Raw genomic sequence first — 65,691 nt, forward strand, 5'->3', positions numbered from 1 at the left:
CACGGCCTAAAAATAGGTCAAATATCTTCCACGCCATCAGCTTAACAGAAAAATCATATGATCAAATACTTAGAAAACATGTATAAATGATAATATTTCTAAATTTATGCCAATGTGAAACTTGAAAACTTCTGGCCCATTTTAAATCACACAAAACATTAAAGATGTAAAATGTATTTTTCATCGTCAAACACTAATTTTTAACAAAAAAATAGACATTCATCTAATAAAAGCGCTCATGAGTAATGGTGTTTTCTTAAAAAAAAAAAAAATCAATCCTAAAAAAGCTTGTAGAAAACCATTCACCACAATAGTAGGATAATAGCACAATTATTGTAAAGGGCACAACATTTATGGGGTAATTCGAGCACAAAATTATTTAAAAACTGGAAAGAAATAGCTGAAAATTTAAGAAACAATCAGTAAATCCAGGTCTGACTGAGCTGAATTTTCTGATGGTACAAAGCAAAACCGACAGCTACAAAGTTTTAAGTTCCTTCAAAAGCTGCTAATTAAACACTTGATTGAACGAAACAATTGAGCTCTGGCAAAACATATACAAATTGCATGTCTCCTTCCAGTCTTTGGTTAAATCAAACTTCAAGTTGTTGTTTTGCTGCAATCTACATCATGCCATGGAACCCGATCGAATCCAGAAGTACCGCCTTTATCTGATCCGGGTGGACGTCTTGGCCTTCCTTGCATTGCTGAAAGATATCGAGAAGTTATGTTGTTAAACAGTCGATATTAACTATTGACTACGTTTCAAGATTTCTGATAACGTAACATGTTAGATTGTCTGGTGGGAGAGCATTACCCTCCTTACCACTGTTAGGCGACTATAATACTAGTGGGATGCTTTATGAATAAAGAACTGATGAGTGTAACGAATGATACCTCGGCACGGAAGACATCCATAGCAAAACCATTGAAACAGCTGATGACGGCTTGCTGGATGTCTAACCCAAGGTTATCCAAAGTTCTCATGGTTGAGAGCAAGAGACCTGGCCTTCGGCCGCAGAACATGTGGATGTTAACTGCTCGTCCTTCTCGCAGCCTAACTTCAACCTGCATATAATCATCAACATCAGAACAGAGTTGATCTAAACCTGATCTAAAGTGAACAGAATTACTCGTTTCCCTTTGCGTTTTTAGCAAAAAGTAAAATTACTAGAAAAGTTTCGGGATGTTAAGAGTAAAGTCTAATTTGTACTATTGGATTGAGGAGGTGCAAAAAGAAATTTCCAAGCATAGAGGATGTTACCCTTGCAGCTTGGCCATTTGGGCTAGGTAATGAGCTGGGGCAAAGTTCTTCCTTGATACGATTTGGCAGAGTAGCCGGAGTGGGTGTCAAAGGGTGGAAAGTATTTCCGGTAGGTGTCAATGCAGATCCAGGAGGGATTGACTCCAGTTCATTGTGGAGGTTGTTGATCCTCTGCAGAAGTTCCTTCAAGTACTCAATTGCATCCCCAAGGATTGAGGCCCTGTCCATCTGATATCACATGCCGGAATGTCATTCAAATCATACAATATTCATGAAACACAAGAAAACAAAGCTACGAAAGCGTTTTAGTAGATCCTCCAAGTAGCGACTTACTAACTAATCTTTCATCTAAAATGGCTTAATGTTTGAACGTGAGAGAAAGTAATGCCATCTTAAATTGAAATCAAGTAATTTGGAGCGTTTTAAATGATGCTACTTGTACAACAAATGAAAGGGCTAAAAACAATTTGCTAATGAATTTTTAGGACCTGATGAATCACCTAAAACATAACATCATTGCATATTCAAATTCACGAGAAAATTGTGTAAACGATGTGAAGTAATTCTTACTTTGCTAATCTTCGGAACAACGGATCTCAGCATGTACAGCCTATCATTGAGCTTCTTCCGGCGGCGCCTCTCAGCCATCAGATTCTTGGCAGGCAACCCTTTCTTCTTCCCCTTATGACCCCCTCCTCCACCGGTAACAGTGCTATTTGCATTCGAGCTGTTCCCACCATTCTTGGCACCGTCATCAACCTTAGTGTTCTCAGTAAACTCATCCGAATCATAGTTCAAACCCGAACCATCGAAACTCAGATCATCGACATCATCGGCGCCGCTCATTTTCCTCTTCTTCTCATTCTGCACACCCATCTCCCTCTTCCTCTCATCCCCTTCATTCAAAACCAGGCCCCCTTGTGAGCCCAAAACACCCAAATTCCCTCCACCATCGCCTAAGTTTTTCCGAAGCGCTGCTCTTTTCTGGAAAAGAGTTGGCTGGACTCCCACAGAAGGGAAGGATTCAAGTGGTCTCAGTAACTTAGGCCTATTGGGAAACAAAGCATTTGCCGAACCATCATCCACACCTCGAAAACCCGAAAAATTTGAACTGTTTTCAAGAGCTTGAGGCATGCGGGTAGTCGAAAACTGTAAATTAGAACCCAAATTCTGAGCATTCACCTGGCTATTCGAGCTTAAATCATTGAATCCAGATAAAACCCCACCTCCCCTGTTCATCATACTCGAACCGCCACCCGAAGCTTGAGTGTCAAGAAACCCAATGTCACAGCCCAAATCGAAGCCGTGATCCAAAGGGTTGTTAGGAACAACATTAAGCAGCGAAGACAAGTTGGGATTTTGAGGCATGTAGTAATGAACCTGATTCGGGTCGAGATTGTTGAAAACCGACGACGACGGTGAGCAGGAGGAGGAAGAGTCCACCGGGTTGAGCAGCAAGCTTTCTGGGTCGGCAAAGCTCGGCGAGAAGCTGATGTCTCCGACATCTGAATGGCCCTGGATGCTGTTATTCGCCGCCATGTACCAGTCGTCTTCAACCTCCAGCATCGACTTGAAGGTAGACAGAGAAGAACCCATCTCGTCCTTGTTCTCGGTGTTGCCGGCGGTGGCGGTGGCGGAGGTTCTAGTCCAGGAAACAGAGTCTCTGTCCTCCCTGTCGTCCATCCAAACACCACCGTTCAGCCTTGGCAGCATTCTGAAACGGGTTTTCCTTTCTGGGTTTTTCTCGGGAAAGAGACAGAATCAGCAGAAACCGAAAGGGGTCGATTGAGACTGAAGGAAAAACCAAAAAGTGAGAGAGCTTTTAAGGGAGGAAGAAATGGAGGTTGCTGAAGGAAAAGGGCATAGCTTTATGGCGATTTCTTGACACGATAGCCTCTGGAGAACGTTACACTGTAATCGAATCTAATCTAATCTTATCACCATTTGGATTTATGTGATGATTATTACTGTGAGAGAAAAAAAAAACTGAAAGCTTTGGAGATAAGCTTTCATGGCGTTTCCTTCCTCGTTTCCGGTTCGGCTTTTTGGAGAACTGGGTTTTCTCTGCAATTCCGGGATTTGCAGGAGAAGCTCAACTGGTTTTGGAAGGTGGATTGTGTGAGGTTTGTAGGGGTTTATGTGAGTTCTAATCATGGCATTTGGTATTAGAGGAGTTTTATATGAACGTTAATTGCAAATTTACAGGTAATATTTCACACGTGTTAGGGAGAGCCTTCTTTCTCCCTCTAAAATTTGTTTTTAGTTCTTCAATGCAATTATTATTATTTTTTTCAAAAATAAGGTTGAATATTTGTTTGGTGTTAGCACCTTTTTTTCACCTCACTCTTATGCGTTACATATGTCTCATATGTGTGTTAAGCTAGGTTATTAAAATATTGTACTGACGTTTGCGACTGCTAATATATGTTTCTTAACCATGTCTTGTTTTGACCATATTTGCACCATCCTTCCAAATTGTAAGTTTTTCTGGTGTTCCAACTAAATTTCTTATCTCTTAAGTAATCGTTATACTCTTATGCACCTAACTCTTATGCGTTACACATGCCTCACATGTGTGTTAAGCTAGGTCATTAGTACTTTGTACTTATGGTTATGGCTATTAACGTACTTTCCTTAACTTGATTAGACTATATAAGCACTTTCCCTTCAAATCATACGTTTTTTGTTTAATTGTTCTTGTTGAAATTCTTATCTCTTTGTACTCTTATGCACCTAACTCTTATGCGTTACACACGCCTCTCATGTGTTTTACGCTAGGTCACATATTACATATGGTACACTTTGTTGTAAGTTATGTGATGAAGGTAAGATATATTTAACCTAAATACTTCTCTTGTATCCTTATCAATCATAGGTGACTATAGTGTGTGCTCCGATCCTCTAGCTCAGCACACTTACCCTACCCCATTGTCACTAAAAGCAACTTACATGGCATTGAATACCTCAGTAATACTACACATGTGTCATTTAAGTCCTTCTCTTAGGTTCTAATTAAAAGGTCCTAGACGCTAGTTGAGAGGCATGTAGGGGACTAGGCAGGACATGTGTGAGGGCCTAGGCGGTTCTTTTTATTTGGTGTCTAGGTCCACGCCTTGTCCAAAAGGACTCGTTTAGGGCCTTAGATGTGATTAGATTGGATTTAAAAACCAATTAGGTTTAAGGTACGTTGAAGTAAGAATGAAAGTAGAGGTGAATGACTTAGCAGTTTTGATATCTTACCATTTCTTGAGGACTGAAAGAGATATTAACTTTGACAAAATTTCTTTCTTGAATATACCTTAAATTAATTTAGCATGTTATCCAATCCAATCTCATATAGACACCAAACGACCAATATGTTCATAAGACACGCTGCATTCGATCAACATAGCTAGATGCCAAGGTCATTTTGGAATCAAACTATTCAAGAAACTACTTAGAGTTTCAAAAGTATTTTGTTCTCAGGCATAAATACAGCTGAAAGCCAAGCCACTGTGTGTGTCTCTCTCTGCGTGTGTGTGTGTTGCACTGAATAGAGGAAAATAGTGATAGTTCTATCCCTTTGCTTCAAAATTTGCGTCAATAAAAGCCAATGCATGTCAACAATTGGAAGGATAGGCTGAAATTGTATTTAGTGAGATTATATTCACATATCTCAAATTACTTCTCTCATACCATTTTATTTTTTTAATATTTTCTACACATCAATAACATTTGATAGAAAAATATTAAAAAATTAAAAAGATGTGGGAGAAGTTATTTGAGATGTGTTATTATAATCTTCCGTCAGTGGTCTAAATCGATACCTGTCCCTATTCACAACATGACAAGTAAGCTGTATATGTTTTTCTGCAATATATATATATATATATATATATATATATATATATATATATATTTCTGGTTTTTTGTCTTGCATTGATCATGAGCAAGAACATGCTGCTACGTGCCCCAACATATATCAAACATCACATGTCACAGAAAATGTGCTTTATAGTTGTTCAATCTAAACACATAATATGAATATATTGAAATTGCAGATTAGGGAAATTTTAATTGGAGTATCTGCAACCCTAGTTTACTTCTAATCTCGCTGCAGAACCACTTTGTTTTTACTGTTTTTCCTGTTCTTGAACAAGGTAGGTAACTATTAGACAAAAGTATGGTGGCTTAGTATAATTACAAATGCTTATAAAGGTGATGCTGCTGTTTCACCAACTATTTTGTTTGCTGCATGTTTTACATGTTCTTGGTAATATTCTATAACACATAATGTTCTTCGGGTGAATCCCAATGTTAATTTCTACCCTGTCCCATGCTTATGTTTTCACAATTAAATCTTTGTTTTTATCCTTTTCGAAGTTTGAACTACAATTAAGTTTACAAATTGTCTCATGCTCATCTTTTACCACTCGACTGTTGTTTAAGTTTATATCCTGTCTCACCGCCATCCTTTATCGCTCCCCCTTGTTTTTACCCTTTTCAAAAGTTGCAACTAAATTTAAGTTTACAACTTGCCGTACGGTCATCTTTTAACACTCTGTTGTTATTTAAGTTTACAGCTTATCAAACGCCCATTGTTTTATCTCTCGTTTACCCTTTTTAAATGTTTTGAATTGTTTTTTAGTTTATAACTTGTTTCATACTCATTCTATTTACACTAGCTTGTTGTTTGACCTACATCTTATCAAATGCTTATCCACTTATCCATTTACTACTTGATTGTTGTTTTTATCCTTTGTAAAGTTTGAACTACATCTTAACGAGCTCATTTCATCCTCATCATTATACTACTCGATTGTTGTTTAAGTTTACAGCTCGTCTCATACTCATCATTTACCACACGACTCGTCATAGACTTGCAGTATACAATTACTACTAAGAACTCCCAAGGGGCGGCCTTAGTTGACCTTTGAATTACAAATCTCAAGCATACGTGGTTGAAACATAATTAACTAATTGAATAGGAAGAGTCGTAGTAGTAAGTAAAGAGGAGAAAGAGAGAGAGAGAGAGAGATGGGATTGAAATTGAATTGCAGCAGTAGCAGCCACACAGAGAGAAAGAGAGGAATAATTTTCAGAGGTAATAGAAAGAAAGCCAAGGATCTCGTGAGCTTCTTTCTATTCACCGCACCTACCACCCAATCAAACCTTTCTTTCCCACTCACCTTTCTTTTGGATTTTCAAGATCTTGTGGTTGCTCAACGGTTACTTCCTCTTCTCTCTCTCTCTCTCTCTCTCTCTCTCTCTCTCTCTCTCTCTCTCTCTCTCTCTCTCTCTCTCTCTCTCTCTCTGTGCCCTTGCCCTTTGGTCTAGTTTGTGTTTTGTGTGAGTGCAAGTTCATTCACCCTCCCTCCCATGTTTATTTCTAATGTACCAATCAAACTCCCCATCCCTATCTTGAGTGAGACAAATTTTTATACAAGTTCTTCGGATCACGTCATTCGTAAAATCTTCACAAAATATAACATTTTTAATTTGTATTTTAGTTTCACTGAAAATGACACTAATCATATTAGATGTGAAAGTTACTCTAATCGCGCAACCTTACACAAGTTTATCTCCAATCATATCGTTCAAATTTTATGAATTTAATTTCTCTTTGGAATAGGGCCACAAGTTTTTGAAGAATATTGAAAAAGGAAAAAAGATACTCTCCGGATCCACCTTGTGTTTAATTTTAAATAAAAAAATCAAATGATTTCTAACCGCATGATACACCACGAATGACTAAGATGTAGGAATCCCTAGAATCTCCACAAAGTGGATCTAGATGGGATCCATTTCCTTGAAAAAGTACTTGAGGAGAAGAGGAGAAGATGGCTATGTGGCAATGCCATATCCATTACATTATCCTATAAATGTGCATGTTGTTGATGACTTTTAAATAATTAATATGAGATGGTATATATATTGACTTCTATCAAGATAATATTTTATTCTAAACTGCATTTGATCAACTTATGTCAAGCAAACTAATTCAACTTATCTAGAGGTGCAACTTGAATCGATGGATTGGTTTGAACGTTTTCAACCCCAACTCTAAATAAGACCTTCATCTTTTTCGAAATAAAATCTCAAGTTAAGAAATACCCAATCTAATCAAATTTGTGTCGAGCTTTTTATATTTTATATTTTTAATTATTATTATTAAGGAGTGTGAAGAAGGTTCAAAATTATTATAATAATTTAGAAAATGAAGAGTTCCGAATCCAAGACGCATGAGGGATAGGATATTAGACTACAATAAAAGTGTAATCAATGTAAAATATAAACAACACTATCGTTGTAAGCTAAGGCTTTATTTGACCCTTGAATTACAAATCTCGAGCATACGTCCTGTGTTCAAAACTCTGCCTTATCCTAAATTATCGTAATAGATTTCTAACTCTCCCTCTCCTTCTAAAAATGGTTTAAAAAAATTAAAAATTAAAAAACCTCCAAAACTTAGAATTTTTTTGAAACTTGAATTCAAATGCTTATGAAAGAAATGGCATATCAAATAAATGTATAGAAAACAAAACCTTATTTACATAAGGACCCACTAAATCTATAAAAATAACATAAAGGACTAGTGAAAATTAAAATTATGGACCCCAATGAAGGTGTAATCAATGTAAAACGTTAACAGATGCAAAAGTGGAAAGAGAGAGAGGTCGACAAGAATAATGATATTGCAAATGCAAGAGGGAAAAGGCTTAAGCTGCCTTTAATATTCAAGGACTATCCTCGTGATCTAATGGACATTGTGACTGTCCCATTGGCATCCAAAGTCTGCCCTTACTATTTAGGGTTACCCCACACTACCTTATTACGTGCATTGGAAACGTTCTTTTTTACTATCACATCCCAACTTAGAAAATTATTTACACGGACATCCCATGCCGGCCCTATGCTTTTTCAATATGAACATAAGGAGCTACGTCGCTACGGAGTAGTTTGGGCTGAGCCGCCCAGCCTAGACTTACCTCGAAGTGGCCAACTTCATACTAAGGTCATCTTCAACCGATCCGGCCAGAGGGTTATAGAATTAAAAATAGCCTGAAATGACATGACATAAAAATCATCTTCAACCGAGGGCTAGTGATGAGTAGATTTTATATTATATATTTTACCCTAATCTTAGTATATTTTGGTTAATATATTGGAAGAATTTTGATACTTTGAATTGTATTTTTAATATAGGACTTTCGACTTCCTCTGGAGCAAAACAGGACCAAATGGACGAATTTTGGAGTAATTCCAGTTGGAGGACGTTCGTGAGTCACTTAGCTTGATCGTATCAAAATTTGGGATTTTTCCACCAAGCGGTTATTTTCTGGCGATGAAATAAAGAAGCAGCGCGCAGTGCTGGAAAATGACGTTTTTTGGCTTAAATGACGTTTTTGGAGCCCAAGATGACCTCGGATGGGTTCGTGGCCTTCTGGAAAAGTATTCAGAATATTCCAAACATTAAATCCAGCTATATTGGGCCAGTTTTGGAGCAGCTTATGGGCCAAAACGTGGCTGTTCAGATTTTAGACGAATTTTACTATTTTTATTTAGGGTTTTTATTAATTTTAGTTTGCTAGGGTTTGTGTGGTGGCTTAGCAAATATATTGCTTGGCCCTCTACAGTTTTAGGGGACGCTTTATTTTATGCAATATTGGAGACAGAGAGAAGTGCTAGGGTTTTGAAGATTTTCTACTTGAAGGTGTTTTCAATCATTTTCTTAATAGATATTTCTATGATTTCAATTATGAATATGCGGAACTAATTTCTTTTGCTAGGGCGAAGCCTTGAGCCTTAGCATGAATATGTGATTTTTATTTAATTGCTTATGATTGATTGCATGCATATTTTGAATTGTTAATCACCGGGATAAAAACTATCTAATTGTCTTAATGCCTGATCACCATTAGGATTTTTAGAAAAGTAATTTGATGCAATTTTGGTCGGAAGGTTCCCTGAAATTGACGCTGGCTTCTTGTGATTAATAATTGTAATTTCTCTTAAGATGAATATCACGTCTTAAGGATTGCATGGTTTTTCAAAGGATTTTCATAAAGCATAATGAGTCTTTCATGTTTAGATTTGATCCGAACGTCCGGACGGGTTGCATGTTAGATATACGTTCTATGTTGGAGGTTCCAAGTAGAATATGAATTAGGAAAATCTAACCTTCAAAGTAGCATGTATAGATCATAAGTAATGGGTAAAAATTCATAAGATTGCTAGGTGATGGTGGAACCCTAGTGCTTTCTTAATTTGATTTTCTCATAACTGTTTTCTTCTCTCTAGTCCTAATATTGCAGATTGTTTATTTTAATTCATTAAATTCGTTTTTATTTTAATTAGGTTATAAAATCAATCACTTCAATTTCTACTTTACAATAATTAAATGAAATCTGATTAGTTCGAATTATTTAATAATCCCTGTGGAGATGACCTTGCGAAATCCGTTTATACTACAATAACCTTGTGATTCTTGCAAGTAAAATAGGAGATTTAAGCCCGTTCACATGAGTAGTAAAAATCCCTATCAGCTAGGCTAAAAGGCTCGTGGGCCCCACCAGGAAAAAAATACCAAATCAGGCCAACCGGCTGGTCCAATCTAGCTAGCCAGCCAACTATGGCCCCCCCAAGGTTTGAATTGCAACGGCTAGCTAACGGCAGGTAGCCGTTGGAATTGAATTTTTATTTTTGGACAAAATTTAAAAAATAAAAAATTCAAATTTTTTTCATATAACTACGTAAGCCATGAAACAACATTAAATAATATGGAAGATCATTAAACAACATCAAACTTAAATAACATTAAAAAAAAAAATTAACAACATGAAACTTAAGCAACATTAAAAAAAAAAACATTTAACAACATAAACTTAAACGCCTACTTCATACTTCTTTTGGCCCAAAGATGTGCAACAAGATCTTGTTGTAGGTACTTTTTTGTGGCATGCGAACGTATCATTCTATAGCGCATCATGTACTCATTTAAAGAGATATTACTAGTTCTTGGATTCAAAGGAAAATTAAGTCCATCATATATTTTTGCATGAGCCCTCCTTGGCCTATTTGGATCATCTTGGTCGTCATCAGACTCTCCATCAATATAGCCATCTCGCTCATCCTCCACAATCATGTTGTGTAATATGATGCACGACATCATGATGGAGTTCAATTTTTCTCGACTCCACCTTCTTACCAGTTCCTTAATGATCTTCCACCGTGTTTGTAGAATATCGAAAGCTCTCTCAACATCTTTCCGGTATGCATCTTGGTGTAAGGTAAACCACCTTTGGGCGTCATCCACATGGTTTGCAATTGCTTGGATAAGTGTCGCCCACTTTGGATATATGTCATATGCCAAGTAATACCCCATATTGTACTGACGCTCGTTGATGTAGTAGTCAAGTTAAGGTGATTTACCCTCCGTCAGGTTATTGAAGAGAGGTGAGTGCCTAATAACTGTAATGTCATTTTGGAATCCTAGGACTCCAAAGAAAGAATGTCAGATCCATGTAGGGGTGGATTTTTTTGCCAAATTGCCGTGCCAACCGAATTGCCAACCGTGCCATACCGATTTTGTGCCAAATTTTTTGTACCAATCGGTAATGGTACGGTATTGTACCGTACCGAAATTTCTTGGTACGGTATTGGTAATGGATACCATTACCACGGTATTACCGTACCATACGGAAAATACAATATAATTTATAATTTATAATTTATATAATACATAATTATATAACACATATTTATAATATTCCAATAATTTGAAAATAAAACCCTACTTATATTAGCATTGTTGTTGGTGACTTTGATCTCTTAAAATTGTGGAAATCAAACACAAAAGAGTTCCTAATTCTTTCACAAATAGCCAAAATATCTTTGTAACCCCCACTTCTACTGTTGCTAGTGAAAATGCATTTAGTCTAGGGAGGAGGGTTGTGAACCCTTTTAGGGTATTCTTGACTCCTAAAATAATTGAGGCACTAGTGTGTACTAGTGGTTGGCTTAGGGCAGGTGAAGTAAACTTCTACAAGGACCAACGAAAGATATGCTTCAATTTTACAAGGAAATAGATGATGAGAAAACAAGAAAGATATGCTTTAATTTTTTTAGTAAATTTGTTATTAAATGATTTTCAACTTTAATTCTTCTTGCTACTAATTAATATGTTTTCTTTGTTTGTAATGTAAGCTTGATAGAAACTCCATCTTATACAAGTTCAATGCCTCCTCCAAAAGCTTCGACATCTCAAGCTTGAAAAACTGATCAATGAATTCTCCTTCTTGAAGTTTACTTCCAATTTTCATTTGGTTTGAAACTTTAATTTCTATTTGGATTGTTAACTTCTATTTGTTTTGGTTCGTAACTTCTATTTGGATTGTAAGCTTAATTTTCATGATGAATCTTGATGCTTCATTTGAATTATTATATGTGTGAATTGTGAATGATGAATAATAGATGAATTTAATCTATAATGCATGAGATAAAGGTAAAAAAAAAAAAACGTTTTGCCCTTGAAATGGGTTCAAAAAACAAAAACAAATTTTGTCTCAAAACAAAATGGCAATTACCATTGCCATACTATGCCAACCAAACTTTTGGCAATACCGAACTTCGGTATACCGAAAGTTTGGTACGGTAATGGTAATAGATTTTACCAAACCGAAAGTTTGGTACGGTAATTGGTACAAGGGTTTTGGTACGGTAACCGTACCGAACCCACCCCTAGATCCATGTGTCAAATGACGTAACCGCCTCTAACACAATAGTTGGCTTTCTCGATCTTCCACTAAAGCCTCATTGCCATCTTGTGGGACAGTTCTTCCACTGCCAATGCATGCAATCTAATGACCCTATCATGCTCGAAAAGCCATGGTCTTCAGCTATGCGAATGAGCCAATCCAAATCTTCTTAATTTGGTTGACGGAGGTATTCCTCTTTGTAAAGCTGAACAACTGTGTGACAAAATTCAGCAAGATTATCAAGGCATGTAGACTCAGACATACCATATGTATCATCCATCGCATCAGTTGAGGAGGTACATGCCAGCATTCGGAGTGCAATATTAACCTTCTGATGAGGTGAGAAACCAGGACGGCATGCTTTGTCCAGTTTATGTCGAAAGTATGGATTGACATGTTGGACATCATGAAGTAAACACTCGAAGACATGACACTTCATCTAGAAGTGACATCTAAAATTCTTTTGGGTGTACACCAAGTTGGGGTTGAAGTAGTTGTTTATCAGATTCTCATGTGCCATCTCTCTATTTCGTGGCTTGTAATCGCGACTAGAAACAGAGCCACCCTATTGAGGTTGTTATTCAGTTTCCTCACACGCCATGACCCCAGCCATGGCTGCCATATATGATGTATTGCGTTATGCTTCATCTTCTTCATCGGACTCCTCATATTCTTGACTCATATGTGCCCATTCATCTTCCAATTCGAAATTGGATGAGGACCCCCAGTTGGAATACGAAGGGGATCCAAAGTTGGAATTCATTGCAAACTTGAATTGAAAAAGATTGAATTGAAATAGATATTGGAGAGGACAAAGTTGAAGGTGTGTGAATTATAGGCCAATATCCACCCTATTTTTGGACATTGGAAGTTGAAGTTAAGAAGTGTCACACATATAAAAATCCTATATAAAACTCCCACAACCAATTACATCTCGACATGTGACACTCGAAATCCTATCCGAAAAATTATTGAGATTATATATCAACAAGAAATATGGAGAGTTACTCACATATTGACACATGGCATTTGAAATCCGAGACGTAAAATTATTAAGATTCCTTATCGATAAGAAATCTGCAAAGTTACTCACATATCGATATGTGACACTCGAAATTCGAGACATAAAATTATTGAGATTCTATCTCGAAAAATTATTGACATTCCATCTTGAAAAATTATTGAGGTAGTTTAATTTAAGTAACCATATTAATTCAATCAAATAATAAATTATGTTTGGCCTATGACCCTTTGGCCCCCTCAGTTGAAGATGATTTTTTGTCACAGGGCTATGTTTTGCCTATAGCCCTTTGGCCCCTTGGTTAGAGATGGTAAGAAATATGGTATGACACTGTTCATTAAAATATTAATTTCTTGGAGGGTGATGGCTATAGGGCTAAAATGAGCCCTATAACCCTCCTTTGGTTGGAGATGGCCTAAGGAGATCAGCATAATGACGGAATTTTTTGGCGATGCATGAATTGGTATAGATAACGCTATCTTAATCTTACGAAAAATTACTTTGCTATGTGGTGAGCAACTGACCACCATCGTTTAGGTTTGGTATGATTTTGTCCTCATCATCCTCTTTTTTAAACCTAAACCTCAAGTCTCTCTGACTTTTTCCTCTATCCTTCCACTGATCCTTGGACTAAAGTCTTCGTCAAAGCTCACAAGCAACGGATTGCCTGAACTCCATAGGAGCCACCAACCTCAATTAAACCCAATGAAAGAAATTAAAGTAAAAATGTCGAATTAGAGCCATGAGTTTGGGACCATCCTGGTCCCTTCATGGCTCCGCCTCTAATGACAAAGTTTGGTATGGTAAAGAGTATCACTATATTCACTACAAGGGTAGTAACAATATTAATTGTAAGACAATTTGACATGTCATGTTGTGAGATGTTACAATGTTACATTTACAACAAGAACGATTTGTTTCGATCGGAAGTGCTAGCTTGTTGAAATCCGAAAGAAATATTATGTTAGTTTTATCTTACTCGTAAATTGTCTTAGGGTTACCCAAAGTGGTGAAGATGAGTGAGAAATAAGATCTAGACTAAGTTAACAAGTCAAGAGTTCAGTTTCCTTCCTGATTCCATGATTCTCGTCCCTTCATATGTGATCTTAAATTCCTCATCTCAGTCCAATGACTCCAAACTGCAAAACTTCGCCCAAAAAACAAGAGCCCGTACTAGAAAAAGGATTGTTGATTTGGGCCAAACGTAGAAGGCCTGAAAACCACAAACATATCTTGGCCGGCCCACTTTTGGATCATCTTGAATTTGACATAGAATGACAAAGTGGGCTGAGTTTCCTTGGCAATTGGCCCAAAAAATTCTATCACCTCGCCATAAATCTACAAGCGTGCGTTTGTTTGCCTTCATTAAACTTCATTAGACTAGACTGGATTATAGATAAGAGTAGTCCATGTTTGTTACTTGAAGCAGATAACATGAGTATTTTGTTATTTATAATGGGTTCTTTTTTTCCATTTTTTTATTATCTTGCTTTTTAGTCCAGCACTGCATCAAACGGTTCACTAAGTTAGTTCAACTTAGTCTACTAAGCCACTACAGCTTAGTCGCTAATCCAGTTTAAAATAGTCCGGTACAACAAACACACCCACAAAAAAGTAAAGAACGAGTGTTTTGTCCACAAAGGAATAGAGTAAAAGTTTACAAAACAAAGGAAAGAACAAACTTAGAAAAAAAACACAATTATGGTCGCTGGATTGACAACAAGGCCAAGGCCGAAACTAAAGGCTGCCGACCCCAATCAGCGTAACTATTTCCTGATTTTTTTACACGCACAAACAACCAAACGCATCCTAATCATTGGAATTTGTCAAAGGATAGGCCACCAAATTCCCCAATTCAATTTGTAATTTTCCTCTCCATTATCTACACTATATTTTATAATTGAACTGCAAAGGGAAATGAGAATCTCGGGAATGAAAATCTCAAACTTTCTACTTTGGTGATTAACTAGATTATCTCAATTCAATTGGACTAATGTTTTAATTTTAATTTTTAATACAATATATTTCTTCTTTAAACTACGTTAAGGGGGAATATTTGAACCTAGAACACACATCTAGTTAAAGAGAAATGCGCTAATCAACACGGCAATCCTCACTAGTTGTTCTAATCGTCTAGTAAACATAAATATTGGGACTAAACCTTCTATGGAAAGGCCTAAAAAATTGGACAACAACCCAACATATTGTTTGGTCAAACCACTTAACTTAAGAAGACTAAGTACTTGTTTGGTACTGATGTGTTTTTATAAAAAGTGGGTATCAAAAAAAGCTGAGCTAAAAAATGTGTTTGGTAAATACTTAAAAACAGCTTATTTTCATAGTTTTGGATGAAAAAAGCTGAAAATGTGAAGCAGCAAAAATGAGCTTATTCTCACAGCACAACAGAAACTGTTTTTTTTTTCTTTTCAAAGCATAGCAATACCAAGCCAGCTCTAATGCTTGCTATGTTTCTTTTTCAAAATTGCTTTTGTTGTGCTATGAGAATAAAAAATTATGAAAAAAAGGTAGGTAAGTGTTTAGTAAACTATAGTGTTAAAAGTGCTTTTAGAAGAAACAAAAAGGAAAAAAAAATGGAGGTAGGATTGTTAATATGAAAGTTTCATTAATTGATATTGTTCATCTAACTCCAATGAAAAAAAATTAAGAAATATGTGTAGAGTTGCTTTTGCTTTCTGGTGTTTTGGACCTATGATTTTTTTTAATTTTTAAGTAACACTTTTTATTTTCATTTACCAAACACAATTAAAGCTCTAACTTTTTTAAGAAATTGTTTCTAAGAAAATTTAAGCAACCCAAAATCAGCCCTGAAAGCCCATACATCAAAACTTCTAAAGAAAACAGTTTTGCTCAGAAAAATATTTTTAGAAGAATGTCCCAAATTTAATCAATAGTTGACGTGTCTTCTAGAAAAAGCACTTGAAAGTACTTTTGCAAGTATTTTCAATTTCTGTTATAACCAAAAGATAATTTTAATTTTTTAATAAAAAGTTGCTTAAAATGCATTTATTTATTCTTTAGCCATCATAAAAGAGTTCCAAATAGGCGCAACGCAAGAGCTTTATATATTAGGGGTGTGATATCCACACACCCCATTTTACTTTTTACACACTTTTTTAATTTTCGACTGTCGGATCGGATGAATTGAAGAAGATCAGCAGACAAAAATTATCAAGGGGTGTGTGAGAAGTAAAATGGGGTGTGTGGATGACATACCCTTATATATTATAGTGTGAGTTGTGAAATTTACCAAATAATTTCACAAATGAGCTAAAATTGTGAGGAGGAATACTATTAAACCATAGTATTGAAGGCCAATTTGGAATTATCGTTTTTTTTTAAAAAAAAAAAACAACTTTGTTATGCTTTATAAATAATAAGTTGTAAAATAAAGCGTTGAACGTTTGATAAATTGTATTTTTATAAGTTTTGTAACAGGAAGAGTGATGTAGAAGCGTAATGTATAAGTGATATAATTTTATATAATGATAAGAATTGACATAGTAGTTGGGGTGGTGGCAACGATAGCAGTGGCGGGGCTAGTGGTGGTGGCAGTGGCAATGGTGGATGTGTCTAGTGCTGCCAATAATGAAGTGTGGTGGTTAAGGAGGCGACAATTGCGTAAATTTGGCGGTTGCAATTGTTGTGGTGGCAACAAAAATGGTTGTGGTACTAGTAGTGGCGGTGGCTGTGGGTGGCTGATGGTGATGGTGATGGTGATGACAGCAACAATTGTAAGGGTATGGTGGTGGTGCTAATAATGGGGTGTAGTGGTTGGGTGAAGAGGTTACAATGGTGGTGTTGCGATGATGGTGGTTGTGGTGGTAGTGGTGATAGTTGTGATGGTAGCGGTAGTGATAATTATGGGTGTGGTGGTTGTGGTGTATAGGTTATAATGGTGGTAGAGGCGGTGGCAACAACGATGGTAATTGTAGCGGCAGTGGTGACGATTGTGGTATTGGAGGTGGTGGCAATTATGACGACAGTAACAACAACGATGGTGCTAATGGTAGTTGTGGTGCTAGAGGTGGCAATTGTGGTTGTTGTGGTGGTGTTGGTCGTGGCAACTACGATGGCGGTGGTGGTGGCGCTTGTAGTGTCAATGATGATAGAAGGTTAGTGGTTGTAGTGTTACTGGTAGATGGTGGTGGTCACTTTGTTCTTCCGAGGGAGAAAATGTCATTTTAAAAAATTGATAAGGTATTACAAGAAGGAGAAATTAGGTTCACATCCTTCTTTTTGCTACTCCACTGATTAAAATCCTATTCATTTTCAATTTTTGATCAAGGCCCTTGGGTATTAATAACATCATTAATTATTTGAATAATAAAATATTTTTATTTTTAAATATATTCCTTTAGTGTTAAAAATGTTACAATTAGTATATTTATATTTATGGCTAAATTTTTTATCATATATTTTTATTTTTAGTTTGTACCTATTTTAATTTGTACCAATTTTTTTGTCATTTTTAAGTTGTACCCATATATTAGTTTCTTTGTGTGCCCATATTTTTTAAAGTTTTATTTGTGTTTGTACCCATGTGTATACCGTCACGTGACATTGTATATTTAATCAATGATAGAAAAATTACATATGGTATATTTATGTTTTATGCCTAAACTTTGTATCATATATTTATATTTTTAGTTTGTACCCACTTTTAATTTGCAACATTTTTTTTTTAAAATTTGTAGTATTTTATTTTGTACCCATGTATTAATTTCTTTTAGCGCCTATATTTTTTTAAAATTCATTTGTACTCATAATTTTTTAATCTTTTATCCCTACCATAATTTATTTATAATGTACCAATTCTTCTTTATTAATGTACCACTTTGTTAAATGTGAAATGTACAAATTTTTTTGTAAAATGTACCCATTTTTTTAACACTATGGATACATTCTTTTGCCATTTATTATTTCTTGTTTTTACATAGTTTTTATCCATTTATTCAATCAAAATGTTTAAATTTTTTTATTGTAACCGTTTCTAATAGTATTATAATGAGAGATTTTAAATTTATAGGATTATAAATCTCATAAAATATCAAACAATTAATGTCAAAACTATAAAACTATAAATATTAATTGTAATATAATGAGGTGTACAAAGTCAAGGGACTTTGATCAAACTTTGAATACCATTAAGGTTTTAGTCAAAGAATGTTAAAGATTAGGGACCGCATCCAAATTATCGCTTACAAGAATTAAAAACATTTATTAAAGGCTAAACTTCGTTTTTTAAAGGAAAACTAATGAAAAGAGCTTCAAAAATTTAAGTTTTAACCAAAGCCATCATATAATTTTATTTAATGACAAGGACAAAATAATAAAGAAAAAAAAAACCTAGGTAAATCCCGTGCAATACTTCATCATCGCCTCATTATTTTTCATCTCCTTCTCCTCCATCAACTACTCTCCCTGACAACAACGCCTCTCCTCTTTCTCTCTATATTTTCCAATATTTTCTTCGTATTTGTGCTAGACTACTGCTTGTGCACGAATTTAGTCAAATTCGTCCCTTGTAGTTGTAGATTATATACACAAAAGGTAGGAATAGGAATTTTCTATTGTTTTTACACATATATATTATTATATAACCACGTATATAATTAATCTTCATCTACCGTTACCGTTAAGTTTCACAAACAGTGTAGTACCGTTAAATTTCATAAACAATGTAATAAATTTTATAAACAGTTTATGTGAGGACGCGCATGTTCATGAGTTAATTTTTTTTATATAATTTTTTAATATTAAAATTGTGTCTTTTTAATTAAACTTTAAGTTCTTTTGTCATTTTTATTAAAAATAAAAGTTTTTCATTAAGATTTGTCTTTTTTATTAAATAAAGTTATAACATGATTTTTTTTTATTAAAATAAACTTAACTCAAACTCTTTTTCATTAAAGTTCTTATTTTTTTTAGGGGTGTGATATCCACACACCATTTTTTACTTCTCACACACCCCTTATTGATTTATGTCATTTGATCTTCTTTAATTTATTCAATCAAACTGCCGAAAATTAAGAGGGTGTGTGAGAAGTAAAAAATGGTATGTGGATAGCACACCCATTTTTTAAAAGTAGCTTTTTGGTAGAACAAAACAATACCAAACAAGGCCTAGATGGCAAAAAGATTATAATAATATTAATTAACGTGAAAAACATGATTGGAGTCCTGAAAAACACTATGAAGGAAAAATAAGAAGAATTTGAAAGAAGCTTAAGCAATTGGTCTCGTGTACGGCTTTGTTGCAACCAAAACAGCGACGTGTTGACGTTCAAATACGAGCCCAGAACATTTCTGGCGAATGAAGTCGAAGAGTATCAGGGGCAAAACCGTCATCCAACGAAATATCTCGGGCCAAGAGAGGGACTGCAGTAACATTCACAATTTCTCATTGACTTACGGATGAGGCTGGTGGGCCCACTCGAAGCCTCAATCTCACACTTTTATACGACGTGTCGTAACTCGCCGCCGTCGATCACTCGCGGTCGTAGGTTAGCGGTGTGGTGTACCCGACGGTGGCCAAGGGATGGATAACATCGATTTATAGAGCCAGAAGGAAAGCAGGAGAGAGAAAAGAGAGAGTTATAGAGTTTTAGAGAGAGAAAGAGCTTCTCTTAAGACCACACCTTCTGTCTCTTGCTCTTTCGGCCGACCATATCATACTAAAAATAGGGTCTCTTTCTTCCTCTCCGAAGAAAGACCCTCTCTCTCTCCGTCTCTCGAGAAATTCCATTTTTTATATTTCAATTCGAAAGTTTATCCGGATAACGGGGTTTTAGGTGAGCTTTTCTTTTCAATCTGATTACCCTTTTGGATTCACTGCTTCTTTGTGCGAAAAGTTTGGGTTTTTCTTTTAACTTCTTCATAGGTTTATCTGGATTCTGGGTTTTCTGGGGTTTTCCCCTTTCAATAGATTGTTCTTATCTGTTTTTAATGAAATCTGCATCTGATGTTCGAGTTTCGGATTTGTTAATGTTATTATGTTGTTGCTGTAGTATGGGTATCTGATGTTATTGTGTTTTTGAGGTTTTATGGTCTTGTTTGAATCTGGGTATCCGTTGTTTTTTGTGGTTACTATGTTTCTGAACTTTTTTAAGGTTATATGTTTGTAATGGTCGTTTAGTTGTGATGTTTGAGCTTGGTTAGTCACTTGTATGCTGGGCTCGGAGACTAAAATGAATGAAAGACTGAAACTTTATGTATCGTTGATGGCAAAAATGGAGTGAGAAAAGGATTTCTCAGTTTTATAATTATAGTTATCATTTGGTAAGTTGATGCATATGTTCTGTTTTGTTGGGTGATAGGACATTCCTATATCTTGACTATCAATCTTACTAGTTAAATGTTGCTGCGTAAATCTCCGTAGTTTGATGCACGTACCATAAGTTCTAGTATTGGTGAAGTCTTTTTTTTTTGAGTTTGTGTCTCCATTAATGTCTTGAACTGTGAACTAAATCTTTGTTTGGTCTTTGCTGAATGTGGAATAGGTTGGAATCATGGCTACAAATCTGGTTCAGTCTACTTATATTCCTAGTGTGGCAATGGGGAGAAGGCTTGGCTACTCTAAAGGATCTGGGAATGCTAGAAGGACAGTCATGTTGTGTACTTTACGAGCACCTGCATTGAGAATGAGCGGTTACACAGGACTTCGGAGTGTTAATGCTTTAGATATTAGTGTAAAGCCGAGGCGAGACTTATTTTCTTCTGTGAAATTTGCAAACACTAAACGGCGTGAACGAGCTAGCAGATGTGTGCCTAAAGCCATGTTTGAGCGCTTCACAGAAAAAGCAATTAAAGTAATTATGCTTGCACAAGAGGAAGCAAGGCGACTAGGTCACAATTTTGTTGGCACGGAGCAGATACTTTTGGGTCTTATTGGTGAAGGGACTGGGATTGCTGCCAAGGTTCTCAAGTCCATGGGAATTAATCTTAAAGATGCACGAGTTGAAGTGGAGAAGATAATTGGAAGGGGTAGTGGATTTGTTGCTGTTGAAATTCCATTCACTCCTCGTGCAAAGCGAGTTTTGGAGCTGTCACTGGAGGAAGCTCGCCAACTTGGTACCTTCTGTTTTTTCTCTTCCTCCTGTTCACTAAATGCCTCGAAAACATTGATAGAAACTAATAAGAAGCATCCTTTTTCTCCTTGATGGGCATCCTGCTTTTATGTACTGGGTTTTCCTAGTAATTTTTAGATGTGTAAAGCTTCACTTAAAGTAGGTGGAGCAAAATTATAGACCGTTTGGCGTCAAACTTAATCCTTGTGGAGTAAATTGATATTTCAATTGAACAGCCTTAAATTTGTGTAGGATCATACATGAAATTGAAGACTGAAATATGATCTCTATGCAAATTGATAGCTCTTATTTCTTCTTTTGCTTCTCTGCTATACATTCAATTTTTTTGTGAACTAAACAGTTCATAAATGATGAATTTCAGGTCATAACTATATTGGATCCGAACATTTGCTTCTGGGTTTGCTTCGGGAGGGTGAGGGTGTAGCAGCTCGTGTTCTTGAGAATTTAGGTGCTGACCCTAGTAACATTCGCACACAGGCAAGCGTAGCATCCTTGTGTTAGTTTTTCTTTTTGAAGAGTTCATCATCAGAACTGAAAGTAACCATAAAAACTTTCTTGGTGTGGGCAGGTTATTCGTATGGTCGGTGAGAGCACAGAAGCTGTTGGTGCTGGTGTTGGAGGAGGGACCAGTGGTAATAAAATGCCGACTCTAGAAGAATATGGGACCAATTTGACTAAGCTAGCAGAGGAGGTAAAAACGAACTCATTTATTCCTTTTCCTTTATGTCAAGTTGTAGAATTGTTCTGCTTTAGATTTTTTGTTTTTGAGATAATTTTTCTTCAATTCACAGGGTAAGTTGGATCCTGTTGTTGGAAGACAACAGCAAATTGAACGTGTCGTCCAAATTTTGGGTAGGAGGACTAAGAATAATCCCTGCCTTATTGGAGAACCTGGTGTTGGGAAGACTGCAATTGCAGAAGGTCTTGCTCAACGGATTTCAACTGGTGATGTTCCTGAAACAATAGAGGGAAAGAAGGTGGGTGAGAGTTTATTTATAATTCTCGGCAATGTCATGTGCAACATTATTGTGTTTACAGCAGTTGGTATCAATAAGTTAAAACTTATTTGGAACCGTTCCTTCTATTTCAGTATTTCTAGTTATATCTTGAAAAGCAATGTAATAATACATTTGACCTTTTCCCCTCCTTGAAACTCTTCTAGGTTATAACTCTGGATATGGGTCTTCTTGTTGCCGGTACAAAGTACCGTGGAGAGTTTGAGGAAAGATTGAAGAAGCTAATGGAGGAAATCAAACAAAGTGATGAGATTATTTTGTTTATTGATGAGGTGCACACTTTAATTGGAGCAGGAGCAGCAGAAGGGGCAATTGATGCTGCAAATATATTAAAACCGGCTCTTGCAAGAGGTGAACTGCAGGTAATAATTGTGATATTAAAAAGTGATGCACGGATGGAAAGTATATAAATAGTTTTTTCATTTTTTGACCTGAACCAATATCAAGTATATTAAACAAACATATTTGTTAACTGTAGGAATGCAATTATAGATTTTTATTGTCTGGGAGTTGAGCTTTACATTTGTTTTGTGCTTGTTGGATTCCTGATGATTTAGGAATGATATATTTCCTACATTATATTAGCTTACTGCTTTTTATATTTGAATCCAAATAGTAAGATTCATCTCTATTGACTATTGGTCCAGTGCATTGGAGCCACAACTCTCGATGAGTACAGAAAGCACATTGAGAAAGATCCAGCTTTGGAAAGGCGATTCCAACCAGTCAAAGTTCCTGAACCAACCGTGGATGAAACCATTCAGATTTTGAGAGGGCTTAGGGAGCGGTATGAGATTCACCACAAGCTCCGCTACACTGATGAAGCCTTGGTATCTGCTGCACAGCTATCATACCAGTACATCAGGTAGGCATCCCTACTTCTATGTGCAATGTGCTAATGCTGGATGCTGTTGATGCTTATTTAAAATAGTTAAAATGTTGATAGTGTTTGATCAGTACAGACGTCCTTTATTATTGCTTGCATTCCCTCGGCATAACCCATCCGTGGAACTAACTTGGTCTCCACTTTTCTGTTTGTTTGTGATGGTGTTAGCTACCTATCTCTTTCCCTATGCACGTATACTTGTATAGTTTTGTTCTGATCGATAATTCTGTATGCTTCAGTGATCGTTTTTTGCCTGATAAGGCAATTGACTTGGTTGATGAAGCTGGTTCTCGAGTTCGCCTTCGTCATGCACAGGTATGACCTCATTTCTAAGTTCAGACAGCTACCATCATTGGATTCTCAGGGATTGCTTGTATTTATGGGGACATACTAAATATTGTTTACAGCTACCTGAAGAAGCCAGAGGGATTGAGAAAGAGCTGAGGGCGATCACTAAAGAGAAGAACGAGGCTGTTAGAAGCCAAGACTTTGAAAAGGTACAGAACTCTGTTTCCGAATGTACTTTGCATCAATATACACATTCAATATCTCGAGGGCATGTATGTGAATCTGATAAGGCCACTGTGATCTAGGGTTACTAAAACGTACTGAATCAATAGAAGTAGCAACTAGAAATAATTCTAAAATTTGAAGTTCTTTCTGTTGTAAAATTGATATCAGAGTTAATGAGTTTCTGATGGTGGATTAAAGTTGTCAAATATCTTCATCTGTTACGCCTGTGGCTTAAAAAAAACTTGCATAAGTTAAGCTGACAATTTGCATTTTGGACAGGCGGGGGAGTTACGTGACAAAGAAATGGACCTAAAGGCACAGATCACAGCTGTTGTTGATAAAGGCAAGGAGATGAGCAAGGCAGAGAGTGAGGCAGGAGATGTAGGTCCTCTCGTGACTGAAGTGGATATTCAACATATTGTGTCCTCCTGGACTGGAATTCCAGTTGAGAAAGTGTCAACCGATGAATCAGACCGCCTCCTCAAGATGGAAGAGACCCTCCATAAGCGAGTTATTGGTCAGGATGAAGCAGTCAAGGCTATTAGTCGTGCTATTCGCCGAGCCCGTGTTGGACTAAAGAATCCTAATCGTCCTATTGCCAGTTTCATCTTTTCTGGTCCCACTGGTGTTGGGAAATCTGAGCTCGCTAAAGCTTTGGCTGCTTACTACTTTGGTTCTGAAGAAGCCATGATTCGGCTTGATATGAGTGAGTTCATGGAAAGGCACACTGTTTCCAAGCTCATTGGTTCTCCCCCGGGTTATGTTGGTTACACTGAGGGAGGTCAGCTGACTGAAGCTGTTCGACGCCGTCCTTACACTGTAGTGCTTTTTGATGAAATTGAGAAGGCTCATCCCGATGTCTTCAACATGATGCTCCAAATACTCGAGGATGGAAGATTAACCGACAGCAAGGGCAGAACCGTGGATTTCAAGAATACACTTCTGATAATGACATCTAATGTTGGAAGCAGCGTGATCGAGAAAGGAGGCCGACGCATTGGATTTGACCTTGATTATGATGAGAAGGATAGCAGTTACAATAGAATTAAGAGCTTGGTGACGGAGGAACTAAAACAGTACTTCAGACCAGAGTTCTTGAATAGGTTGGACGAAATGATTGTTTTCCGACAACTCACCAAGCTGGAGGTGAAGGACATAGCAGATATAATGCTCAAGGAGGTTTTCGAGAGGTTGAAGAAGAAAGAGATAGAGCTTCAAGTGACAGAGAGGTTCAGAGATAGAGTGGTTGACGAAGGATACAACCCGAGCTACGGAGCCAGGCCTCTAAGAAGAGCTATCATGAGACTCTTGGAGGACAGCATGGCTGAGAAGATGCTTGCAAGGGAGATCAAAGAAGGCGACTCGGTCATTGTGGATGTCGATTCTGATGGAAACGTGACCGTGCTCAACGGCAGCAGCGGTTCTCCCGAGTCCTTGCCAGAGCCGATTCCTGTTTGAAAAGTTCACGTAGCCTCATTTCGTTGGATCTTTTGGCATATGTTTGTATTTTTTCCATTTGCACTTTGCCATTGAACGTAGTCTGATTTACGGTCGTCGGAACGGACCAGTCGGTAGCGGTAACTGAAAGCTATTTGTTTAGTGGTTCTTCACTTGAATGCTCAAGCTGTAGCAGTATCACAGAAAAATAGCATCTGCATAGTTCAGTTTCCCAAATATATTAGGGTTAGACTCTTCCTTTTTACACTCGTGTGCTGAATACAGTGTTGGTATTTATAATAAAAGATTTTTAACACATTCATGTGGCTTAACCGTGAAACTTTTTACCTCTCGGATAAGTTTTGTGCTTCTATGTTTAACATGAAGATTGATCAAGCGTTAACCAGTTAGTAACATATTACCACCACTCGATTAGGCTCACTTTATGGTCTCTCGTAGTTTGAATTGACATTTGTTGGGTTATTATTGGAAGATTCTCTCTGACAAAGTTTACTAGACGACGAACACATCATTGCAGATAAAAAATGAAACGTTTACCAAGACAATGATTTCTGATTTGAGTGAATTTTCACGATAATGATGGTACAACTTTGATTATTCGAGTTACTAATTATTTAGTGTTTGAGCGCTCCTGTTGCATGAATCATTAACACGTAAATGAAATCCATTTTGAGTTCAAAGATAAGTTGCTGCTGTTAATCATCTATGTACACATGAAAAACGGTGCACGCTCACAGATGCGGGTTAGGTCAGTGTGCCTGTCCCTTTAAACCTACATTCAAATCCCTTAACCCGTAAATTAGAGTACATTATAATATCACACTGTCAGAATATGGCACTGCCAACATACACCCCTAAAGTGTCTGATAATCTACTTATGATACACTAACAATCCCTATATTTATATCTACAAGAATGGCCAGCCACATTTATGCAACAAGTCCATCATCTCCCAGAGCACCTCATACAAATAAAAAGGAGGCTTTCAGCTTGGAAGTCCCTAATCTTCCACATCTGAATGAGACCTCTGTTTAGGGCTGACGCTTCCGCCTCGGCTAATTTTTAGCGCTGTCAAAGCCTTTTGTATCTCCATTGTCATTGCACTATCGACACTACCTGACGATAGCTTCTTGTGTGATTTCTGCAAATGAAGCTTAAGCGAGCTGCTACTCAGACCTGCATTCACCCCGCAGATTGGGCAAACTTTCATTGTAGGCTTCCGCTGTTGCCACTCCATGGAAACTCTCCCGTGAAGTTTCTTATCCAGATCCACTAGGATCTTTGCAAAACCATCATTTGGTTGCGCCCGACGATGAACTTGTTTTAGAGACGTCCACGCCTCTAATAGAGTGCAATTCCTGCACCATAGGAAGATTACTTAGCTAAATGTTTCTCGAAGTAATACTGTTGGAATCACAATTTACACCTAGTAAAGCAATACAGCCATCGAAGATCGGTTGATGCCACATGTGTACGAGGAGGAGTATAATAGATTTTACTTACTTTCTCAGCATTAGGTAGGCAAGCACTAGGGTGGCACTTCTACTTTTCCCCTCAAAGCAATGGACGAGAACCTTCCCTCTTTTTTGTTCAACACGATCAATAAAACCAATAGCTTCATCAAAGATGGTGCTGATGTTTGTATCGTCATTGTCGCATATCTGTTCAAAGGGGGATTGCAGTCTAATCAGAACAATGCAGGTGCCAAACAATTTACAAACACAATGAAATACATGCAGAGTTAGGGTAAATGTTTGAAACATTCAAAAGAGAAACATTTAGTATAAATGGAGAACGTGGATTATGGGAGAGAAGATGTCATTAGATAATGTTCACATGGGCTTATTTGGACATGTAAACACAGATGAGAAAGAACCCTTACAGCAAAATTCTTGTACTCAAATAGATCAGGAAACTGAGAATCAGCTTGTCCAATTTCATTGGAGCACAAACACAAAACATGAGTAATTTCCAAGCGTTGCAGCGTGAATACAGATCGTGCAGCCAGGGCCCCACCGATGAACATGCAACTTGTAACTCGAGATGGCCTCTCTGTATTTGCAGCACCAGATATCAATGCAATCCTCTCAAGAATGTGCTCAAGTCTAACCTGTTAGTTATAGAGAAATGTTTACAAGAAGGAGAAAGGAAAGGAAGAAAAATCATAGAAAAGGAAATAAGGGACAAATATACCTTCAATTCATAAGCATCGACAACACCATTGTTGTCACTACCCTCGAAAAACCCAGAATTAAAATTGTTCTCTTGACATAGTTTGACAGCATCAAACTTTAGCATTTCATTCCACTGTTCCAGTTCTTTGTTTGATTCAGCATCAACCTGAGCATGGTAATATATTGAAGTTTAGGAGAAATTATGCATAATGAAAGGACTTTCTGTTTCCTCATCTATAGTATCAAATAAGAAAAAATTCAGTTTGCTTGAGTATGTCCAACCTTGGCGTATTTATGGAAATCCCGAAGCTTTGCTGTCAAACGCAAACTACGGAGGGGCTCCGCACTTCCTTTAGAGAATCTCCCATGCAAACCATCCCTTGACATGGGCGAGCTGCAGTCATAGCCTTCTTTATTTCCGGAATATGAAGACCTTGGAGCAGTTCTCTGTAATTCAGAATCACTAAAATCAGGATTGTTCTCATTGATAAGTCTTTCCTTACTTGGTGGAGAAGCACAATGAACACTTCCAGCAGCGTGAGAGGAAGACTCAGGTACTGCCAAATCCTCTTTGTCAGACTCCCCTGAGGATATTCTATCTATAATATTGAAGAATATTCGTAACAAGTTCTCCAGTCTTTGATGAAGTGTGAGTAAGAATATATGGAATCCCTGCAGATCCCGAAGAGCAGCTCGGAATCCACTACGAAATTCTTGAACAACCAAAGCCATCTCAAACGCCGGCATATCAGATGCATCAGTTTCTTGTATGGTAGAACGTCCTAACTTCCCTAATGTTATTTCATGCAACACATTAGATGAGTACTCAGAACTGTTGAGTAGTAACTCAACCAACCTGGGATAAATTTCCTGGTCATTTGCGCGCTTTCCAGCAGGAGGTCGACGAGGAACCCCCGAGTCAATAGCCACAACTGGAAAATCAGAATGCACTGCATCATCTGATAGTGCACTCTTAATAGATCTTGGTGACTCTACAATATCTGAAAGATCAGAAGTCTGTGGTACCAATACGGCATTATGAGTACCTAATTTGCTATCTACTGAAGTTACCCTTCTATCCTTATGAAGACCTCTGATTACTCTTGGTTTGTATCGCTTGATTGTAGAATCAAAGGATTCCCCCAAACTATCCATATTTCCCAAAGACATTTTGTCAGCCAACAATAGATTTGCAGAATTTCCACGCCATCTGAGCTTATGGCAAGGAAGCCTATCCTCATTTCTGATGACAAGATCCAACATCAAGATCCTACCAAGAGCAGCCGCTGTTTTTTCTGCAGTTTCCCTCGACTCAAATACAGTTGGGCTTTCAAGTAAAGGAGATCCGTGAACATAGCTGCAAAAATTAAAGCTTTGGTCTTCAGTACACATGAAAGGTCCAGTTATCTACTATGAAGCATTTTCTAGTAGAGCACCTCATGGAACGTGATGCTTCCTCATTTAGTTTCTGTTAAAAGTATACAAGAAGGGGGGCAAAGAACAGGTTCTAGAAAACATAGGGGAACAATTTAACAGCATGCAAAAGACCGGGCAATCAACATTTTTGCTGCGACTAACTAGTTATGTGCATGCTAGATTGTGAACGAAGCATAACATTTCATACAGATTAACTTTTTGTCTACATTAGAAATAGAGACACTAAGATGATAGTTAGACCTCATGAGCAAAAGGCATCGGCTAAGTTCAAGAGCTTCCAAAAGTTCTGAACACGTCATTTCCCCACATTCATCTCCTTCTGCACTTGCTGCATCTCTTGCTTTCTCTGCAGCTTCCTTAATCTGGAGCCATTCCAAGCTACAATTATGAATGACTCTGGCCTGCAAAATCCAACAGACAAAACATATATGTATTATTGTAGGTATAATATTATCACAGGAGTGAGTTGAGTGACAATGTACTACCTGAGGAGTTCGAACTCCAAGCCACTTTGCAATTTCATATCCAAGGCGTTCAGATTGCGTGGCCATCCTTGATGATGAAATCTTTATAACAGCCGCCGCTTCCTTAGTAGAAGCATCATCATTCCCTGGCTGGTTGAACAGGCCAAAGAAGACAACACCCCCCGAATTTACAGTTACCTATATGTACACAACTGAAGAGATGACGGGGCAGCAAATAAGAATATAAATAATTACGCACATATTTATTCTGTAATTCAATCCAGTAAACATAAAACAAAATTCCATATAAAGTGGTTAATTTAGATTGCACACCTCAAGAGCTTTATTCATTTCATCCTCAGAATTGTCATTGCTACTACTATGCTCAGTGTGATGAAGCGACGAGAGCCTATCCCAGGAAAAATAACTCGACTCAATATCCAATGTAGCAGCTTTGCCAAGTCTTTCCCAGAGATTGACTTCCGTGGTTTGCTCACAGGGAAGAGAACATTTCCAATCATCAACAAAGTCTCCTACACTGAATGGCAACCGTGATGACGACTACCGAACATTGTAACCACATTTCAACGTAAGATAACAAAAAACTTGAAACAAACCTCGAAGGCATACTGTCAAACCTTGGAAGGCGGTGGGGGAAGCCAGACGAGTGATACTTAGCACTCCGTTTACGAACCAGTTCCAGCCATTGCGTGATTCTATATGCCGGCCCTGCGGCAATGTCACCCAACATATACAAGACCTGCATTCCAAATACACCCCCAAACAACCATGATTAATTTTCATCTCTCTTTCTCTAAAATTCAGTCACTACATGTCTTTATGTCTTTAAATGCAAAATTAATACTACAACACCAGCACTCAAAGAAATAAATAAAAATGCAGTATCGTATAAAAGTTACTAACCCGGGAAGTGACGGTGAGAGGCAAAGGGGCCTCAGGCTCCTCAGATCCAGGGTCCAACTCCTTGTATTCCTCCTTGTCCTGTAATTCCAGCATATAAACAACAACAATACGAAATCAGAAACCTCAAAATGTTTCATTTCTTGATTGAAATCCAAAAAAAAAAAAAAAAAAAGATGCAAAATTTAAGCAATGCACAGAAAACCCAGATCCCAAAACATCAGAAAAAACACGAATGGCATTCAAATTAGGCAAAATCTGAGATTTTAACGATCTGGGTTTAAGAAAGAGGAAGGAAATTTAAAGGGAAGGGGGGGAAATACCTGGAGCTGCAGAAGGTTGGTGATTGCAGGCTCCTGGCTTTGCTCTTTTGCCATAATGTTTATTTTTGGGATATTTGGGGTTTTTCTTTAGAAAATGAAAAGAATGGGAGGAGGGTACCACTCTCTCTGTCTGTCCTTGAAGCCAGTTGGGGGGAGAGAGAGAGAGAGAGCGAGAGAGAGTGCAAAGGAGGACAAGTATAATTCAAAAAAGAAAAAGGAGTGTGCTTTTTTAAGAAAGAGAGTTGAGAGATAGTTGGACAGTGGCGCCTTTTCAAATTTTTTTTTGCTGTTCTGAAAACTATACGGTGTTATACGGTGCAGAGAGAGAGAGAGAGAGAGAGGAAATGGAAGATGGCGGTGGTTTTGGTGGCGGTTTGGCCTGCAAAACTGAATGTAAGATGGGGCTTCGGGAAGGGGAATTGTCAGTGGTGGGTGCTTGAAGGTATGATGAGGATCACACTCTTCTGCTTTTGGGTTTTGAATTGTTTAATCAGACTGCATGAGACCCACTGATTTTCTGTTTATCATTTTCTTTTCTTTTCTTTTTTCAATGATTGTTGAATTTAATTTAATTTAATCAATAAAAAAAATTAATTAATTAATTAATTATAATTTTGTGTACTTTGTTTAGATCTCCAACGGTTCTTTTCTTGTTTTGGAAAAGAAACTAGTTAAAAAGGAAATGTGTTCAATTTTTCTTAGCAAAACTTGCATTCAAGTTAGGATAATGTTAGGGAGATCAAAATTTTAAATTAAATTTGCACAACTAAATTATGGGTGACCAATAAGAGATAGGCACGTTAATCGACACTTAATTAATAATTTAATCATCTACAACCACATCATTTGATTTTAGTTTAAAAAATTTGATATTCCTAACATTATTCTTCAAGTTAGGGAGATTTTTGATATTATATTGGATGACAAGTTTGATACCACCTTGCTATGGCGGGTATATTGTGTGTCTTAACCCAATCTTTGTACTTCTTGATGTTAAATGTCATTGTATACAAAAAAAAAAAAACTTTCGGTAAAATGTGGAGGATGGGGTCTTGGGTTGGGACTAACCAAGGGGAGAGACTCAATTGGAATTTTGGGAGATTTTAATTCTTTTAATGAATCTAGGTGTATTTAATCAGGATTTTAAATGATTCTCTGAAATTCAATGTGTATTCAATCAAAATTTTAAGATAGTTTATAAAATATTTAGAAATCTAGATATATTCAATTAAGATTTTAAAGAAGTTTATAACATTCCACGTGTATTTAATTAGAATTTGATTTTAAAGAATTTGCAAAATTGAGGAATTAGAAAGAATTGGAGGGATTTCGTAGTGTATTTTAAGCATCACCTCTCCCCATGAGATTTTGAGATAATTGAATCAAATTTTTACATGAAATCTCTACAAATCAATTAAAATAAAAAAAAATTCATAGATTTATAAATTCATTAAAATCTCTTAAATTTCTAATTGAATACACTATCATGATATCTCGAGTCAATATCATATTAATTGTTTTTTCACATAAAATTGGACTTAATAAGTACCATTCTCCTATTCCGACAAAAAAGTACCCTTCTCCTAAAGAAGAGGAAATAATAAAGGTCCTAAAACAAGTTTGTACAAATGATGAATATTTTGGTGGAACTAAAGCAAATTCAACTTTTCGGATAAACCCTTCGAAAGGGTTAATTACAACGTTGGTTGCCGAACATATACCTATGTTTCACTTTGGTCATTTAGTTAAGTTTTATATGGGCATTCAATTTATTTTTAAAATTTTATGGTCTTTCAATTGCGTTACTACCTACTTTAGTTTTTTCGTTACATTATTGTTTACTTATCCGTCTATTTGAGAAGTAAAATGGTCAATTGAAGGGTAGTAAAGTAGTCAAACAGGTGGAAAATAACAACAACAAAAAAGATAGGTGACGCAAGTGAGAGTACCACAAAATTAGAAAACTAAATCAAATGCTAAAAATGAAAGACGAGGACAAGTGCAAAGACCATTGTCGTAATTAACCCATCTTAATTAGTGTACTGACCACATTCTTGCCCAACCTACATGCATTATAAATATGTTGAAAATTGCTTTTGAGTGTGATTAGAGCTTTGCTTTATGAGAAAATTTTGCGTATGGTGTTTTTCACAAGTTTAAATATGTGATATATTGTATTTTAATCTTGTTGGACTCTACATCACTCTCGGTTAGTATAATTGTCTTAACAAAATTTATGTTCTGATTTTCACTCTCATAATCTTCTTCATCACTTATCGCTTCGTCGTTTTACATTAATTTTTATTTATATATTCAATTTTAAGACAAAAAAAAAAGAAAAAAAAAAGAAAAAGAGAAATGGGAGTGTTAATCAATTCCCCAAAGTTTCCCTTGAGCCTCAGATATTGGCTCAAGTGAAGGGCAAAAAAAAGTTTTTGAATCAATCTAAAAGAACTTTAATGAAAAGCTCCCGATACTGTTCATTTTAACGAAAAACTCTATTTTCATTAGTTTTCCTTCAATCTAAATGATTCAATCAAAACAGGTAAAGGAAAAAGCCTCTCAGCTTTCCCATGACACCTTTTTACAAAAAATTTCCAACCCAAACAGTCATCACATTTACAAAATCCACAAACACACACACACAAAATCTCCCTCCATTCTTTTTGCAGTTGAAAGATGTATTCAAACTCAAACACCATGGACCTAACAATTATATCAGAAAACTTCAGGCAGAGGCCTGCCTGCCAGAAATGACTTAAACAGCCTCAGTGATCTCTCAGGCTGTGAGAATGGAGCTTCATGGGAGGCACCTCTGATGGTGGCAAATGAGAGAATGTTTCCGTAAACTTGAGTCCACCCACCAACCTGGACGGAACAAGAAGAAATCGTATAAAAGTATAAAACCCGATTTCCGTTGCTCATTTTTTGTAACAAATAACCTCTTAGAATGGCACAAAAAAGGGTGGGTATAAGCATTGCAACATAATACCTGCTTTCCTTCGAACCAAACTCGATAAGGGACAGTGGTGTTCAATCCTAACTCCATTGCCAATCTATATACCAACCTTCGGCTTCCCGTTAATGGAATTACAGAATCCTGATCTCCACTGAATTGAATTTTTTTATGAATTAGTTTCGTAGCAGCTAGAGGTATCCATATATCATGTGAGACTGAAATATAGTTACCTGTACACCAAGACTGGGATTCCTTGCTTCACAAGCGATCTGACTAGTGCGATTGTAGGTATTTCCAAGTTGAGCACTTGGTAGTCCAAAATGCTATATGCAGCAAAAGTATGAAATTTCTATTAGTAGCTGCAGAAATTGTATTTGTTTAGAATTCCCACATCAGCTTTTTCTTTAATCTCAAGTAAAAAGAATTTACTTGCTGCAAACATCCCATCTCCGAACTCCAACAAGCCGCGCATGGAGAGCCTTTTGCACATCTTTCCGGTTCAAATAATTCACAGTTTTGTCTTCAACACACACATCTATCCTCTCAGTCATTTGCTGCAGTCACATAATGAGAAGACTTAGATGTGTAATGAGAAAAAAATTTCAGAAAAATATGGAAATGATCTCCGTGCGCTCCTGTTTATTGATGGTCCTTAATATCCTATGATTTATTCATTCCAAAAGCTAGAAAAATGGAATGTGCTGGCGGAGATAATGGGTGTAACAAAAAGTTAAAAGGAAGAGAATTAGGCTTACATTGGGGCTTATAACCTTGGATTGTGAGAGCACAGATGAAATGCAGACATCTAGGGTTACATCATACTTGTCCACAAATTTACTTGTTTCTTTGCTCACTTGGCTCATAACCCTTGAGCAAACAGGCGACAGCGAGTCTCTGTAGTACTCGCTCACATAGCGCGAATAGTTACAGACAGAAGTGAACATGTTATATGTTGAATCGGATATTAGCCCGTGAGACCAGAAGAACTCCGCTCTCGAATTAAAGTCCGTGGCAAATTCTAGAACAGGATTTCCCAGCTGCAGTAAGAGAAAATATCCATATATTAGCTGATTCAACTTTCTGAATGACGAATGTTGGTTTTAAACTTCCAGTAGAAGTGCTTCTACTCACAGCAATTCCTTTTAGACTGAACAACTTTTCCTTTCTGTTGATTTCAATCATAAGCTTTGCAAGTTGAGGGATGTAGTGACCTGGAATTAATAATAAGCATAAAAAGAAGAAAATAACAATAAGAAAGAGGATGCAACAGGAAATTGAAAACGACTCTCGGCGATGGATATTTAGAGTACCTGCATAACTTTCTCCTGTTAGAAACAAATCCCTGTGCTTGTACTGGGGGAACTTGTTGAACCAGCGTTGCAAGAATACAAGATTGTCCCTCGCTTGAGAAGTCAAATGCAGAAACACAAAATATCATAGGTTCTAAATTATGAATTAGGAACAAAGAAACATAAAAAGGAAAAAAATGAAAAGAGCTTGCTAATACTAGAGACTTGCAGCTTAAGAGTTTTGAGCTCTTGGGGGCAAAAGGCAAAATCTCTTCCCTCTATCTCCCATATCATGTGATATGATATATTTTGGCTGCACGACAAAATCTCTTCTTCACGGGGGAGTTGCAAATTTTCTTCAATAGTTCGGGACTAATGAGTAGTCCAGAAAATGCATTGTGAAGAATGACTCTAAAAAATCGAATGGTGAAGATAGTTTAAAAAGTTGAATTACCTAGTAGACTCACTACTGAAAACAGAATCCGGATCCTCGCCGGATCCTCTTTGTGAGGATCCCGGGGATTCGTCAATCTTATCCGTTCATCCTACATCGTACGGTTAGAAATTATTTTAAGGAGAAATTAGGTTTACATCAATCTTTTTGTTACTCCATTGATTAAAATCCTATTCATTTTCAATTTTTGATCAAGGTCCTTGGGTATTAATAACATAATTAATTATTTGAATAATAAAATATTTTTATTTTTAAATATATTCCTTTAGTGTTAAAAATGTTACAATTAGTATATTTATATTTATGGCTAAATTTTTTATCATATATTTTAATTTTTAGTTTGTACCAAATTTTTTTTCATTTTTAATTTGTACCCATATAATAGTTTCTTTTTGTGCCCATATTTTTTAAAGTTTTATTTGTGTTTGTACCCATGTGTATACTGTCACGTGACATTGTATATTTAATCAATGATAGAAAAATTACATATGGTATATTTATGTTTTATGCCTAAACTTTGTATAATGTATTTATATTTTTAGTTTGTACCCACTTTTAATTTGCAACATTTTTTTTTTTTAAATTTGTAGTTTTTTCTTTTTAGTTTTATTTTGTACCCATGTATTAATTTATTTTAGCGCCTATATTTTTTAAAAATTCATTTGTACTCATAATTTTTTAAATCTTTTATCTGTACCCTAATTTATTTATAACGTACTCATTCTTTTTTATTAATGTACCACTTTGTTATATGTGAAATGTACCAATTTTTTTAACACTATGGATACATTCTTTTGCCATTTATTATTTCTTATTTTTACATAGTTTTTATCCATTTATTCAATCAAAATGTTTGAATTTTTTTATTGTAACCTTTTATAATAGTATTATAACGAAGAATTTTAAATTTATAGAATTATAAATCTCATAAAATATCAAATAATTAATGTCAAAACTATAAAAATATAAATATTAATTGTAATATAATGAGGTATACAAAGTCAAGGGACTTTGATCAAACTTTGAATACTATTAAGGTTTTAGTTAAAGAATGTTAAGGATTAGGGACCGAATCCAAAGTATCCCTCATTTTAAATATTTTTATTTAAAATTAAATATAAACAGTATTTGACAACGAACACGATTCACGAATTTTTAGAACCCTCACCAAAAGAATTACAGTTTAAAATGTCACTTCTTGAAAAGCCTAACCAACTTTAATGCAGTCCACTAGGAAAAACAAATTTTCAAAAGGAGAAAAGCAGAAGGAAAGAAACAAAAGCATGAACAGATATTATAGGAAGTGATAGAACATGGACAATATACCTGTTGCCTCATCATCCACTGCTATATAGGAGGAGCTTGTTTTAGCATAAGAGAATCCCACTCCAACTGGTGTCTCTAAATACAACATATTTGCCTCTGCATTATATCAAATGCCAAAATTATGAATGTGTTAATTTCCAAGTCATGCAGCTTAGCCACACCGAGCATCATTCTTTTTAATATACAAGCGATATTGGGGAAGGGAGAATTGAGCTCGGAGAGCGGAAACTAAAACTGTTCATTACCTCTATTCCAGCTGTACTCATTTCTAACCAGAACCTCACCATCTGGTCTAAAAGGTCCATTCTCAGAGAATGCTCCTACCCCAAGAGAAGAGCAACCGGGTCCTACATGAAAACAAAGTTTAACCCAACATTTAAGGAACTGCATTACATATGTGAGTTAGGCCAGTTAATCAGGGCAGTGTGCCAGCTCTTTTCACTCAAGTTTGAATCCCGCACATACATTAGAGTAATTTAGAATATAACTCTGTCAAGTAAAAAACATTTAGGAACCGCATTGTAAATTATATTCACATTGAAGGAAGTAAAGGGGAGTAATTAGTTACTGACCTCCATTCAACCAGAGGACCAAAGGCTTTGAAGCTGGAGTGATTTCGGCTTCAGCAAAGTAGTAAAAAAGAGCTTTGTGATTGTGATCGTCCACGGTAATGTAACCCGAAAAATGTTGGAATCCGACACGGGGTTGTCCAGGAAGGCTGGTTATCTTGTGATCAGGATGGTGATGAGAAGAGGACTCAACAGCCTCCATGGAAGAGCAGAGCTGAAGAAAAATTGCTGCAGCCATTGACATGGCCTTCCATGTCTCAGAAGGACACATTGTTTTAGAAGTAGAGAGAGAGAGAGAGAGAGAGCGAGAGGTGTTTAAATGTTAGTGGAGGGCATGAGGGTGAGAGTGGGGGCACTATATAGATGGAGATAAACTTACCTAAACCAATGCCATTGTAGACTTTGCAGTTGTATTTTCAAGTCCACCGCGTATTGTCAAACGTTTTGATTCAGTCACGATAATGTGTGCTTAGCCTACTATAATGTTATTGTGACAGTATTCCAAATCAATCACCTATTGTCATGCATTTTAATTTTCTCATGTAATAATATGTTATTGATTTGAGATACTATTACAACAATTTCCGTGATTCTAAACTACTCTAATCTAAAAGACCGTGACTGAAACTCAAATGTAATGACTGAAACTCAAATGTAAGAGGACGGACGTGCCAACTGGCGTGACCTACATGTGTAATGCCATACCTTGTTTTATATTATGATTACCTTCCTAGCTTTTAGATTCCAGGCCTGAAAATGGTGATGAAAGAGATGTGTGAGAGACAGAATGACTTGACTGTAGAGAGTGAGTCCGGTCTGTACTTATTTGGTCTTTTGAAAATCGAAGAGAGCATGATGGAATCTATGGCCTTTGCATTACAAGAGCTCTGAATTAATTCTCAGAAATTTCAGTTTTGTTGTTTCTGCAATATTCTTCTTCCTTTTCAACTTAAACAGTCTTGAGCATGATCCATGGAAAGTGGCTTTACAGGAGATTACTTTCCATCTCAGAAAAATGTGTGGAAAATAGCATTATATATATATATATATATAATTTTTTTTTTCTTAAGCTCAATTTTTTTTCTGCAATTTTCTGATATGAATATATTTCTTTGACAGCATCATGAAGCATGAGAGGTTTGTAGTTTCTTTTTGGTTTTCCCAAAAAATTGGCTTGATTTTTTATGACTTTTGTTGATCTACAAGTAAAATCCCATATCTAGTTTTCTAATTTAGAGAATATTTGAAAGTTGATATAGGACACTGACTGTCTTATTGAAGCATATCTCACATCGAACTCTTATTTTGAATGATTATACTATTAATTTAGTTGGGAACTTCTGCAACGAAAACTCGCACCCAGAACTATTCCAATACTTTGTTCCACAGATACAACTTATAAATTGGGAGTGGTCAGATTTGAAGTTAACCAAATCATGGTCGAATTTAAAATGAAATTGTGAAGAGAAATATCGCTGAGTTACGTGATAGTTAGTTCACAAATGCTATAGTTTGAGTGGATACTTATCAGCAAGAGCTCTCAAACATTATCTTTATGTATTTATCTGCAAAAGAGTTTGTTAAAAAGTGTTTTGTTATAATAATGATGTATTCAACTTTTGGTAATGTTGTCATTTTCTTTTCGTATTTTATATGAATTGAACACTCACAAGGATGCAGGTCCACAGAGACACCACATGTTCCCCATCATAGAGCTTCACAAACAAGTAATTTTGCTTCTAAATTCTAATGGGACCCGATCTGCTTCCTTTCCTTCTCTAAAACTCAATTGTTAAAAGAAAAGAAAAAAACACATTGCTGTGCGTGGCGTTTCTAACAAATGATTTTGCATCTCACCCAATGACCACTGAGAAAAATGGTCATACGAGGTTATAAAAACATCACCTTTTGCATTTTTAAATCTAAAAGGTGGTAGTAGTTAAAAGGGTGTCTTTGTTGACACTAAACTGTCAAGTTTTTTATCCAAAATAAATCGTGTGTCTTGTACACGATTTGTGTTTGAGATTATTTAGGACATTTTAACTCTCCATCGCCTTCTAAAAAGTTGCCTTCAACGAAACAAAAATTTGGAGTTTCTACAAACTACAAAATGAAAATGACTATGCAATGGAATAATATTTGTTATTCTAAAACAAAAAGGAAATTTAGTAGAATGACATGATATAATTATGGTCGAGTTTCTCTCTAACAGCTTAGTGCTCAAAATATATAATATCTCATATGTTACTGAAGTATAGTTGTCCTCTAAAATAATGGTAATCATCAAACTTACATTGTTTTTACAAAGTTATTGCTCTTGGCAAACAATGAAATAAAAATGAGGTCAAATGTCCATAATAACTCTAAATACATATCATGTGCAAGTACTTTGAATGGAAAATTTAACGGTGTTAGGATGAGATGACAAATTAACGATTTCGAAAAGTTGATATGACACATGGCAAATTAAAAAATCTGTATAAGTTCATATGACATTTCAAACATTAAGTACGAGGTAAACCCAATTTAACGTAGCAATTTTGTGAGTACACCCATTTAACCTCCTCTACTTGACACGTGCCACTGCCCATTTAACCCAATATAATTTTAACTTAGCAATACTGTTAGTATTTGACTTTGATTGGTTTAACATTTAAGATTGTAAGTCGATCCTTTTAGTCAGCTTCCCATTTTATTCTAAATGAAACATCTTACGAGATTAGCTCTCTAGTGGAGTCACATGATGCAAGTGTTCACCCTCGACCATGAAGGAGAGGATCAACACTTCAGGGTGACACCTCCTTGGTTTATCAGGAACAAAAAGGGTACAAAACGAACTCGAATTTACAAACAATTGCATTTTTTTCTTTCTAATTTAACATCGATCATCTATAATATTCTTTTAACATCTCTTCCGATAAAGTAAAAGACTAAATGAAGTAACCACAATCGACGAAATAATGGATGGTTGTTCTGAATGTTCATCTTTAACCTGGATATTCACTTATGATGTTTAAGCATAAGATAAAATCTTCATCATAAAGTCATTGCATTTGATATCCAAGTAGATTCCATCACTGGGCCATATGGTATGAATAGACAAATCACATTCATATATCCCATGCTTTGGTTATGGCAGAAACATGGTCCCAAGATATATATATTTCATGAATATGGATGGTCTTTTTCATCATTGCTTCAACCCCTGGTCTCTGATTTTTAAGGTCATAATTTTGGCATCTAACAAACGCTCAACATTATCAATTAGCTCTTAGGTTAATGGTTGTTTCCAGGAACGGAGCCATAAACTTTTTTTTAGCGGGGAAGGCCTTCTTAACCTCTAAACTTGAGGAAAAAAAATTCACGATGGTAGAATTTTTTTCTATAATTCCATTGCTTTTCTTTTCTTATCAAATTTCATTAAGCGAACTTTCTGACATTTTTTTTTCACAATGATAGCTTATTATATGTATTATTTAAAAATTCTAACTAAAGTACATAAATATGATAAATTCTAATTCTGTAAGCATCCTTATTTTTTTAGGAAAACTAATGAAAAGGGCTTGAAAACTTTGAGTTTTAATGATAAGGACAAAATAAAGGGTAAAGTGAATAGTATCAGGATTGACTTTTTAGTGTAAAAATGTGGTTTCGTTAAAGTGAACAGTACTGGGTGCTTTTCGTTAAAATTCCCTATTTTTTTTGCCTCCACAGAACTTTAGTTGGGGCAGTTGCTCTTAGTAGGCCTTAGCTACCTCCATCCTTGGTTGTTTCTGATATCAAAATAAACTTTAGATTCGAATCTCCGCTTCTCTGTGAATAGAAATTAAAAATAAATTGTGAAAAGGTAATTCGATTGTATCCTTTCATAAAAATATTGAAATTCTTTGATATGTTCTAATTTGTTCCATGATACCATAGTTTTGAAGTTTGTCTAGAAATATTAAGGAAAAAAAGGATTAAAAAAAAAAAAAGTTTGCAGAATGGGAAGTGGTTAGGAGCATCACTGTTGGAAAATGTGTCAGAGTAGAGTTTATATATTTTTATAAACTTCTGGCATGCAAGCAAAGTTTTCACCTTTTATTCTTCCACTTTCTTTTATGTATGTTAACGGATTTGGATTTCATCGTATCCAAATTATTGGGATTTTAGAGATTTTCACATTTTAGTTATTTATTGTATATCGTGTGATTAGAAATTATTTATTTATTTTATATAAAATTAAACACAAATAATATTTAATGAAAATTGACTACACACAATGTATGATAAACAGTTAGAACGTAAGAATTCTTAAGATCTCCACATCCTATGTTAACCCATTTTGATGAAATTTATAGTTTTTATATACGTAGTGGAGAAAAGCTCATCAACTTTTCTATATTTAAATAGCTTGATAATAATAATAAAATAAAATAAAAAATTTGTCAAAAAAAGGAAAATATTATTGAGTTCCTTGTTTTAAGGGCATTAGTAAGTGCCACAATTCACAACTTGTGTCCATAGAGCAGGTTGACTTGAACTTGAAGAGAAGCTAGCTTATGACTTGCTTCTTTTTGTCTACCATATATATATATATATCATGTTCCTCAATTTAGGGGAGTAAAATTCTCTCTCCTCCTATTTCCATCCCTTTCCCTCTCCTCCTCTCACATATTATTTTTTATCTTATTGTCTATAAAAAAATCAAAATAAAATGTTGACGTAATTTAACTGTAATCGTTCAAGTAAGACGGGAGGGAAGGAGAGAGAATTCTCTTCCCAATTTAGGGGCGCTGTAAAGCATGATAGCTTTGACAGGAGATGCTTGTTGTTTTCTGTTTGGCGATTGCCTTTTCCCCTTCTTTTTAGGAAGATTTTGTTATTTACTCAGAGGAATTCAGTGTTTTTTCATAGCACTCCGTGCTAACACAAATTTTTAACATCGTTCAACAAGTACGTTACTGTCTCGGAGTGGTAGTTTGGGTCTTCGAACTAGTACGTTACCGACCCAAACACAACACTAGTGCTCCAAGCATCTAGGTTATAACTTTGAGGGGTCACAGTGTAAAGGCGCAAAATTTTTAAAAGCATTTTGTTAAGCACTTGGTGGACCTATTATTGTATGCGAGCCATGATTTTGCGCATGTCAACTGCTAAGTGTTGCTAAGTGCCCCTGCCGAAACCCCTTGCCTAGTCTTCTCGACAGTGCCTCACACCAAACATTCGGAGGGCACTCGACAGACCTTCACTTGTGTTTCGTAGGCTCCGGTGGGTCGTGGGACTCCATGGTTCCCATGTGGATCGGCCATACGCACCACAGTTCAAACTGCTGTTGTGACGAAAACTTGAATTTATATGCTGAACCTAAGTTACAGATTATGAGCTCACTCCTGACTCCTCCCCATCACGATACAATCTGCACAACATGGCCATTATCAACGTAATGTTGGGCCACATAATTATAAAGATAATCTTGCATACTGCATATGAAGCGGAGAATGCAATCGTCAACCAGCACGTGCGCAATCCATGTCAACCAATAAAATTGAGTCGTGAGCGACTGACGCTAACAATCCATACAAAGATGGTTGGCACCGGTAGATCCTCTGAAACTGAAAATATAGTTAGGACAAAAACAATTGCGATTTTCTATCCATATAAACAAGAGCAGAGGAGGAGAAATGACTCTCGATTCACAAACCCTCGCAAGAAAAAAAAATGTGAATTTGATTACATAGAAAAAATGGAATGATATGCGTACCACAATCCCAACTCAGTTTAATTATACAGGGAACTCTAGTGCTTATGCGCGAGAGAGCAGTTTGGACAAGAACTTTATGTGAAAAGTATAAAAAGAAAAAAGAATTGGCATAACAAACAATCTGAAGGCGGCGTCTATCACGAAGAGGGACCAAAATCTGCAGTCCATCACGACGAGGGATCAAAATATGCTATCACGAAGAGGGATCAAAATCTGATGCAGCAGATTTGTAAGCTGAGACGGGCTGATCGATTTCCTTACGAGATGCTTCCCAAAGTTGCTGTTCTATCCCCAGCTTCCTCAGCTCATATAAACCCCGCTCCACTGCCACAAGTTAAGCACTTATACGTTCATTTACAGCAACAACATTAGATAGAAACAACAGAATTCGCAACACGAACAAGGTTCCCTATCTACGTATTTCTATTTCTCCGTTTAATTCCGATCAAGGTCATGGCATTATTTTAGCAACTCAAGTAACGAATTCATTGATAGCCCATCAGTAATAAGAATGAGTTGATATTTGTTAATGACGAAAGCTTACCATCCACGGCATCGTGGCAAGTTGGTGTCTGTGCACTGCGGCTTATCCATAGCTGAAGCCGGTCGTCTGCGATATCGTCTTCCACACCATGTTCTTTAGCTCTTCTCCAAAAGTAAGTCAGCCAAGCCTACGATGTCAATGGAGTATTCAAACAAACGTCAGCATGATAGCAGAACGAGAGCATATATGGGATATTCAAGGGGGTAAACCAACTGACCACTTTGAAAGAAATATCTTCAATTTCCTCATCACTAAGATCTGCAAGAAAAGAAAGACGGGATAGTAATAAAGGTCAATGCCATCAGTTTAAATCTATCTATAAACTGGGTGTGTAATACTACATAAAATACTATATAACTGTGATTCTATCAGATGACTTAACTTTAAGCAGGTAAGTTTTGAACTACTCACTTGGTCTTGGATATTCCCCAAAACACACCGTGTGTTCACTTTTTTAGGTCAAAAACGTGTGATTGCTTTTGGGCAGGGGGAGGGTGAAGAATATAAAGGGTCTCATAATATGATAAACCTTTCTCACATGCAATTTTTTTTTTCTGTTACTAGTAAACTTTCCCCAATATTCCTTGTACCAAAATTAAACTCAGGAAACAAAAAGGTTTGATTAAAAAATTTCGACATAGAGTCGAGGTCACCCTTTCTAGTCAATCACATGCCTTCACCTAACCCCACCTAAAACAAAATGGCCAAACTTATACTAATCATAAGTGACAAGAAAAGTCATCACGAAAGATGGAGGCTTTGAGAAATAGTAATACAAATATTTTCTTGTATGATTAAGATTTGTGCGCGTTGAGATTCCTTAATTTCAGCATAAATAATAGATATGAAGATACATTGTGCAGCAGATCAAAATCTCTCTCTTACCAAATGCCTCCATGAACTTAGGGTCGCCAGGTGATTTGGAATCTGAAATTCAAATGAAAAGTAAGGTAAGCATTTTTTATGAGATTCTTTCTGCTCCGGTCCTGAAAAACCCTTGGACAACTGTACGATAGCCAATATGAAAGAGTTTGAAAGCAAGAATAAAATTGTTGTGCCAAACAGCATTTGAACTATTAAGCATATGGATGTAACTATCAGAATAGTTTACCAAAATACCATAATCAGAATCACGACAAATTAATTATACTGCCAAGAAATGGTTATAGTTTAAAATCAAGAATATGAAAAGAATGAAGTACAGGGCATATGACTATGAGAAAAGGAGTTAACTAATTAAATCCATTTTCTCCATAACATCTTCGAGCTACCGTATGAAGAAAACATACAGTTCGACAAATATTTTCACATCGAAAATAGACAACCAAGCGTGAAAAGAATGGAAGGATAAGATCATGCAATAATCAAGTTCACTTTTGCCCCAGAAAGGGGGAGAAAAAAGAACTCTAGAATAACATGAGACAATAAAGAAAAATACCTAAAATGGACTGCCGAACGGAATTAGGACGTCTATGTTTGGCCAATGCAATCGCAACAGCATCCTCAACCTAAAAGAAATGCAGTGCAGAAATTAGAAGTTGAAAGCCAGATAATATATAAAGTATATATTGTTTTAAAGAAGAATACAAAGATTTATATGTCAAGGATTAGGAATCGACCTTTAGAGAAGATAATTCCCTCATTCCCATTTCCACTGAAAGCATACTCTCAATATTTCCTTCGCCGGTAAGGTCGGTTAAATCCCGAGCCAGCTTACTTCTATCTGGATCATCACCACCTGGTACACATCATACAGTACAAAAGTTTAACTGAGTGCATCAAATGAAAAACCAAATTAGACAGGATAACAAAATCAGAATACAACAACAACAACAAAGCCTTTTCCCACTAAGTGGGGTCGGCTGATAACAAAATCAGAATAAACTAACTCTTTCCCCAAGATTCCTCCTTTGCCTTTTGTCCAGCAGAAATGACAACTTCAAATGGAAGAGGAGCTAATGACGACCAGTGCTCATGCTTTGACACTGCTATATCTGCACATATGCCTAAGCACAAAAGAAAACATCAAATAAAGCAAAATCTAACTAATTATAAATCCACAACTTGATTCATTCAAATCCATATTCACATATACACATGTAAAAACACACTTCACCACACACTTTCTTGATGTTATGACTATGATGGAATAGACAATTTTGAAACTAACCAAATCTCCAAATAAAGTGCAAAATTCCTCAGCAAGCTGAGATATCAGATTTAGGCATGCAATTTATATCCTCATTCAGGAAGGAGAAGATGGTAGGAAATAGAATACCATGTTGCACAGCTAAACCCCAGTAACGAGCAAGCCAACATCTCTTCAAAACAACTTCCTCCTAAAAGATGGATACGAAAATAAAACTTAAGAGTATGAACAGCTAAAAATAAATCTCAATCGAGTTTCAGCAGACAAACCATCTCTTCTTGAGTTAAAATCATTCGTTGTGTCTTTGTACGAAGAGTCCTTGCTTCAGATTCTGCTTCTCGAAGCTGTTCAACTGCTGCTTCAGCCCCGTCTTTTAAATTCTGATTTTAACAAGAGAATAAACTCATGAAGCTATCACATAAATCAGAAACACATGATTAAGATCTAAAGAATATACCTCAATATAAGATCTAAAGAAAATACCTCAATTTCTGAACGAAGAGTTGCAATTTCCTCCTCTTTCCCATCCTTGTTTTGCTTGGCAGCAAGAAGAGCAGCCTGAACAATCAATAATTTTTAGTCTAAAGATAGCCACTACATCATTTTTAACAGAACAAGTTTCAATCTATAATTTACCCTCCCAACTTACCTCTCTTGAACGCAAAGCTGCTTCCTTCCTGCAGAAGAATCATTTAAATAATCACAACCAGGATATTAAATAATAGCAGAACAGATGCAAAACAACTCAACATTACCTGCTCAACAATTTGGCTTCCATGCTTACACCTTCACCCAGATTAGCAACCTGTATTGAACATAAAAACAGCTGAATCAGCACTGCTACCTTCTTTGTAGCAAACTTAAGCTAATATTGTCAAAACCATAACACTATGTTTGGATGAGGAAAATAAACTTGCAATTTGGACAATAGACAAAATTTATAAATTGACATGCACCAATTACTTTGTTTTGATTCATACAACAACAAATACAACAACAAAGCCTTATCCCACTAAATGGTATTAAACATTGAAATTTTAAATTTCCGTGTGGAAAAAAAACTTGGAATTTGGGACCTCCAATTCCCAAGTTTAAATTCCATGTAAATAGGTGTCATTTCCAAATTTTTATGATTTAGAGTCTAAAAATAAAAAATTAAAAAAAAGCTCAACCATGAGTTGACACCACCTCTCCCAGACCCTGCGTAAAGCGGGAGCCTTGTGCACTGGGTACGACCTTTTTTTTTTTTTTATGAGTTGACACCACCACCACATGTCACCACCACCCACCACCACCACCACCCACCCACCATCATCACCACCATTGCGGCTCCTGCCACCACCACCTACTGTTGTGGCCCCCACCACTGCCGCTGCCACCAACCACCGCCATCACCACTGCTGCCATCACCACCCACATCATCACCCCCACCACCACCACCACCACCACATTTTTTATACACACGTTAAATTCCATATCAAATTCCATTGTTCTTTTAAATTAACCCAACAAGAAAATTCACAAATTCTAGAAAATAAAATTCTGTCATTTTAGAATTCCTTAATAATCTTAAATTTTCTCATCCAAACACAGTGTAGAGGAACATATAAGGCATGATAAAAGGAAACATCTGATTTTTAAAGGGCAACATTTCTGATTTACAAGCTATACAGTTAAATCAAATATGAATAAAAGGATTGACCTGTTTCTCAAGTTCCTTTGCTCTGGCCTCTGCTTGCACATGTTTTTCTTCAGCAAGGCGAAGCTGTAATGCATATTTAGGCATAAATTTCACAAATAGAATATAATGAGTCATGTTCTGTGCGTGCGTGGTTATGAATGTATGTCTGTATTATGATGTTGAGTATTTACATAAGCTTGGGTGTATTAGAATGTATAAGAGCACACCTTCTCGAGTATAATCTCATTATCTTCTTGTAGCATATCAAGCTGCAATTACAGTACATGTTAGTTTCAAGACTATTCCATAAAAACCGACACTTAAGGTTCCGCAAATACCAATCTTAAATTCAATTGTTGTGATAAAGCGTATCCTTAAATACAGGTAAAGGTTATCAGCGTCTGTTATGAAGACAGAATTTGAGGGACGAAAATGACATACTTCATCACGAAGTGCAGAAGCCTCACGCTCATCTCCTGGGGCCTTGGGGTTTAACTGTCCAATATCTGGCGTAAACCTGTCCCGGTAACAAATTAAATATATTAGCTACACATACTTCCTAAACTTTGATAACATCAACTAGCTACAACAATGCAAATGAGAAATAGATATCTTTGGAACTTGCCTTTTATCTCTATTCCTAGTAGGAGGATCAATTGGAGGTATGGCTACTGGAGTTCTAAGCGAGGGTTTGCTCGGCGGTGGCACCACTGCCGCTGAACGAACTGATATAGAGGGTCTCCCTGCTGATGTGGAACGAACCGATGTTGTATGCTCTACAAAGTTCCTACCTAACTAATTAAAATACCAGAATTCAATCAGCCATAAGATCACCACATGCAAATCCTCTTACAAGCTTACTAATAGAAAGTTAACTTAACTAAAAGTCAAAATAATTAACTTAACACTAATTAAGAACAAGGCAATAACAAAAATCTAGCAGGAAAAATAATTTGAGTTCAATTCGACTCGAATTTAACTAAAATCTCTATAAAATTAAGCTCCTACTCAATCTAAACACAACGAACTAAGCACAATTCAGATCTTAAAACAGCATTAACGAAATTAAACTAAATAAATAAATAAAAACTTCAATTCCACTTAATTCAGATCACGTATTTATCAGCGTAGATTCTGAATTACCGCAGGAGACGGAGATCTATTAGGCCGAGTAACCGGAATCGCCGGAAGAGGCTTTGCGCCATTAGTAAAACCATTTCCGGTCAGAGAAGACGGTGCATGACGCGGCTGAGCGAATTGGAAACCGAGATCGTCGTCGTCGTCTTCGTCGTCGCCGGTGGACTGAGAAGCCATGACCTGAGCTAGCCGCTGAGCAGCGGCTTTAGCGGCGAAGTTTTGATTTCGCTTGATGGTGGAGATTCCGGTGGCCGACGGATTAAGTCGGGAGTGAGGGTGCGCCGGGGACATCGCCGGAGAAGAGCCTGCGCTGCTCGATCCTCCGCTCCACTGGCGCGAGTACCCCGGACTCGCAGGTCTCCTCCGATCCATCTATTTATGTGTATGTGTGTGTATTGCTGTGAAATGAAAGCTGATATTTTCTCGAGAAAATTTTCTCGAAGTTAGATTTTCTCGAGAAAATCGAAGGAAAATCGGGGGGTGGACTGAGGGAGACGAGAGAAATAGGGGAAGGTGTGTTTCCCTTTGAGTTCCGGGGTCAGCGACAGGTTGTGTGGGATTGAAATGCGTATTGCTCCGTGCTTAGAGCAAAACGGCGGCGTTTGTGCGTTTAATTGACGTCGATGCACGTTTCGCGGGAGAGGATGAGTGGAAGCCGGTCTTGACGTGTCAAATGAGGAGGCGTGGGCCCGAAACTTTGGTGGCGGCCGATGCCAGATATTTCGGATTATGATTTATTCGTCGGCGATTTCGGACACGTAGACTTTTTGCTCCGGGGCAAAGGACTAACGTTGGGACGAGACGAGGTTCATGAAACGTTGACGTTTTCGTGCGGAGAAAGCTTTGTACAATGAGTTGTTATGACTAAATAATTAAGATTTATTTATCCAACCACACCAACCAACATGAAAGAGAGAAGTCAAGTCACAAATATGCCTCAGATAAAATCATTGTGGATTTCTGTGGTTGATGGATAAAACTAAAGTCAATCAACAGTCCACGATTGTTTTTAATTCATTAAGATATATTTTTAATCAAGCTTGATTAGTCAAGTTTAATAGGTAGTCATGTCTTGGATGCAATTTATAGATCAAAGTAAAACTAATATTGTAATATTTTTCAATTAATGGTTTAGAGTTGCTTTCGTACATTTAGATATAGTGGCGGATCCAGAATTTTGACTTCGGAATCTTAATGTCAAAGATTATAAAAAAATTGGAAGAAAATAACATTGAGAAATTAAACAATAACACTCTTCATTCATAAATCATGGTAAAAACAACATTACAAATTACAAAGTTTACCTAAACGTCGTTTTTAATCAACTCATCAAATATAGCTTTACTCTACTATATGGCGAGAAAATAAAATAGGTTTTTCTTACGATACTTTAAGACTTTTCTCTATTAGCATATCCAAATAAATTTCAACTTATTGGGCCTTATCACTCTTTAGGTCCATTTAGAATGCTAGCCCATATTGAGTGAGGTTATGTCATGTGAAACACTCCATTAAAGTTATTAAGATAAAGCAAGAAACGACAGCGAAGAACCAAGAAAAAAAGAGTTTCAGCATTGGTCTTACGCGAAATCTTCTGTAACTTCACGCTTCCTCCATAGATGCATCATGCACCATAATTTGATTGGACTAACTATGTTTGTACCATACTTGACCAATCCCGAAACTATTGAGCACCGGTCAACGTTATACCGTCAAGGACCCAGAAGAGTTTCCCTCCAACCAGGAGGCCAATCACAACGCGACACGTGTCGACATCAGAAGCCAATCATAGCGCGACACGTGTCAACACCAGAAGCCAATCACAACACAACACGTGTCAATGTCAGAATGAAACTAGAAACTCTCTTCTATAAATAGAGATCATTCTCTCACAATATTTCCTAATGTCATTTGTACTAAATCATTCACTAGTCCTCACTAAAGGAGAGCTTGAACCTATGTACTTGTGTAAGCCATTCACAATTAATGAGAACTCCTCTACTCCGTGGACGTAGCCAATCTGGGTGAACCACGTACATCTTGTGTTTGCTTCCCTGTCTCTATCCATTTACATATTTATCCACACTAGTGACCGGAGCAATCTAGCGAAGGTCACAAACTTAACACTTTTTGTTGTACCAAAGTCTTCACTAATTTTGTGTATCAACATTTGGCGCCGTCTGTGGGAACGGCACTTATTCCCACTCACTTCAGCTTTGTTAAGCTGGTTTCCACTATTCGTACACTCTCTTTTGACCAGGCATCCCTTTCCAACATGGGGAGCGAAGGAAGCCACAACACACATAATGACACCCATCTTGCACCTGGTGTGAAACAACGAAATAATGAACAAAAGAAGTTTGCTCTTCAGGCTAAAGTCGATGAGATGGAGACTCAGAACAACAAGATAGCGATGAAGAATGAGATCCTCCAAGAGCAGTATAAGAAGGTATTCGAGATGCTCCACGAGGTTAGATATACTAAAACACACGAGCTCATCACCCTTGTGGAAGTCAACCATCAACTGGGTGCCCTCAACACGAAGGGTTATTTGCCCTCGACATAGGTATTCATGTTGAAGAGCGAGCTACTCATCGAAATGGTGACCAACATGAGACTTTTCTTAACCCAGCTACTTCGACCCGAAGCAGGAGGAGTGAAGGAAGACACCTCCTTACAGAAGGAGTGGAAGGATCGAAAGTCGTCTTTCGCGACTGTCGAGACTTCTTAAAGAAACGTCGAGACAATCCCATCCATGTAAGCTCGAAGATCAATGACCCAAGGGTCTCTGAAAGACTTGGTCCCCTCCCATGTTCCAGGTCGGCTACCGATTTGGGGAAGGGTCAACAAGTCTTAGAGAAACACGAAGGTATATGGGACTCAGAGATGTTCCGACAGACATACCTTGGAAGTCAGTAGGATGAGTCTAGGGAAAAACCACATGATCTTGATCAAACCTTCATACTTCCAAGATGAGATGGAGATTTAAGAAAGAAAGCTTCAGTGGTACGTGACTTCACTCAGGACTATCTTGTCCTACAACTCCTTAAGGAAGGAAAAAAGTTGAAGGCCGAACGACAAACTGAGATACCTGATTGGAACCAACCTAGGCCTGGCCCTCTTACAAGGAGGATCCTCGACACCCATCTCCAAGCAAAGACAAAGCAGAAGCTTGGCTTGCAACTTTATACTGGAAAGGAGGATCCGATTGAACACCTTAACCTATTTGAGTCCACCATGGCATACCAGATGCACAACGACGAAGAACGATGTTTTTTCTTCCCCTCCACCTCTCTGGCGGAGCTCTAAATTGGTATTGTCGTCTTCCACCTGAGATGGTAGACTCATTTGAGGAATTGAGGAAACTGTTTGTTTCTCAACACATTTTCCAGACCGATTGCTTGCACTCTGCGGATGACTTGTACACTATTTTCCAGAAGCCAGACGAGTCATTACGTATGTATGCAGGCCGCTTCAGCGATGAGTATTCCCGTTATGCCGAGGCAGACGACAAGACTGCCCTCAAAGCCTTCATGGCAGGCCTATGTGATTGTTTCTTCAAGTACATGATCAATGCCAACACTTGGAAGACTTACTCTGAGGTGATGGCACAAGCTTACAATCATGCCTCCGCTGAGGCAAAAACATATTAAGGGAAACCCCCCACAACCACCCCTTATCAGCAAGTAGGAAGTGGAAGCCAGATCCAACCAAATGAAAAGACCTCGACCTTCCAAATGGTGGCGGTGCCTCATCCTGCCTTACTTAATACTTCGTCAAGTCAACAGACATATCAATCTCAGGGCAAAAGGAAAGATTTCCATCCTCACCAGTTCTATTTTAGTAAAAGGAGTAAGGGACATTATCGCGATAACCAAGGGTATCGCTAAGATAATGCCCGTCCCTAGACAGTCAACACAGTGGGCCAAACACGTGTCAGGACAGGCCCTACCCCGAGGTATGAGACATACACGCCTTTGAACGCCACATGCGTGGCCATTTACCCCAACATAGCACACCTAATACTAAAGCTAATGTCGAGGCAGTCGGGTTACAAGCCCAACACGGGCACGTTTTGCTGCTACCACGAACATAACGGTCATGACGGCGAGAAGTGTATCATCTTTCGTGATCATATTGAAGCTTTGGCGTGTGAAGGAAAAATTGATCGATTCCTCGTTCACCCTTCAAGGGATAACCGTAACCAACGCCAAGTGAATGTGATATATTCCATAAGCGGTGGCACACCCATATCTAAATCTTCCAATAGGGCCATGAAAAATAGCGAACGAGCTTTAAGGTCTGGCCACCAAGTGTTTCACGTATAAGACATCAGGGGAGGCAAGTATCAAAAGCCTAACTAGGATCCAATATGTTTTTACCCTGAGGAAGAAAGATGTATCATCTACCCTCACAACAACCCACTGATCGTGGAGGCTCACATAGCCAACTTTGAAGTAAGATGAATCCTGGTAGACACGGGGGCTTCGGTCAATATCATGTTTGCTAAAACTTTCAGGGCACTTAATGTAGCTGAACACTTGCTCAATCGCTCGATTTCTCCTCTGATAAGCTTTTCCGGTGATATTGTGCAACCTATAGGGAGCGTACACTTACCTTTCACCATTGGTACAAGCCCTTACATAGCTACCATTACCACTAACTTCCTGGTAGTTGATTGCCCAACGACATACAATGTCATCTTTGGACGCACAAGCATCAATGCTCTCAAGGCCATGGTATCCACACATATGTTGTTGATGAAATTTCCAACCTCTTATGGCAATGGTTACATCAGAGGAGATTAACTTAGTGCACGGTCATGTTACAACACTTCGGTCAAGTAACAACACCTGCATGTGCCCAAGAAAACCTTTATATACATGACCAAGTCATAAAGACCAGCCCGGACGAAGCCAACTTGGATCTTCACGGTGGCAACAGTCAACCTGACGATCCTCGAGATGACTCTTTCACCCAGTAAACACAACCTGTTGAAGAGCTGGAGAAGGTTTCTAAATCAAAAGATTATCCAGATCGCATGGTGAAGATTGACACCACCTTGTCACCACCCATTCGGTTAGCATTGATCTCTTTTTTTGCAAGAGAACATTGTGGTCTTTGCCTGGTCATACGAGGACATGCCAGATATCTCTCCCGATATCATATGTCATCGCTTGAGTATTGACCCCAAGACCAAGCCGGTGAGACAGAAGCGAAGATCTTATGACGCTGAACAATACGAAGCAATAAAGGCAGAAGTTGAAAAACTCAAAGGCATAGGCTTCGTCCGTGAAGTCAATTACCCAACATAGGTAGCAAATGTGGTCCTTGTTAAGAAAAATCTAACCAAAGAAAGTCTCTTGCTCCCAAAGGTCTTGTGGAGAATGTGTGTCGCCTGGAAGTGTCAGGACTTTGGAGTATCTGTTGAAGATGATGATTGGTAAGCACGATGATGGAATGTGCTTGGAAGTAAGGGCGAAGTTTTGGAGTAGACATGACCAATGCTAGAGCCAATTTCTCAATGTTGGAGTATCGTGTATCCGCATCTTATAAGGCTTTACTAGCGTAATAGACAGGCCGTTCGACATTACCATCATTTCGACAGATAGATAATGAGAGTGTCACCAACCTCAGGTTTGGAGAGCAAAACGGCTTTACTCATGTAGTCTTTGAGGTTCTTGAATGCCTCAGCACATTCACCAGTCCATGTAATGTACTTCTTACTTCCCTTAAGTGCTTTGAAGAAAGGAGCACATCTGTCGGTGGCCTTAGAGATGAACCTAGTTAAGGCTGCCACATTGCCAGTAAAGCTCTGGATGTCTTTTGAAGTTACCGGTTTCTTCATGTCCAGGATTGCTTTGATCTTCTAGGGATTAGCCTCAATGCCTCGTTGGCTTATTATGAAGCCTAAGAATTTGCCAGAGCCTACGCCGAATTTGTTGGGGTTCAACCTCATTCGATACCTCTTCAGAATGGTGAAAGTTTGAGATAGGTTGGTGATGTGTTGGTCATCATGTTTGCTCTTAACTAGCATATCATCAACGTAAACTTCCATACTCTTCCCAATTTGTTCGGCGAACATTGAATTGACCAGTCTCTGATAAGTCGCTCATGCATTCTTTAGGCCGAAGGGCATGACTTTATAGCAATATAGTCCCCTGTCAGTAGTGAAGGCTGTGTGTTCTTGGTCCGGATGGTTCATGAGGATTTGGTTGTATCCTGAGTAAGCATCCATGAAGCTTAGGAGTTCACACCCTGCCGTAGAGTCTTTAAGTCTGTCTATGAGAGGAAGAGGAAAGCTATCATTCGGGCATCCTTTGTTTATGTCGGTGTAATCGACACACATTCTCCACAAGACCTTTTGGAGCAGGAGACTTTCCTTGGTCGGATTCTTCTTGACAAGGACAACATTTGCTACCCACGTTGGATAATTGACTTCACAGACGAAGCCAATGCCTTTGAGTTTTTCAACTTCTGCCTTTATTGCCTTGTACCGTTCAGCGTAATAAGATATTCGCTTCTGTCTCACTAGCTTGGTCTTGGGGTCAATACTTAAGCGATGGTAAATTATATCGGGAGAGATGCCTGGCATGTCCTCATATAACCAGGCAAAGACCTCAGTGTTCTCTTGTAAAAAAGAGATCAATGCTAACCGAATGGGTGGTGACAAGGTGGTACCAATATTCACCATGCGATTCGGATAATCTTTTGTGATAGAGACCTTCTCTAACTCTTCAGCGAGTTGTGCTTGCTAGGTGAAAGAGTTATCTCGAGGATCGTCGGGCTGACTGTTGCCACCGTGAAGATCCAAGTTGGCTTCGTCTGAGCTGCTATTTATGACTTGGTCATGTATAGAAAGGGTTTCCTTGGGCACAGACAGGTGTTGTTGCTTGACCGAAGTGTTGTAACATGATCGTGCACTAAGTTGATCTCCTATGATGTAACCATTGCCATAGGGGGTTGGAAATTTCATCAACAACATATGTGTGGATATCATAGCCTTGAGATCATTGATGTCTGTGCGTCCGAAGATGACATTGAATGTCGTTGGGCAATCAACCACCAGGAAGTTAGTGGTAATGGTAGTTGTGTAAAAACCTGTATCAATGGTGAAAGGTAAGTACATGTTCCCTAAAGGTTGCACGATATCACCAGAGAAGCTTATCAGAGGGGCAATCGAGCGGTCGAGCAAGTGTTCAGCTACATTAAGTGCCCTGAAAGCTTCAACAAACATGATATTGACCGAAGCCCCCGTGTCTACCAGGATTCGTCGTACTTCAAAGTTGGCTATGTATGCTTCCACGATCAGTGGGTCGTTGTGAGGGTAGATGATACCTCTTTCTTCCTCAGGGTAGAAACATATTGGATCACAGTTAGGCTTTTAATACTTACCTCCCCTGATGTCTTCACGTGAAACACTTGGTGGCCAGACCTTAAAGCTCGTTCACTATTTTTCATGGCCCTGTTGGAAGATTTAGATATGGGTGTGCCACCACTTATGGAATATATCACATTTACCTGGCGTTGGTTACGGTTACCCCTTGGAGGGTGAATGAGGAATTGATCAATTTTTCCTTCACGTGCCAAAGCTTCAATATGATCACGAAGGGTGATATACTTCTCACCGTCATGGCCGTTATGTTCGTGGTAGCAGCAAAACGTGCCCATGTTCTTCGTGGGCTTGTAATCCAGGTGCCTCGGCTTTAGCTTCAGTATCAAGTGTGCTATGTTGGGGTAAATGGCCACGCATATGCCGTTTAAAGGTGTGTATGCCTCATACCTCAGGGTAGGGGTTGTCCTGACACGTGCTTGACCCACTGTGTTGATTGCCTAGGGTCGGGGATTATCATGGCGATACCCTTGATTATCGCGGTAGTGTCTCTTACTCATTTTACTAAAATGAGACTAGTGAGGATGTAAACCTTTCCTTTTACCTTGAGATTGATATGTATAGTTGACTTGGCAAAGTATTAAGTAAGGCAGGGGGAGGCACCGCTGCCGTTTGGACGGTCGAGGTCTTCTCATTTGGTTAGATATGGCTTCCATTCCCTACTTGCTGATAATGGGTGGTTGTGGGGGGTTTCCCTTGATATGTCCTTGCCTCGGCGGAGGCATGGTTGTAAGCTTGTGCCATCACCTCAGAGTAAGTCTTCCAAGTGTTGGCATTGATCATGTACTCAAAGAAACAATCACATAGGCCTGCCATGAAGGCCTTGAGGGCGGTATTGTCATCTACCTCAGCGCAACGAGAATACTCATGGCTGAAACGACCAGCATACTCTCGTAGTGACTCATCCGGCATCTAGCGAATAGTGTACAAGTCATCCGCAGAATGCAAGCGATCGGTCTGGAAGATGTGTTGAGAGACAAGCAGTTTCCTCAGTTCCTCAAATGAGTCTACTGTCTTAGATGGAAGACGGCAATACCAGTTTAGAGCTCTGTCAGAGAGGGTGAAGGGGAAAAGAAGACATCGCTCTTCGTCGGTGTGCATCTGATATGCCATGGTGGACTCAAAGAGGTTAAGGTGTTCAATTGGGTCTTCCCTTCCAATATAGAGTTGCAAACCAAACTTTTGTTTTGTCTTCGCTTGAAAAGGGTGTCGAGGATGCTCCTTGTGAGAGGGCTAGGCCTGGGTTGGTTCCAGTCAGGTATCTCGGCTTGACGTTCGGCCTTCAACTTGTTTACTTTCTCAATGAGCTGTAGGACAAGGGGGTCTGTCATGTACCACTGGGATTTTCTTTCGTAAGTCTCCATTGCCTCTTAGAAGTAGGAAAGTTTGAGCAATGGCGTGTGATTTTTCCTTGAACTCGCCGTACTGACTTCTAGGGCGAACTTGTCGGAATACCTCAGAGTCCCCTGTACCTTCATGTTCCTCTAGGACATGTCGTTCCTTCCCTAGATTGGCAGCTGGCTTGGGTCGTGGGAAGGGACCGAGTCTTTCAGAAATCCTTGGGACATTGATCTTCGAATATATATGGAGGGGATTCTCTCGACGTTGCCTTAGGAAGTCTCGGCAGTCACGATAAACGGCTTTTGATCCTTCCAACCCTTCTGCAATGAGGTGTCTTCCTCCACTTCTCCTGCTTCAGGTCGAAGCAGCTGGGTTGAGAGAAGTCTCATGTTGATCAATGTTTTGATAATTAGCTCGCTCCTCATCAGGGATACCCATGTCGAAGGAAGGTGATCCTCCGTGTTGGGGGGCACCCAGATGATGGTTGATGTCTACAGGGGCAACAAGCTCACGTGTTTGAGTACACATAGTTTCATGGAGCATCTCAAAGAGCTTCTCATATTGCTCCTGGAGGACCTTATTCTTCATTGCTATCTTGTTGTTTTGAGTTTCTAGCTCATCGACTTTAGCTTGAAGAGCAACCCATTTTCCTTCCTTCTTTCGTTGTTTCGCACTAGGTGCAAGATGGGTGTCATTATGTGTGATGTGGCTTCCTTCGCTCCCCATGTTGGAGAGGGATGCCTAGTCAAAAGAGAGTGTACGAATGGTGGAAACCAGCTTGACAAAGCTCAAGAGAGTGGGAATAAGTGTCGTTTCCCACAGATGGCGCCAAATGTTGATGCACAAAATCAGTGAGGACTTTGGTACAACAGAAAGTGTTAAGTTTGTGACATTCGATAGATTGCTCCAGTCACTAGTATGGATAAGTATGTAAATTGATAGAGATAGGGAAGCAAACACAAGATGTACGTGGTTCACCCAGATCGGCTACGTCTACGGAGTAGAGGAGTTCTCATTAATTGTGAAGGGTTTACACAAGTACATAGGTTCAAGCTCTCCTTGAGTGAGTACAAGTGAATGATTTAGTACAAATGACATTAGGAAATATTGTGAGAAAATGATCTTTATTTATAGAAGAGAGTTTCTAGTTTCATTCTGACATTGACACGTGTCGTGTTGTGATTGGCTTCTGATGTTGACACGTGTCGTGCTATGATTGGCTTCTGATGTCGACACATGTCGCGCTGTGATTGGCCTCTTGGTTGGAGGGAAACTCTTCTGGGTCCTTGACGGTATAACGTTGACCGGTGTTCAGTAGTTTCGGGATTGGTCAAGTATGGTACAAACACGAAGAACTAGGATGAAATGGCTAGAATAAGGCTCCATATATCTAATTCCAGGCAGAGCTCATACCGTGCAAGTATAAACAATTAAATGATTTCAATGTTTTATCTTTCCAATTTCCTGCTATTAATGACATGCAAACAAATAAGCATTCTGTTTTTCAGAACATCTTACCATAAGCTACTGTGGCATGGCTTGTCAGGCAAAAGAAGTTTATCCAAGTTAGAAAAAAGGGACTGCATGTGGAAAGCCAAAGAATTAATGAAATCATGCCCTTTAAGGCAACGCCTCTTCAAACTATAATCACTAATGAATAAGCATGTACCAAGTAACTGAATGATTAAGCAACGATAATTAACAAAAGCATGTTAGTTCTTTTGTCGCGTCTACGAAAACCATGGCGAACAAAATATGCTACCTGCAAGATGATACCGTATTAGAACTAATTGTACTGTGTGTGGACAAGTAGAAAGTTTATCACCATTAATGTTCACCACCTTTTTTATCACCATTAAATGTGTTTAAATTTTGAAATTTGTGTCTATCCATTATATATATCTCGAAACTTAAAATCATCTAACAAAAATAAATAGAAAGGTGGGCATCATTATCACTTGGAGTTGATGAATAAAAATAGTCTTATTATGTTCCCATTTTTTTGGGGAACTTTAACGAAAAGCACCTGCTACTGTTTACTTTAACGAAAAACCACATTTTTACACTAAAAAGTCAATCCTGGTACTATTCACTTTACCCTTTATTTTGTCCTTATCATTAAAACTCAAAGTTTTCAAGCAATTTTCATTAGTTTTCTTTTTTTTTGGGTCAAAAGAAAGAAGATTCTTTCATCTTTCTAAGTCTGAATATTCTTCTGATCATGTGGAAGAACCGGAACTCGTTACGTCCTTGCTTACCGTGAAGGCTGCCTTCTTGAAGTTCTAAAACCAATAATTTGAGTGTCAGACAAGGCCTTCAACTTTGACTGGGTCAACTTGGTTCTTCTGCAAATCACAAGTCCGGCCACAAGGTATTATAAATTGCGCCCCCCTGCACACGTTTTTCGACGCGACGTTTTAAACCTGTCTCTCCAATTTCCTCTCTCATTTCTCAGACAGCTCAAAAATGGCAGATTCTCTCAGCAACGCTCATCGCCACTCTCTCGTCCCAAGCTTCTTGTACTCTTCTTCTTCTTCTTCTTCTTCAATGCGGACGAGAACTGATGCATCGCCGCCCTCGGTTTCATCATCGTCGGCGGTGGCCTTGTTGTCGAAAAGGGTGGTGGTTCCAGCGCCTAAAGAAAAGTTGGAGATGTACTCGCCGGCGTTCTACGCGGCGTGCGGAGTAGCAGGGATGTTGAGCACCGGATCCACTCACACGGCTGTCACGCCTATCGATGTCATCAAGTGTAATATGCAGGTGATCAGCTTCTTCGCTTTTTTTTTTTTTTTTCCTTTTGGTTTTTGAAAATCTATGAGCAAGCATCCAATTTTGTAGTGTTCATTTATCGATTCTATGCGGTATTCAACACCAACTCAATTTTCATTTGGTTTTGGAATTCATGAGTTTCGTTTACAATTTGTTTGTTGTTTAACAAGTTTGGGAGCAAACGAGTTTCGTTAACTTGTTTAACAAAGTTTGGGAATTCATGAGTTTCGTTAACAACTTGTTTGTTGTTTAACAAGTTTGGGACTAAATAGTAAGCTAAATTTTGTTGTTCTTGCATCATGTAACTTGACAATCATTAATTATGATTTACGAATAAACAAGGTTTAAAATGCATCTAAAAGTAAACAAAATAAAATATTATATAACAGTTAAGAGCATTTCCAAATGATATGTCAAATTCTATGTGGAAATGTCATTCTACATATGTGACATTAAAATCCTTCCAACCAAAGTTTTATTTGCTGACTAGATTTGAAGTTTTGTGATTAGGAGTCAACTTTGAAATCAATTTCAAATTTATTTTTAATTAATTTTAATGATGGACCCCTTATTCCACTTGCATTTCAATTATAAAAATTTTATTTTAACATTTTTTTTTTATAAATACAACCATTTAAACTCTTGTATTAATAAGAAAATAACTTCAGACAATTCGTTTCGGAGAACAAAATTCGACATAAGACTTTCGATTGCCATAGCAGCCCTCAATTGTAATTTGACTTTTCAATTTAACATTTTCTTTAGAGATGATGTAATGCTCTAAAAATATTAAACTTAATTTTGAAAGACCATTCTAACTTCGATGAAATGTAATATTTTCTAACATTAGCTATCGTCCCCCCCCCCCCCCCCCCACAATTAAGTAGTTAACGTTAATTGTAACATCACTTAGTCTGATCAACTCTACATTTACACATCGAAGTGCCCCATTTCACATCTTTGCAAAGAGAAATGCTATTCAGACTGTCTCAACACATGTGCAAGCAGCTCACACTTAACCAACATCTCTGATATTTCTTCTTTATTGTGCTACAATGAAACTAAAATCTTCAAACGGACATTGCTGCGTTACTCATGTTGATTCTAAGCTTACTGAAGTTATCATGCCTCTAAACCCTAAACCCTTCTTCAGATTGACCCAATCAAGTACAAGAGCATCACATCCGGATTCAAAGTTATGCTCAAGGAGCAGGGCATAAGAGGTTTCTTCAAAGGTTGGGCACCAACTTTTGTTGGTTACAGTGCTCAGGGAGCCGGCAAGTTCGGATTCTACGAGTTCTTCAAGAAGTACTACTCAGACATTGCTGGCCCCGAGTATGCAGTCAAGTACAAAACATTGATCTACCTTGCAGGTTCTGCATCAGCTGAAGTCATTGCCGATGTTGCCCTCTGTCCTATGGAAGCCGTCAAAGTTCGTGTCCAAACTCAACCCGGTTTTGCCAGAGGCTTGGCTGATGGCCTTCCCAAGATCATCAAATCCGAAGGCGCTCTCGGGTATGAACTGAAATCGAAACACTTGATGGAGGAATATTGTGTGTGAAAAGTTTTGGTGTGATGTTGCTAATGAGTTTTCATTATGTTGTAGGTTGTATAAAGGGATGGTTCCGCTTTGGGGACGTCAGGTTCCTTGTGAGTTGAAGCCTTTCCGTCCATTTTTATTCTGATTCATGACTTTCCCTGCGTTTACTAATACGTATATAAAAATGGTCATGATCTCTACAGATACTATGATGAAATTCGCATCTTTCGAGACTACTATCGAGCTCATGTACAAGCATGTAATCTCAACACCCAAAGAGCAATGCAGCACACCCTTGCAGCTTGGTGTGAGCTTTGCTAGTGGGTATATTGCTGGTGTGTTCTGTGCTGTTGTCTCACACCCAGCTGACAACTTGGTCTCCTTCCTCAACAATGCAAGGGGAGCAACCGTTAGCGATGTGAGTGTTCATGTATTCTTGGCTTCCTCTGCGTTTACTAACATGTATGTAATAGTTTGTTTATAATTTCATTGTGATTGATGTCTTGCAGGCTGTGAAGAATCTGGGACTATTAGGTCTTTTCACCCGAGGCCTTCCTCTGCGTATCGTCATGGTCGGAACCCTAACCGGAGGTCAATGGGTTCTCTATGATGCTTTCAAAGTTCTTGTAGGGCTGTAAGTTCTCTGCTCTATCCGTCATCTTTCGTTTTGTTCTTCCAAAAATGCTCTGTTTTTTTGGCTAATGGAATGTGACATGGTGTGGTCAATTGCATTTTTCAGGCCGACTACTGGTGGTCCCGCCACCGCCGCCGAGGTTGCCAAGGCTTGAATCCATACCGGATAGCTGACAACCCTGTTTCTTAGCTCTGGGAAGTTTTTCAAAGTGATGAGTTGATTCAGTTTTGGGTGTCATTGATCCTGCATTACTGTTTTCTACACGACCGTATTCTATACGGTAATTTTGTATGTATAATTCACGTTATACTGCTCGATTTGATAAAAAGGGAGATTTCGGGGGGTCAATTTCCCCATGGATGAACATGTAACATAGAAATAAAAAGTTACCTTGAATTGAGGCAACATCCTGGTATTCAATAACTGTTTAATCGTCTACGGTCAGATGAATGAACTGCCAAGAGCTCGTATGAGAAGGGAGCAAAAGGAAATAAATGATTCCCACATTTTACTATTATAAGATATCGAAAATTTGTTCTCACATGTGTTCATGTTTGCAAGTTATCACGATTTAGGCTTAAGAGGATATATGGTATCAAACACAACTCCTGCGAAAATATGCCGTACTTCTGGCAGGGCTCCCTGAGCTAACGACTCGTAATCAACCTTGCTGCCCTGCCTCGGGATGAATCCACTCTCTGCGCCCGACGTTAAGCAGCTAAAAATCCGGCAGACTCTCAAAGATAACCCCCATGGGATAAGTACCTGCGATTTGAGATTAAATCAAATAAGGCGTGCCCTTTGCAGTTTCTCAGTAAATGAGAAGAAGAGTTACCATATCAGCATGCAACTTCATCAGGATAAGAAAAATAAAAGGAAGCCCTCACCAGATCCGAATCTGGTGCTTGTGGGTACCCTGCCATTGCCTGAGAGACTATTTGCTCATCAGTCATATTATTGAGGGCACATGTAAGAGATGCTGCGAGATTCTTAACTTCATCTCTCAATGCTCGAGGGTTCAAATTCTGACTTTCTAATAATTCGTGGAAGCCAACAGCATGTACTTTAGTGACTTTCTTGGCTATGCTTACTGCAACATATCTCCACCATTGTGAATTGCAAGGCTAAGTGCAGCAACCACCAACGGATCCCAAGGTTGTTCGGATAGTGCATTGTGGAATGCTAAGATTGCAACCCTGGAAGTGTAAACCTGTGCTGAGTCTCATTTGGTCCAAATTGTAATGAGCTTGAAAGAATATCCTAAAATGTCTAATATACAAGAGAATATGCAATTTAATATGCTTAGACCACTCAGACCCAAAAGAAAAAGGAGCAAACAAATTACGAAGAACTAAGATGAAATGGCAAGAATAAGGCTCCATAGATCTAATTCCAGGCAGAGCTCATACCGTGCAAGTATAAACAATTAAATGATTTCAATGTTTTATCTTTCCAATTTCCTGCTATTAATGACATATGCAAACAAATAAGCATTCTGTTTTTTAGAACATCTTACCATAAGCTACTGTGGCATGGCTTGTCACGCGAAAGAAGTTTATCCAAGTTAGAAAAAAGGGACTGCATGTGGAAAGCCAAAGAATTAATGAAATCATGCCCTTTAAGGCAACGCCTCTTCAAACTATAATCACTAATGAATAAGCATGTAACAAGTAACTGAATGATTAAACAACGATAATTACCAAAAGCATGTTAGTTCTTTTGTCGCGTCTACGAAAACCATGGCGAACAAAATATGCTGCCTGCAAGATGATACCGTATTAGAACTAATTGTACTGTGTGTGGACAAGTAGAAAGTTTATTATGAGACCCGTACCTGGATAGGAAGAAGTAGTTCTAGGAGTCCAAATTTCCATAATAACCTTAAAGAGGCTTCAGCATAACCATACGCTAGCATGTAGTTCATTTCCATGAGAAGCCTTCCCTAAAGCATGAAGTAATGAGAAAGTAACTCAAAACTCTACAACATTAAGTGAAAATGAAAGTCAAAGAGCTCTTGGAATACCTTATCAAGCCTAAGAATTGAATAAGATAAACCATTAACAGAATGAACTGTTTCCTTGGAAATACAAAATCCTAAACGGGCAGCAATTCTTATTGCACGTAGAATGCAAGCTGCAGAAAATGCAGAATCTGATTTTAGCATCTCCATAAACATGATAAAGCGTTTGCCAAGTGACTGCATTTAGCATCTCCACAAACTGCATTTAGCAATACCCATGTATACATACACAAAACAAATCAAACTGCAACTACAAACTCACCACAATCCTCTCGAAAAGAAGTACTTGCAGGTATCACGGTTTGGACCTAGGCCCAAAGAAGATGATGTGAGGACAATGTATTTGCCATCTAGGCTAAAATAATTTAAGAAACCACAACTGCTAAGAATACAAGCACACTTTAGCTTTTCTAATATCTTCAATGCCTTCCATGTAGTCGTACACTATCCTTGCATAAGGATCAAACATCAACCTGCAAAAGACAAAAAGGAAGACTATAAGAAATAAAACGAAGGAAGAGTTTTAAGTGCCAACTTTCAAGTTAAAAGGATTTTATTAGCAACCCATTAATTGTAAAGTCACGCTGCGAACAATTCCTCCAACGCATATAATCCTTGTCATCACAGTGATTTGGTTTCCTGAAATCACTACTTAAGTTTCGGCCAGACTTTCATGCGGAGATGCTAAAACTTGAGACCTGATATGAGTGCAAAATTAACATGACATTAGAACAACGTGCATAGATGAGTGTGTTGTGCCCGTGTGCTAATGTACAAGGAACTTCATGGTATTTGAGTACGAAATTATAGCCCTCCCAACGCATTAGATTAATAGTTCATTATTAGTTTAAAAATAGCTTAGAATTACAACAAAAACAAACCTCAATAACTGTATCACCAATGTGCACATGACATATAGGAAACCGCTTGCCAACTATTTCACACCAAGAAAATGTTCTTGTCACCTGAAAATATCATCTGCAGATACTACAAGCTGGAAACAACTTACGATATCGACAACTAGATAACATTAAAGTAAAAAATTCAGAGCAAAACCTCCTTCAGTTCAGCTGAAGTTATTATGTCGAAGTCCTTTGGCGTACGGTTCAATATAAGATCCCTTACACAACCTCCTACAAGGTATACCTCATATCCTACAATAGAATAAGAACCACATTAATAATACAAAGTTACAAACCAATTTCAAACTAGATCACCATCAAAACGTTATATTAACACGCACCCTTTCGCTTTAGCCCATTAAGAACTTTTCGGGTAGGCTTGTCGATCATTGAAGTAGTAATGCCAAGTTCTTTGGAATTCAGCTTCTTCCACACCGGCGCCTTAACATTTTCTACACCCCCAAAAATTCAAAGCAAAAGTTAAGATAAATAAATTAAAAAAAGAACCATTTATAGGCTCCAAACCACAAAACCCAAATCACAGGCATGAAAATTAAATGGAAGAATCGAAACTTGCTTCTTCCATTGGCAGAATTACTGCTTTTGTTGTCCTTAAACAGGCCCCCCGGTTCATCAAGAGCTTCCATGGCGGCGACTAAGTTCAATTGCACCTGAAATTGATTGAAACGAAAGGCTCATAAAGCAACTCACATATATATACATGTATATGTGTGTGTGTGTATATACACACATATATTTGACAGATGCAGGTGTGAAATTACCTTGCCGATGCAGTGAAACGGAGGAGTACGGAGGCAGAAATGGGGCCGGCAAGCGATTCCGAAGCTCGAAATTACCATTATCCGAGTTGATTAATTCACCGAGTGGGGTTTTAGGGATTTGGATTGCAGAGCTTAAAC

The 65,691-nt window shown here is 37.8% G+C and overlaps 6 protein-coding genes and 1 pseudogene across 8 annotated transcripts; 2 read left to right on the forward strand and 5 right to left on the reverse strand.

Moving 5' to 3' along the window:
• Window positions 1–354: 354 nt before the first annotated feature.
• Window positions 355–2,953, reverse strand: LOC103454894 (transcription factor ICE1-like). Its single transcript, NM_001294038.1, is given in 4 exon segments — window positions 355–707; window positions 898–1,068; window positions 1,265–1,492; window positions 1,835–2,953. Coding segments are annotated over 4 exon segments (1,596 nt in total). The 5' UTR covers window positions 2,948–2,953; the 3' UTR covers window positions 355–623.
• A 16,305-nt stretch (window positions 2,954–19,258) lies between these two features.
• LOC103454896 (ATP-dependent Clp protease ATP-binding subunit ClpA homolog CD4B, chloroplastic) lies at window positions 19,259–25,299 on the forward strand. Its single transcript, XM_008394494.4, has 10 exons — window positions 19,259–19,833; window positions 20,542–21,112; window positions 21,491–21,606; window positions 21,698–21,820; window positions 21,921–22,106; window positions 22,292–22,507; window positions 22,793–23,010; window positions 23,271–23,346; window positions 23,439–23,528; window positions 23,824–25,299. Exons 2-10 carry the CDS (start codon window positions 20,551–20,553, stop codon window positions 25,000–25,002), a joined length of 2,766 nt encoding a protein of 921 aa, XP_008392716.1. The 5' UTR covers window positions 19,259–19,833; window positions 20,542–20,550; the 3' UTR covers window positions 25,003–25,299.
• A 441-nt stretch (window positions 25,300–25,740) lies between these two features.
• Window positions 25,741–30,815, reverse strand: LOC103454895 (dual specificity protein phosphatase PHS1-like). Of its 2 annotated transcripts, none has more exons than XM_008394491.4 (11): window positions 30,322–30,815; window positions 30,002–30,079; window positions 29,695–29,837; window positions 29,411–29,615; window positions 29,099–29,275; window positions 28,854–29,014; window positions 27,459–28,533; window positions 27,196–27,342; window positions 26,885–27,112; window positions 26,506–26,663; window positions 25,741–26,360 (listed from the first exon to the last, which is right to left on the reverse strand). In XM_008394491.4, the coding sequence occupies exons 1-11, from the start codon at window positions 30,373–30,375 to the stop codon at window positions 26,003–26,005; spliced, it is 2,784 nt and encodes a 927-aa protein (XP_008392713.3). In that variant the 5' UTR covers window positions 30,376–30,815; the 3' UTR covers window positions 25,741–26,002. The 2 variants fall into 2 exon arrangements, with proteins under 2 accessions (XP_008392713.3, XP_008392714.3); XM_008394492.4 differs by having other exon boundaries at window positions 29,716–29,837; window positions 30,322–30,716.
• Window positions 30,816–32,804: 1,989 nt separating this feature from the next.
• LOC103454948 (serine carboxypeptidase-like 45) lies at window positions 32,805–37,373 on the reverse strand. The gene is made up of 10 exons (XM_070812465.1): window positions 36,922–37,373; window positions 36,595–36,696; window positions 36,350–36,445; window positions 34,591–34,683; window positions 34,412–34,491; window positions 34,036–34,317; window positions 33,710–33,834; window positions 33,511–33,603; window positions 33,314–33,431; window positions 32,805–33,189 (listed from the first exon to the last, which is right to left on the reverse strand). Exons 1-10 carry the CDS (start codon window positions 37,187–37,189, stop codon window positions 33,040–33,042), a joined length of 1,407 nt encoding a protein of 468 aa, XP_070668566.1. The 5' UTR covers window positions 37,190–37,373; the 3' UTR covers window positions 32,805–33,039.
• Window positions 37,374–42,610: 5,237 nt separating this feature from the next.
• On the reverse strand, window positions 42,611–48,778 carry LOC103415127 (coiled-coil domain-containing protein SCD2-like). Its single transcript, XM_070812466.1, has 17 exons — window positions 48,179–48,778; window positions 47,661–47,830; window positions 47,477–47,552; window positions 47,263–47,304; window positions 47,057–47,119; window positions 46,110–46,159; window positions 46,004–46,031; window positions 45,838–45,912; window positions 45,624–45,734; window positions 45,484–45,544; window positions 45,095–45,211; window positions 44,825–44,943; window positions 44,644–44,713; window positions 44,091–44,132; window positions 43,423–43,463; window positions 43,206–43,332; window positions 42,611–42,985 (listed from the first exon to the last, which is right to left on the reverse strand). The coding sequence occupies exons 1-17, from the start codon at window positions 48,542–48,544 to the stop codon at window positions 42,855–42,857; spliced, it is 1,689 nt and encodes a 562-aa protein (XP_070668567.1). The 5' UTR covers window positions 48,545–48,778; the 3' UTR covers window positions 42,611–42,854.
• A 10,360-nt stretch (window positions 48,779–59,138) lies between these two features.
• On the forward strand, window positions 59,139–62,254 carry LOC103454899 (mitochondrial phosphate carrier protein 2, mitochondrial-like). Of its 2 annotated transcripts, XM_070812132.1 has the most exons (7): window positions 59,139–59,277; window positions 59,362–59,666; window positions 60,829–61,190; window positions 61,282–61,325; window positions 61,419–61,633; window positions 61,725–61,849; window positions 61,955–62,254. In XM_070812132.1, the coding sequence occupies exons 2-7, from the start codon at window positions 59,373–59,375 to the stop codon at window positions 62,001–62,003; spliced, it is 1,089 nt and encodes a 362-aa protein (XP_070668233.1). In that variant the 5' UTR covers window positions 59,139–59,277; window positions 59,362–59,372; the 3' UTR covers window positions 62,004–62,254. The 2 variants fall into 2 exon arrangements, with proteins under 2 accessions (XP_070668233.1, XP_008392718.3); XM_008394496.4 differs by lacking the exon at window positions 59,139–59,277 and having other exon boundaries at window positions 59,290–59,666.
• Window positions 62,255–62,336: 82 nt separating this feature from the next.
• Window positions 62,337–65,691, reverse strand: part of LOC103454898 (uncharacterized) — a 3,426-nt pseudogene continuing 71 nt past the window's right edge.

The sequence above is a fragment of the Malus domestica genome, chromosome 14 (genome assembly GCF_042453785.1).
Source record: "Malus domestica chromosome 14, GDT2T_hap1".
Taxonomy (NCBI): Eukaryota; Viridiplantae; Streptophyta; class Magnoliopsida; order Rosales; family Rosaceae; genus Malus; species Malus domestica.

Excerpts from the sequence above, each read along its gene's own strand:
- LOC103454896 (XM_008394494.4), top strand. The coding sequence starts at position 20,551 with ATGGCTACAAATCTGGTTCAGTCTACTTATATTCCTAGTGTGGCAATG. Across the intron at positions 21,821-21,920 it reads TGACTAAGCTAGCAGAGGAG|GGTAAGTTGGATCCTGTTGT; the intron begins GTAAAAACGAAC and ends TTCAATTCACAG. Across the intron at positions 23,529-23,823 it reads GAAGCCAAGACTTTGAAAAG|GCGGGGGAGTTACGTGACAA; the intron begins GTACAGAACTCT and ends CATTTTGGACAG.
- LOC103454895 (XM_008394491.4), bottom strand. The coding sequence starts at position 30,375 with ATGGCAAAAGAGCAAAGCCAGGAGCCTGCAATCACCAACCTTCTGCAG. Across the intron at positions 29,276-29,410 it reads AAATGAATAAAGCTCTTGAG|GTAACTGTAAATTCGGGGGG; the intron begins GTGTGCAATCTA and ends GTGTACATATAG. Across the intron at positions 26,361-26,505 it reads GCCTACCTAATGCTGAGAAA|GAATTGCACTCTATTAGAGG; the intron begins GTAAGTAAAATC and ends CCTATGGTGCAG.
- LOC103454948 (XM_070812465.1), bottom strand. The coding sequence starts at position 37,189 with ATGTGTCCTTCTGAGACATGGAAGGCCATGTCAATGGCTGCAGCAATT. Across the intron at positions 34,318-34,411 it reads TCAGTCTAAAAGGAATTGCT|CTGGGAAATCCTGTTCTAGA; the intron begins GTGAGTAGAAGC and ends CTCTTACTGCAG. Across the intron at positions 33,190-33,313 it reads TTTGGTTCGAAGGAAAGCAG|GTTGGTGGGTGGACTCAAGT; the intron begins GTATTATGTTGC and ends TGTTCCGTCCAG.
- LOC103415127 (XM_070812466.1), bottom strand. The coding sequence starts at position 48,544 with ATGGATCGGAGGAGACCTGCGAGTCCGGGGTACTCGCGCCAGTGGAGC. Across the intron at positions 44,714-44,824 it reads GGGAATTATCTTCTCTAAAG|GTTGAGGATGCTGTTGCGAT; the intron begins GTCGATTCCTAA and ends CATTTCTTTTAG. Across the intron at positions 43,333-43,422 it reads AAGATATTTCTTTCAAAGTG|GCTTGGCTGACTTACTTTTG; the intron begins GTCAGTTGGTTT and ends TTGACATCGTAG.
- LOC103454899 (XM_070812132.1), top strand. The coding sequence starts at position 59,373 with ATGGCAGATTCTCTCAGCAACGCTCATCGCCACTCTCTCGTCCCAAGC. Across the intron at positions 61,326-61,418 it reads TTGGGGACGTCAGGTTCCTT|ATACTATGATGAAATTCGCA; the intron begins GTGAGTTGAAGC and ends TGATCTCTACAG. Across the intron at positions 61,850-61,954 it reads TTCAAAGTTCTTGTAGGGCT|GCCGACTACTGGTGGTCCCG; the intron begins GTAAGTTCTCTG and ends TGCATTTTTCAG.